The sequence below is a fragment of the Bidens hawaiensis genome, unplaced genomic scaffold (genome assembly GCF_021521415.1).
Source record: "Bidens hawaiensis isolate Kalapana, Puna unplaced genomic scaffold, B.hawaiensis_p1.1 tig00014036_1, whole genome shotgun sequence".
Taxonomy (NCBI): Eukaryota; Viridiplantae; Streptophyta; class Magnoliopsida; order Asterales; family Asteraceae; genus Bidens; species Bidens hawaiensis.
Genome location: NW_027492207.1, coordinates 415,558 through 487,646, shown reverse-complemented (window position 1 = coordinate 487,646; position 72,089 = coordinate 415,558). Strand labels below are relative to the sequence as shown.

Below are 72,089 nucleotides of genomic sequence, written 5' to 3'. Positions count from 1 at the left end.
GAAAACCAGGTTGCAACACAATCGCCTCATTCTTTGTAAAATGTACGGTGTACTCCTTATCACAGATCTGCGACACACTCAGCAGATTGTGCTTCAATTCTTCTACAAAGTTAACTTTCTCCAATGTCATCTTTCCGTTCGACACCGTTCCCATTCCTGTAATCTTGCCTCCACTTTCACCGGCAAAGCTCACTCTCCCTCCTTGAACAGGTTTCAAATCGTGTAACAAGTATTTGTTACCCGTCATGTGCCGGGAACAGCCGCTATCCACAACCCAAAGATTGTTGGCAGCCCTGTTCAACTGTTCCTGCACAATAAAGTAAAAGATTAGAATCTAGGGACCCAAGACCAATTGGTCTTGGATCTATACATCCCAAACTTTGGTTTTCCAAAGTTAGTCTCTGGATAATTCCTGTAAGTCCCATTAGGATATCTCCTTGAAGATTGATTGTGAGGCCTTCCAAACCTTTGTGAATTGAAAGAATTATAGCTTGTGGTTTGGTTATTAGCAGTGTAAAACTGAGATTTGTTTCTATGAAAACCTAAATTAGTCACATTTTTGAATTTTGAATGGTTTTCATTTTTAGCAGCATGATAATTACTATTAGGCTTATTCTCAGTTTTAGTAGGCCTTACACCTCTGAATCGCTGCTTCAGAGGGCAATCTGCAACTAGGTGCCCTAATTGATTACACCTAAAACAACACCTATGCTCAACCTTTTTATCAACCGGTGTTTTAGATGTCGAGGCTTTATTACCGCCCGTTCGTCTCACATATGGTGGGACGTATGGGTTTAGTGGAGTACTCTTTTTATTCGTCTTATCTTTCTCTCCACCATTGGGTAATACCACCTCCTCTTTTGCCTTACCAGACTCGGATGACTTATCCGAATCCGATGAGACTGGACTTGGATCAGAAATTTTAACACTTGAAACAGGCGAACTTGTTTCGCCTCCAGTAACATTTGGTTCTTTACAAGTTACTTTAACTGGTACTGTCTGAGCAACCTCAAAGTCAATAGATTTCTGAACACTAGGGTTAAAGGTGTAATTGTGATTATAAGGTGGTGGAACCTCATGATAACCGATTCCTCCTCTCTTAGCAGAGGAACCTTGATCACTAACAAGGTGATCAAGAATAGCAGAGGAATTTCTGAACTGCTCTAGTTTTCTATTCAGTTCCACCACTTTTACCTGGTGATCAGCAATCTGTTTTTCTCTATCAGCAATTAGTTTGGTTTTTTCTTCCAAAACTTCAAAGCTTAAATCAATCACTTCAATTTTTTCAGCAAGTTTTGTTTTTAGACTTTTAACATCTTTTTCACAAGCTTTTATTTTGACTTTATAGCTATTTTCTCTTGCTTTTGTAAAATGATGTTCTCCTTTTAGGGTTTTAAATTCAGCATCCAACCTAACATACTGATCGGTTATAGTTGCTAATTGCTCAGACAAGTTTTCACATTTAGAACATGTAGGTTTAGAACATACCTCGGAGAGCTGGTCTTTAACATCTGCCATGAAAGCTTTTTCTTCTCCGGTAACCTTCTCACTTTCTTCAGTTTCAACCTTCGCCAAATTTGCCTGCTCAAAAGTTTCTTTAGAATGCAGGTTCCAGTTGTATTCACCATCTTCTCTGGACATCATGGCACTATAATCTTCTCTACCCTCATTATGCTGTGTAGACTTTCCTTGACCACGTTCTACACGCTCATTCCTGCACTCCTTTGCAAAGTGGCCGTTTTGCTGACAGTTGTAGCATCTCACCTTCGTCTTGTCAAACCCTGGCTTTCCACCGACAAACTTTCTTCCGGTCTTTCTCATAAACCGCTTCACTCTTCTTACGATCATAGCCATCTGCCATTGCAGATCCATTTCCTCCAGATCATCAGCATCAATCTGGTCATAGTCTTCATCCAACATAGCTGGATCAACAATCTTCCCTTGAATGTAGTTCTCATAGGAAGCAATAAAAGAAGCATAGAGACCAAACTGCTCTTCAGAAGACTTGACACTCATAGGCATCTTGGAGTAGTTGTTGCTGGGAATACTTGGAGAGCAACTACTCTTGCTTACCTGGGGTTGAGAACCACTCGATCCACCTGCTACATAGCAAACATCACCATTTGTGTTGACTGACACATGACCCTCATGTGATGAGTTTGCGCCCGACTCTCCCTTCGAGTAGTAGGCAGCAGATTCAGTCTTCGATCCTGAGCTAGTGTTGACTTTAGCTCCTTACATACCTGGATCTTGAACCTGATCCATAGGTGTCTCCTTTCTGACCATATTAAGCTCAAAGGTTCGGAGCTTGTTAACTGCCGTTTCTAGATCATATGTGGGAAAGTCTTTGTCTTCCCTCATCAGCACAGTGTACATCTCCCATTTTGGTGGGAGAGCATCTAGAAGCTTCTCAACTATTTCTTCTTCTCGGTAGGAAATTGAATAGTTTCTCAATTCAGTCATCAGATGGTAATATCGAGTGATAATATCATCTAAAGATTCATTCTTCAAATACTTGAAGACTGAGAACTGGGTTTTGAGCAATTTTATCTTTGAAGCACGGATTCCTACATTCCTTTCAAATCTGTTCTCAAGAGCTTCCCAAAGCTCTCTTGCTGACGTGTACTTTCTAAACGTATGAAGGATCTCTTGTGGAAGAGCCATAGTAATAGCAGCATGAGCCTTGCTCTCGGCCTCATACATCTTTTTCTCTTCTTCTTCCATTTTGCTATACTTTTTGATTTGATCACGACCTTCATACTCCATAACTGGTGGAATATAACCATCCTGGATGCATACCCACATCTTCGCATCCTGGTATTTGACGTATTGTATGAACCGATCCTTCCATGCAACGAAATCGGTTCCCTTCATCAATCTTGGGGCCTTAGTAGCTGACCCTGCTTCAACTTCCATCTTCACTAACTCAGAGATGTTAATCGACGACATCTTTCCCAAAAAGTAAGAAACCCGAAAAAAAAAAAAAAAAATTTCTGAAAAGTACTGTATGCGAAGTTACGGATAACTTCGCTTAAGCCTTAACTTCGCTGAAGAACTTCGCAGATGATTAACTTCGCTTAAGGTAAGCGAACTTAGGAGGTAGGCAGAGTTGTAGAGAACTTCGCTGAGTTAGGCGAACTTGAGAAGGTAGGCGAAGTTGTGGATAACTTCGCTTAACCTTATATCTTCGCTGAAACCCTACGTATCCTGACGGCAACTTCGCCTGATGAACACGGACGTTTTTGCAGATCTGAAATCTGGATTTTACGAGAATTTTGACGGTGCAAAGGCTTGAATACGATGGTAGGAGGTAAGATTGACTCAAAAACACAGAAAACACGTCCCGCGAATAGTCGAAACGGGACGATTTCTACACCCGCGTGAATATCCCGAACCACACAATCGAGCAAACGCTCTGATACCAATTGTAGGTTCCCTGGACGGATGGCACGAGATATCTCGATCAACTCAGGTGCGGAATCCCTGCGTAGATCGTTACGAGTATAGAACACGAATCACACGAATCACACGAACACACGAAACGAACACACGTTATATAATAACTCAAACACGTGATACGATATCACTATTACAGACACACGTTACAGCTCTCGTAACAACTCGAACAAACTAACACGAACAACTGATTCACCACAAACAGCCGTAACCTAGGACTATTTATACACGACAACTTCGCCTGGCATGTTCAGGCGAAGTTGTCCATAACTTCGCTTGACTAACAAGTTCGCCTAGGCGAACTTGTTAACAACTTCGCTTAAGACATATATAAAACATAATTAACATTACAGACTCGATTACAGACACTAGACTATGAACTACTGACATTATGCACCAACAGACTCCCCCTTGGCAGTAGCTTCATGTCTTGATCTTCAAGCACGTGTCTTGTAACCTTCAATCTCTTTGTCTTCATGCATGTACTCCTTCTCTCACACATACCGTGACTACTCGCTGATATTTCCTCGCTTCGTCTTTCCAAGCAGGAATATAAAATATCTTCTTTTCATTTAACACCTGCAGATCAGCTTTTGATAAATTAACAAGATGCATCGGATCATACACTCTTAGCACTTCTTGTTCGTCTTCGTCTTCCATCACGGCTTCAGCAGTCTGGCAATCAACATACCACCATTTAAGGTTCTTCAACACATCCTTGGGCATTGTCTTCATCGGCACATCTTTAAGACACCGAATCGGTTTGTACTTCATCACCATCCAAGGTTTGCCATCTGCTCTCATTCCCCTTTCTTTATCTTCCACTAGCTTTCCCTTCTGTGGCTTTAATAACTCAAACTTCTTTTCTTTAATACTTTCTTTCCACACGATCTTCCCAATAACTCTGGCCATGTTGTCGTCGCTTCTATTAATCAACCCCAATCTGGCTAAATCCTTCACCTCACATTCAGGCAATGTATTGAGAGATCTCAACGTCCTCTTAAAGTATTGTATCCCATCATATCTTTTCACCACGAACACTTTTAGCTGTTCATCATATAGCCAACAGATAATTCCTTTCTTTGATTCAGCATAGCCTTTGATATTATAACTTTTCTTGAACATGGTTGGAACAGCAGGCTTCTTAGTTTTGATAAACCAATGAGCATAGCCTTCCTTCCATCTAGGCTGCTCCTCCCATTCAGTTTCATCACCTACTGTATCTTTATCCATATCTGACTTTTCAACTGTTGGGATCTCGTGTTCAACATTCTCTTCAACTATCTCACCTTCTTCAATATCATCTTCAATCACAATCTGTTCACCAATCTTTTCAATCTCTTCGACTGGCAATACATCATCATCAAACAACACATCATCACTAAACATATCATCATCTAATTCTTTCAAAGCATCAATCACATCATCTCCCATTTCTTCATCATCAACCATCACCACCTCATCACCATCAGAACTGCCAGCCGCACCTGCAGACTCCCCCTGAGCTGTGGAAGTCCCAAGAGCTTGAGTAGTTCTTGGCAACTCACCACCTGCACCTTTCGATGCATTGGGATCATCGTCTCTATCATTTTTCTTCTTTGTCCTTAACTCGTCGCCTTTACAGCTTGTCTCCCCCTGAGATGCCAAGAACTCCTTCATAGCATCTATAATTCTCCCATGTTCAACCAGGAGGGACGACTGTAGTTGATTTTCTGCTACTAGGCGTTGAATAGCCTGGGTCTGGACAAGATTCACCCTTGATTGTTCTGCCACGACCCGCTCAAGTGCAGCTATTCTCTCCGAGTCTGAGAGGGTTGCATCGAAATCAAACCTCATGTGAGATGTGTCTTGAGTATACTCAGCAGGGATTTTGAATGAAACCGGGACATTAGAAGCAGCTGTGGACGTAACCGCAGGTGGTATCGTGACCGACAACCCTGCAGTTGCAACGACTGTCGACTCAACAAATTGTGCAACCACCTCTGAAGGAGTAAGCGTTGGAGGTGGTAAAGACACAATCTCCGGAGTCGTCAGCTGGAAAGTAGTGGATGGGATGCCGAAAGAAGACGATGTAGCCACCACGGGAACATCCGCGTCGCTTAAACTTGTAACCTGTACTGATGTAGGGACAATCGACATACCTGACAGTGCGGGCTGAGCGAAACGTACAACTCTAGAACTCTCACCTGCTCCCATACCTGCACCTGTCCTTTCCCGTCTCGAACGTCTGATCAACTTATGAATATCTTCTTCTTCTTCTGACTCACTGTCGTCATCTGTCCTCTTTCTCTTCCCAAACGTCCTCTCTTGAGTCACCAACATCCTTCTCGCCTCATCCATAACATCATCAAGATCTTAGTCAGCCACCGTCGTAGCTGCTCTAGTAATACGCACAGTCGAGACACGTTCAACTGGGTTCTGAACGTTCTCCTCTGGATCCACCCGATCCATATCGAAGAATCCTTGACCTCCGAATTCTGCATCAAGGTCCACTTCCTCCTCCGGTGACACAACAGGAGCAGCAGGTATAGCTTGAGATGCTCCTGCCTGTTGTGGTGCCGGGTCTCTGAACTCATCCCCACGAGCTGGCACATACCCCGGGTTTATTAAGTACCCAAAGAGTGGAGTATGCCTTGGACGCAGTTCAGGCTTGCTCCTCGCACTGGATGTTCTGCATTGAGCGAAGATACGTTTGCTCACACTCTCCACGTATCGTATTGGACGTCGTTGAGGCAACGTGGGAGCAACATGATTCAAGATCATCTGAATGAATCTTGGATATATGATGAACCTCTCACGGGCCATCGCTCTTCTCTGTCTATCGATCTCGTAAAAGACCATCTGACTAAAGCTATAACGTTTGTTATAAGTCAGAGCAGTCATTGCTGACTGCATGGTTGCACCCATACCATCAGTGCCCGCCTTCCTCCCAGACAGGCAGACAATCATTACGTGCATGAGGAAGCGCCACTGATCAAGTAGGAAACCCTTCCTCCGTTGTGTATCGCCCAATGGACCAGAATAGCCCATTCGTAGAAATGCTCCATCGCGGAACGGAGCAACAAACTCTGTAGGGTCATCCCTAGTCTCCTCTCCAAAATGTAAAGCCACCCGAATTTGTTCAGACGAGAACTGAACTTCTTGGTTGTTGACGGTTGCTCGCATAACCGGGGGCTCAACGCGGCAATCGTATTCCACTGTCTGCCAAAAATCCTCAATATTGGGTAAGGAAATCGGCAGAGTCGTAGTGATTGCGTGGAATATCCTCGAGCGAAGGAGGAAAGTGATTATCTCGCGGTAATCTTCAACTCCGTTCGCTTCCGGGTCTAAGGTGATATACATATTGTGACCCGGGAAGAAATGCCTCTGATTATCTCCGTCATCTCCTCCAGCACCTCCAGCACCTGCTACTGCAGCCATATCTGCAACAAACGAACCAAGTTAGATAAACGTTAAGGCATAACACAAGTTCGCTTGTTACCATGAGCGAAGTTGTGAAAAAATCTGTATAGGCGAAGTTAAAGTTGGGGCGAAGTTGGGAACAACTTCGCTTCATCTTTAAGTTCGTCTGATAACTAATAAGTTAAAAGGTCAAGGCGAAGTTGATGTTAACTTCGCCTCACCACAACATCGCCTCAGGCGAAGTTAAGCCTCAGGCGAAGATACGGATAACTTCGCCCAAACCTTAAGTTCGCATGAATCTGAATCGGCGACAGTAAGGTTGTTTCAAACTTCCGAAAACTTGATGTTTCTGGTTAATGTGAAGATTTAGGACTCTTAAACACAAGATTTTAAGGATAACTAGACGACTAGATTGGGTATGAACACGTAAAAAACAAGTTTGAAAATCCGGTAATAAAGGTCGATCGACCGAGGTCACGAAACAGGTCGAAACGACCTCAGATTAACATCAATGAACATGGATTATACGATATGATGACCCAACAAACCTTTAAATCGGTTTGAAATCGAAGAAATTGATGAGCAGATGAATCGACAGATAACCTCGATAAGTTCGCTGTTAAATCGGAGAGAATAAGTTCGCTGATATTTGAGAATAATGAACGAATGACCTTTGAAAATCCTTATATAGGAGCGCTGTTATACAGGCGAAGTTACGGATAACTTCGCTTAGGCGAAGTTATTCACAAGTTCGCCTGTTTAACAACTTCGCCTATATTTACAGAATCAAACCTTATAATTTGAACATTTTGCATTTAAGTTTTAAAACTTCCCTTTAAGAATTAAATGACACGATCAAGTCCAAGTAACCAGATACAAAATCATAAAACTACCTAAGTACAAAAAACTTTTTTAAAAATTAAAGTACAAGGGATCAAATTTCAGTCTCGATACGGACTACTACGTTTTAGAAAAGATCCGAACAGGAATAATACTAATTACGTGACTGTCACATAGATCCGTGTTTAGCTGTATTATGACATAAAGAAACAGGTTGTAAGCAGGTAAATAACTTAAGATGGTTTTCATCGTTTCTGTGATACGAGTTAGGTTCAATTATGCCTCAAAATTTAAGTGGGCAACAACTCAGAGATTATGATGCCTCCTATCTATTCTCAAAGCGTATTTGGCTTTCCCCAAGTCACCCCGAATTGACCTCGACCCATAGTGTCTGATTAAGTTTGTAAGTGCTCTTCATCTGCTTCCCGTTCTCTTTCTTACTCCATGATTGAGAAGTCTTGACATTTTCAGCTATAGAATGTTTCAATAACTCCTAATTTTTTTTTTTTTTTTTTTTTTTATGATAAACATTTACATAGACTTCAGAGTTGTAAACAACTGCAAGTCCCGAATCTGGATCACTGCAGTTTCTTCACACACTATCTTTGCGGGAATCAGAACACTTACGGGCTCGTGTATGACTGGGTAATCGCTTTTCTGCCTATCATTCGGAAAGATATATATGAAGACATGCAAAACTCTTAAGGAGTTTCCACGTAAAATCGAGTAGATTTAGTTTGTATCACATCTACTTTTACGCACCGTAAAAAGCTACCATGACATACAATGACTGTCCTAAAGCCTTTTAAGCCTAATAACTTCACTAGTTAAGCACACAGAATCAGTATATCTATCATTTTCCAAGGTTGGATCAATTTTCTGTTAAACATAGCAAACGAACTTCTTGCGAAGTAGTAGACTTGAAAAAAAATTTCATTTCCCTTTAAAAAATTTTAACATTAATCGCCCCGACCAAAACAAAGTCTTCAGGTAAACGGCTATCCCGAAGATCCAATGGATCAGCTGGACCGACCACATACTAGTATGTGTCCTTCTAACTAAGTATGATCGACTAATTTTAAGCGAAAGAATGAAAACTCATCATAAACCGCCCCGGTCACTTTCAGTCATCTGGTTAATGGCTATCCGCATATTCTACAAGTAGAAATGAGGACCAAACATATCCTAAGACATGTCCTTCAAACTGAGGTAGCCTACATATTCTACAAGTAGAAACCGCCCCGGTCACTTTCAGTAATCTGGTTAATGGCTATCCGCATATTCTACAAGTAAAAATGAGGACCAAACATATCCTAAGACATGTACTTCAAACTGAGGTAACCTACATAATTTTAAGCGATAGTGACGTTTTTTTTTTTTCTTTTTTTAATATAACACGAAAAGCATGGTTACTCGGGATTGATCATCCCATTCAGCTCAATAAGGTTTTGAAATCTTGTTTTGTCAAACGCTTTAGTATATAAATCAGCGAAATTATCAAACGTATCCACCTTTTCAAGCACAATCAGTTTCTTCTCAGCACAATCCCGTATAAAATGATGACGTATGTCAATATGTTTAGTTTTACTGTGCTTCACGGGATTGTTAGTTACTGAGATAGCAGCTGTGTTATCAATGCAAATAGGAGTAAGCGAGAAATTCAGACCATAGTCGCGCAACTGATATTGAATCCAAAGAACCTGGGAGCAGCAGTTGGATGCTGCCATGTATTCTGCTTCACAGGTTGAAATTGCGACTGAAGTCTGCTTCTTGCATTGCCACGACACCAATCTGTCACCAAGAAACTGACATCCTCCAGTTGTAGACTTCCGACTCTGATTGCACCCTCCATAATCAGAATCTGTGTAAGCGACTAGCTCCAAGTCTCCTCCTCTCGGATACCACAACCCCAGCTTCGGTTTGCCCTTGAGATACCTCAGTATCCTCTTCACACCCTTCAGATGAGATTCTTTTGGGTTTGCCTGAAAGCGTGCACAAAGACAAACAGCAAACATTATATCAGGCCTAGAAGCAGTTAAGTACATTAAAGAACCTATAATAGCCCGATACTGAGTTGGGTCCACATCTGCATCACCGTTTGACTCAGCACCCAATTTGTGATTGACGCAGATTGGAGTGTCGAATGGAGTGCTGTCCTCCATCTTGAAGCGTTTGAGCACATCATGGACATACTTGGTCTGATGAATGAACATCCCATCCTTCTTCTGATCAACCTGCAATCCTAAAAAGAAAGTTAGTTCACCCATAGCACTCATTTCAAACCTTTTCTTCATGACAGCCTCAAACTCCTGACACATGGAGACTTTTGATGCAGCAAAGATAATGTCATCCACGTAGACTTGCACCAGCAGGAAGTCGCTTCCTTCTCTCTTGAAGAACAACGTGCTATCAATCTTCCCTCTTTCAATCCCATTTTCAAGCAAGTAATCTGATAAAGTTGAGTACCAGGCACGAGGTGCCTGATGAAGTCCATACAACGCCTTGCTTAACTTGTACACGTGGTCGGGAAAGTCTGGGTCAGGAAAACCCGGAGGTTGCTCAACGTACACAACCTCATCAACTTTTCCATTCAGAAACGCACTCTTCACGTCCAACTGAAATACCTTCATCTTCTTATAAGCAGCGAACGCCAAAAACAATCTAATGGCTTCCAACCTTGCCACAGGAGCGAACACTTCATTATAATCAATCCCCTCTTGTTGATTAAAACCTTTAACGACTAGCCTCGCCTTGTTTCTTATGATAATCCCTTTCTCATCTCTCTTGCACTTAAAAATCCATTTTGTGCCTATCGCATGCACATTCTTTGGTTTTTCAACCAAAGTCCAAACTTCCATTTTCTTGAATTGAGCCAACTCTTCTTGCATAGCTTCGACCCACGAGCTGTCCTTGAGAGCCATTTGATAATTCTTCGGTTCAATCTGGCTGATAAAGCAGGTGTACAAGCATTCGTTGATTATGCCTGTCTCCTTAATGCTTGTGTAAACACAGGTGTGCTCATTCAAGCTACGTCTTATTTGTACACCGGAGGACACATCACCAATCACATTCTCCAAAGGGTGATCTTTATGAATTCTCGTGGTCGGAACAGAACCGACATGCAGATTGTCTTCCAAGTTAGAAGAGAGCTCGTCAATGATTGTTTCTTGCTGAGAGTGAAACAGATTGAAAAATTCTTCTTCAGTCGAGGCAGCAGGGGTATCGACAGCATTTGATGAGGAAGGTTGACATTTATCAAACAGCTGTCTTTGGACTAGATTTTCTTCCTCATCAAGGATCATCTTCGTAGCAACTCTTTCTTCTTCTTCTGCACTATCCAAAAACGGTATGTTAAAAGACTTAAAAAGTCTATCATAGTCGAAAAACTCAGCAGGTCCTTTGCTTGGTTTTGGCGGTTGGTAACTTGTGATATCGGTGTTACACACCGCCTCAACCTTGCTGGTCGATGTATTAAAGACACATCTGTTGGGTGTCCCAACAACATAACCGACTAAGATTCCTTCATCGGCTACTTCACCAAATTTAGAATTTGTCTTTAAAATCGAACAAGGGGACCCGAATGGTTCAAGACCACTCAAGTTGGGCTTCCTCCCATGCATAAGCTCATAACACGTTTTATTAAATCTTTTAACCATCAAGACTCTATTTAGGATATAACAGGCTGTAGCAACAGCTTCAGCCCAGAACACCACAGGAAGCTTCGAATCAGCCAGCATAGTTCTGGCTCCTTCAATTAATGTTCTATTCTTCCTCTCAGCCACTCCATTCTGTTGCGGAGTATACGGAGCGCTGTACTGATACTCAATCCCTTTCTGAAGGCAGAAGATCTCTATTTCAAAATTCTTGAACTCATTTCCATTGTCACTCCTGATGAACTTAACCCTTTTATCCATAACGTTCTCAACTTTGGTAATCAAATTCTTCACCATCTAAGCCGTTTCATCTTTTGATTTCAGGAAATATACCCACGAATATCGTGAGTAATCATCAGTGATCACCAAGCAATAAGAAGTATCTCCTAGACTTTTTGCATTCACGGGACCGAAGAGATCCATGTGAAGCAATTCTAGGGTACTGGCAATTGAATTGACTTTCTTGGTGAGATGGGATTTCTTGTGCTGCTTTCCCTTCTTACACGCTATACATTTATCTTCAAAATTGAAACTCTTCAAGGGAACGCCCAGCACAAGTCCATTCTTGACAATGTGGTTCATCTTCCGAAGATGAATGTGCCCCATTCTCCTATGCCACAATTCGGACTCCGATTCGCTCGCTTTTGTCATAAGGCATTATTCTTCCGTGGCCATTTCAGTCGACCTCATATCCATAACATACGTATTCCTCTCACGTGGAGCTTTCATCACAATCCACTCCTCTGGTATCTGAAAACTAGGTTGCAACACAATCGCCTCATTCTTTGTAAAATGTACGGTGTACTCCTTATCACAGATCTGCGACACACTCAGCAGATTGTGCTTCAATTCTTCTACAAAGTTAACTTTCTCCAATGTCATCTTTCCGTTCGACACCGTTCCCATTCCTGTAATCTTGCCTCCACTTTCACCGGCAAAGCTCACTCTCCCTCCTTGAACAGGTTTCAAATCGTGTAACAAGTATTTGTTACCCGTCATGTGCCGGGAACAGCCGCTATCCACAACCCAAAGATTGTTGGCAGCCCTGTTCAACTGTTCCTGCACAATAAAGCAAAAGATTAGAATCTAGGGACCCAAGACCAATTGGTCTTGGATCTATACATCCCAAACTTTGGCTTTCCAAAGTTAGTCTCTGGATAATTCCTGTAAGTCCCATTAGGATATCTCCTTGAAGATTGATTGTGAGGCCTTCCAAACCTTTGTGAATTGAAAGAATTATAGCTTGTGGTTTGGTTATTAGCAGTGTAAAACTGAGATTTGTTTCTATGAAAACCTAAATTAGTCACATTTTTGAATTTTGAATGGTTTTCATTTTTAGCAGCATGATAATTACTATTAGGCTTATTCTCAGTTTTAGTAGGCCTTACACCTCTGAATCGCTGCTTCAGAGGGCAATCTGCAACTAGGTGCCCTAATTGATTACACCTAAAACAACACCTATGCTCAACCTTTTTATCAACCGGTGTTTTAGATGTCGAGGCTTTATTACCGCCCGTTCGTCTCACATATGGTGGGACGTATGGGTTTAGTGGAGTACTCTTTTTATCCGTCTTATCTTTCTCTCCACCATTGGGTAATACCACCTCCTCTTTTGCCTTACCAGACTCGGATGACTTATCCGAATCCGATGAGACTGGACTTGGATCAGAAATTTTAACACTTGAAACAGGCGAACTTGTTTCGCCTCCACTAACATTTGGTTCTTTACAAGTTACTTTAACTGGTACTGTCTGAGCAACCTCAAAGTCAACAGATTTCTGAACACTAGGGTTAAAAGTGTAATTGTGATTATAAGGTGGTGGAACCTCATGATAACCGATTCCTCCTCCTCGATGCACCTCAAGTATGAGCCTGCAAGAGATTTCCTATACAACACATTATGTAATAAAATGTATTATGATACCTTGAGTTTTAAAGACTTCGGATTCTCTGTGGCTAGAATTTCTCCATCTTGAATGTATTTTCTGATTGGGAGGATCCGGGATCCTTGGTTGTTTGAGGATGATGGATCCCAAAGTACGATTTTTTTGTTAGTTGTTATCTCCCCAACTTCTTGTTCTCCTATTGCTGGCGAGAGTATATGAATGATTGGGATCCTCGTGTCTTCTGGAATCTTCAAAGATGAGGCTAAATTTGCCAAGGCATCTGCCCCAGCATTCTCTTCCCTTGGAACCTGTACAATGCTAAACAATTCGAAGGATTTTGCTAATTCCTTCACAACATCTAGATATTTGATTAGTTTTTCTCCTTTAACAGCATATGATCCATTAAAGTGGTTAGCAATCAACAGTGAATCTATATATACTTGAAGATACCTGATCCTCATGTACTTAGCTAATTGCAAACCTGCGATCAGAGCTTCATACTCTGCCTCATTGTTCGTTGCTTGAAATTCATAGGCTATAGACTGGGGTAATATGTTCCCCTATGGCGATTTTAGTAGGATACCTAATCATGTTCCTCTTACGTTGGAAGATCCATCAGTGAAGAGTATCTATGGATCCTTTCTTTCTTCTAGTTGTTGAACCTCCAAATCAGCTTCTTTCTACATGTCGCTACTGAAATCAGCCACAAAGTCTGCGAGTGCTTGTGACTTGATGGCTGTTCTAGGCTCATACTGAATATCATATGCACTTAGTTTCACAGCCCATTTGGCCATCCTTCCTGACAGTTCTGGCTTTCTAAGAACATTCTTAACAGGATAGTTAGTTCTCAAAATAATAGTATGTGTTTCAAAGTAATGTCTCAATTTAGTAGAAGCCATAATAAGTGCAAGAATTAATTTTTCTAAATGGGAATACCTGGCTTCTGCATCTAAAAGACTTTTACTTACATAATAAACGGGATGTTGTTCACCTTCATGATCCTTCACAAGGACAGCACTTACAGCGTTTCTTGAGACAGCTAGGTACAGGTATAAGGATTCTCTATCCACAGGCTTCATCAGAGCTGGAGCTGAGGATAAGTAATCCTTCAAGGCTTTGAGTGCAGCCTCATGCTTTTCTGTCCACTCAAACTTCTTATTCTTCCTAAGGATGTCATAGAAGTCTTTGCACTTCTCGGAGGATCTTGAGATGAACCTATTGAGAGCGGCTATCCTTACGGTGAGCCTTTGGACATCCTTGGCCTTTGCAGGAGACTTCAAATTAAGGATGGCTTCGATCTGCTCGGGGCTTGCTTCAATTCCTCTTTTAATCACCATATATCCCAGAAATTTTCTAGCCTTAACACCAAAATGGCATTTTGACGGATTTAATTTCATGTTATATTGGTCAAGGATATTGAATGCTTCCTCGAGGTTTCTAAGGTGATCCTCAGCTTTCTTCGACTTTACCACCATATCGTCTATGTATACTTCCATAGTCTTTCCCAACTGATCCTTGAACATCATGTTGACTAATCTTTGGTATGTTGCCCCTGCATTTATTAGTCCAAACGGCATAGCAGTATAACAGTATATGCCGGTAGGAGTCATGAATGTTGTATCCTCTTGATCAGATGGTTCCATCTGAATTTGTTGAAATCCATAGGAAGTATCCATAAAGGTAAGCATTTCATGTCCTGCCGTTGCATCCACCATGGAATCTATATGTGGTAACGGGAAAGGATCCTTGGGGCATGCCTTGTTTAAATCAGTAAAATCGACACACACCCTCCACTTTCCATTCTTTTTAGAAACAACAACCACATTAGCTAACCATCGAGGATACTTAACCTCTCTGATCATACCGGCCTTAAGAAGTTTTTCAACTTCTTCCTGTATGATCGCGTTCCTCTCAGGAGCGAATTTCCTTTGCTTCTGATGGACGGGTTTAATAGAATGATCAAGGCCCAATTTATGAGTAATTACCTCCTTTGAAATACCTGTCATGTCTAAATGTCTAAAGGCAAATGTAGATTTTCGTTGCTTTAGGAAGGATAATATATCCTCCTCGATCTCATTTGGGATACTGGATCCTAGAAAAATTTCACATCTGGATCCTCTGGATCTAAGGATACTTCTTTTAGGTCCTGCTCTCGAGCTTCCAGTACATTCCTAGGATTTTGCTAAAATTGCTATGCTATCTTCTATTTAGCTGTCGGCTTCATGGATGAAGAATAATAATTCGTGGCTTCCACTTGGTCACCATCTATCCTTACTACTCCCCAAGGAGTTGGTAGTTTAATGCACTGATGGTAAGTAGAGGCTATAGCCTTCATTCCATGTATCCAAGGCCTGCCTAAAATAACTTTGCAACAAGAAAGGTTATCTATGACACAAAATTTTTGATAAGAATTTAACCCTTCAATGTAAATTGGTAGGTTGATGTACCCCAACATCTTCTTGGTTTCTCCACTAAAACCGACTAGCACTGATGTTATAGGGATGATCTCCGATTCTGGTATGTTCATCTTCTTAAGGACATCACGCTGGATAATGTTGACCGAGCTTCCACCGTCAACTAGGATCCTGCGAACATAATGGTTAGCTATAAATAAAGTTACAATCAAACCGTCGTGGTGAGGATCCTGGATGCTTGTCTTATCTTCTTCAACAAAAAAGATTATTTTGTCAGTGGTCAAAGTAGTGGATATGACTGGTCGTTCCCCTTTCTCCATATTGGTTTCTTTGGCCAATCTCTTAGCTGCGGAGAAGGAAGTACCACATATATCCGAGCCACCGGAGATGAAGTTGATTACTTGTGCATCTGGTGGGGGCGGAGTTGCTTTTTGAGGAACCTCATCAGGATCCTGGATCCTGGATTTTTTTCTTCCCAATAGCTCCTTAAAGTGGCCCTTGCTCAGGAGATATCCAATTTCCCTCCTTAAACCGATGCAATCGTCCGTCATGTGGCCAAAATCCTCATGGAATGCACACCACTTGGACTTGTCTTTGAAGGATGTTGTTTTCTCAATTTTCCGAGGCCACCTTGCTTTCTCTCCAAGATCCTTCATGGCACAAATCAAACCATGAGTATCAACAGAGAAGCAATATTCAGAAATACTTGGGTAGTCTTCATCATCATCTCCTTCTTCAACTGCTCGAACGTTTTGATTGTTGAATTTGGAGTAAGGCTTCGAGTTGTTGTTTCTGTATCAGGATCCTTTATTCTTGTCAGGGCATTCTTGTTTCATCTGAGCCCCCAATGGTTCTTGGATCCTTTTGTCATCTTCCAGCCGTATGAACCTTAGTGCTCTGTTCCTTACTTCATCTAAAGTCCTGCAAGGAGTCGTCACAAGATCGTCATAAAAAGGGGAGCCCCTATTTAGTCCCATACTGAAAGCTTCCACAGCCATAGCCATATCAAGATTAGGGATTTCTAGGGCCTCCCTGCCAAACCTCGTAACAAAATCCCTAAGGGATTCATCATAAGGTTGGACAACTTTATATAAATCACTAGTTAACTTCTCAAAATTCCTACTACAAGAAAACTAGCTGTTGAACAAGTTAACTAAATATGAAAAAGAAGTAACAGAATAAGGATGAAGACTTAGCAACCATTTAAGTGTAGATCCTGTTAGTGTGGATCCTAAACCCTTGCATAGACAAGCTTCCTTGAGTCTTTCAGGGTTTGGATTGATCTCCATCCTTTCCCTATACTGAGCCACGTGTTCTTCCGGATCAATGGTCCCATTATACACCTTCATGTTGGGGGTTTGAAAGCGTTTCGGGATCTTCGCATCGCATATCGGTGGAGCAAATCTGGACAGCTTGTGGCTCCCTTCTGATATTTCAGGAATTGGACGGACCACTCCTGGCACGCTGGATATCATATCTTTAAGCTTCTGAAGTTCCCTAGCCGTAGCCTGATTGATACCTATATCCTGCATAGAGCCAAGGTTAGTGTCTGAGGATATGTGATTATAGGCGTTACCTCTTGTTTGGTTGAACGTTGGCATTCCAGAAGTGTAGTTAAGATAAGAGGCATCTGCTACAGTAGCAGGTCCACCAGATGAAATGGTCTGCTTGGGGATGATGTCCCCTTCATGGACCTCGGAAGACCTTTGATGGTGAATTCCTGAGGATCCTTGATTCTGCCAGAAGGTTCCTTGAGGTTGGGAGCTGAAGGATCCTTGAGGATACAATCCAAAGGATTCTGGTTGAAGGATGGATGATCCTTGTTGAAGGAACGAGGATCCTTGAGTTTGTTGACCCATGGACCCTGGTTGAAGGATGGATGATCCTTGCTGAAGGATCGAGGATCCATGAGTTTGCTAACCCATGGACCCTTGTTGAAGGATAGATGATCCTGGCTAAAAGAACGAGGATCCTTGAGTTTGTTGACCCACGGACCCTGGTTGAAGGATGGATGATCCTTGCTGAAGGATCGAGGATCCTTGAGTTTTCTGACCCATGGACCCTTGTTGAAGGATAGATGATCTTGGCTGAAAGAACGAGGATCCTTGAGTTTGTTGACACACAGACCCTAGTTGAAGGATGGATGATCCTTGCTGAAGGATCGAGGATCCTTGAGTATGTTGAGCCACGGATCCTGGAGTAGTGAAATCCAGCACCCTAGGCATTAAAGGAGTCTGATCCTCCGCTAGCCTCTTTCTTTTCTTGAGATCTTCAATTTCATGTAGGATACTCTGGTTGGTTTTGTTCTGCTGCTCCATGTATGCCTTAACCTGTGAAAACATTGCAGAAACATCATTGTTAGATTTGACCACCGAAGTGGCAGCAGTGGTTTTTGAGCTCTGTAAGACTGGAATTTTTGTCTTGTTTCCAGCCGCGGTGGTCCTTGGTGTGTTGGTGCACATTTTGTGGCCGTCGCTTGGCGAATAGTTTAGAATGTTTATGTTGTATGCTGTACACCTAGGTAGTGGTTCACGCTGAAAGTGATCCATTTGAAAGAGCATTTTCAAATGGATACTCATTCGATCGAACCAGTTTCTGATTCGATCGAATGAGTCTGCCATTCGATCGAATAGGACTCATTCGATCGAATGAGTCTGCCATTCGATCGAATAGGACTCATTCGATCGAATGAGTCCTGACCGAATGGCAGCGGGTATAAATACCAGCTTTCAGGCTGTGAACAGGTAAGAGTTTGAGGTTTTTGCGTGCCCGGAGCCCAGGTGCTGTCCGGATGAGGGGGGAGGCCATGCTCGACCTCCCCCTGCCATAGATCGTGATTTCAGTGTTTAAACAAGCATGTAACCGTTCGCGTTTATTAATAAAGTGTTTGTTTTTATCTTTGATCTGTGGTTGAAACCTTCCGTCCCGAACCTGCTCGGATCGTTACCGGTCCTACAATTGGTATCAGAGCCACGGTTACCGCTAGAAAGGTCTAACAACCGATCTAGCAAGCCGAGCTCTTGATTTTCTGCGTTCTGGACGTTAAACTGTTGGTGTGTTCTTCGTGTTCTTCGCGTTTTCTGGGCTGGCGTTGAAGGAGTCGAATCAGTACATTCGATCGAACGAGTTCCCCATTCGATCGAATAGGCCTATTCGATTGACTGATTCGATCGAATCAGTCTTCCCGCTCAAAAGTGTCAAATTCAAACGCAAGTTTTCCCGCCCAGACAGCCTGTTCATTCGATCGAACCAGATGTCTTCATTCGATCGAATCAGTTTGTATTCGATCGAACTTGTTTTCCCGCTCAAAGTGTCAAATTCAAATAGCTGATCGAACCAGTTCTTCATCCGATCGAATATGTGCTTCATCCGATCGAATCTGTGGTTCATTCGACCGAACCAGTTCTCATTCGATCGAACGTGTTCCAGACCAAAAAAAAAAAAAAAAAAAAAAAAAAAAAAAAAAAAAAAAAAAAAAAAAAAAAAAAAAAGTCTGGAACGCCTGCTTACACGAAAATTTGCCCAAGCCATTTTTATCAGTCGGGAAGTCTTCTGAAAAAGTTTGGCGAAAATAAAATTTTTTCGACAAAATTTCCGGGAAATTTTCGGTTAATTGTCGGGTCAGTGATGAAGATTTTTCTGGACATCCTATACATGTTGATCACATTCCAGAAAAAGTTTGGTGACAGTGAAATTTTCACTGATATTTGCCGGCAAAGTCAGAGCGTTTAAATGTTTAACGGTTAAAGCGGCAAATTTGAAGATGAACAAAGCACAATTACCTGAAGGAATTATCGTCTACAAGTTTAATGGATAACCCCTTGTTCATTGAGCTTCTACAGTGGTGATTGTTATAAGAACACAGAAGAACAGAGAAAAGTGATTACTGATGAGGTATGATGTTATTGTGGGGTAGTCAGGAGCATCTGACTATTTATGGGCCAACCAAGTTTAATTTATTGTCCGCATTCTGAAGAATTCCGCTTTGTGGAGAGAATCTGAGTTTGAGTTATTGTGGGGTAGTCAGGAGCATCTGACTATTTATGGGCCAATCATGTTAAATATTTATTTTCCGCATGTGAGAATTCCGCTTTGTGGAGGGAATTCTGTTGAAAATTGGTGATTCGCAATCACGAAGTTAATGATGTGTCTTTGTCTCCGATGATGAATCTGCATACAAACTAATCTGTTTAGGGGGAGTAGCTGTGGATTGGAAGCCTCTGTCATTTGTCCAATACATGTTGGTGAAGTAACCGTGTGGGTGAAGATTCGCCGATAGTAAGTCGCGCAGCGGAAGCGTGCATGTATTGTCATGTCTATATATTGGGATACACGTCAACGTCTGAGGGGGAATTTCTACAGTTGGTTGTTTTAAACAGATTATTTAGTCTGAAGATGTCAGCAATGGAGAACACTTTGCATCATTAACCGAGAGTTCAGTCTAAGGGGGAATCTTGCTGCAATGATGGTATTCTTCAACGTGATTATCAAGATAAAGCAGAAGATTTGACTGAAGATTGCAAGAGGTGTCTACAGCAATTCGCAAGCAACGTCCAAGGGGGAATTTGTTGGTGCACATTTTGTGGCCGTCGCTTGGCGAATAGTTTAGAATGTTTATGTTGTATGCTGTACACCTAGGTAGTGGTTCACGCTGAAAGTGATCCATTTGAAAGAGCATTTTCAAATGGATACTCATTCGATCGAACCAGTTTCTGATTCGATCGAATGAGTCTGCCATTCGATCGAATAGGACTCATTCGATCGAATGAGTCTGCCATTCGATCGAATAGGACTCATTCGATCGAATGAGTCCTGACCGAATGGCAGCGGGTATAAATACCAGCTTTCAGGCGTGAACAGGTAAGAGTTTGAGGTTTTTGCGTGCCCGGAGCCCAGGTGCTGTCCGGATGAGGGGGGAGGCCATGCTCGACCTCCCCCTGCCATAGATCGTGATTTCAGTGTTTAAACAAGCATGTAACCGTTCGCGTTTATCAATAAAGTGTTTGTTTTTATCTTTGATCTGTGGTTGAAACCTTCCGTCCCGAACCTGCTCGGATCGTTACCGGTCCTACATGGTGCTCCCGTAATTGGAGGAGGCATCGGCAGCAAATTTCTTGATGAGAGAGAAACCGAGGATGGCATGGTTGATGAAGCAGAGGTTGATTGAGAGGCCATTGATGGTGATATGGGTATGAAATGTTGAAAATTGATACGGTATTTTATGGATTATAGCACCAATTGCCCCACGGTGGGCGCCAAATTGTTTTGGATAAAAATCACTCAAGGATAATGTATCCAAATTCATAATTGTGAGGTCTAGTGCTATGATGATAGTAATGAATATGTAAACGAAATAATGATGAACACAAGGATTTGTTACGAGGAAAAGCCCTTGATCTTGGTCGGATCGCTGGCACAAAAACCCCGGGTGATGACAAATTGTTTATCACCACTTTATTAATCAAAAAATGGTGTTACAATGGTGGAGATTATGATCAATGTTACAATATTTTCTAAGTGTGTGTGTGTTGCTGGACTAACTTGTTCTCTGGATGATTATGAACGTGTACTATATATAGGTAGTGTGTCTTAACTGATCATAACTCAATGGAGTTATTAATAATAAATACAATTAACTAATAATACCTAAAAATCTGCATTATCTTGAATGTAATCGTAACTGCCACTTTGACCACGTTCTCCATCACTCAGGCTGCGAAAAAGTGGTAGACCAGGTCTTGCAACCGTTACACTTGATAAATATCAGCCTTCATATAAGAAACAACCGTTAAAAGAACCAAATACCGAGGATCCATGATCCTGACATAGCTCTGGAACTCTTCAGAAGGATAATTGATCAAGACACGTCAATATCTTCTTGACTGCAAGTTGGTGGATAGACTGAGTATTCTAACCGTTATACCTGCTAAATATAAGACTACACATGAGAACAACCGTTAATAAATAATAAGTACTGTGGATCCTTGATCCTGACGGGATCTAGAACACAAGTTAAAAATAACTGATCCAAAACATATGCAAGGATAACATATCCACAGTGTCAAATTTCTGTGCACTAACAGTAATCAATTGCACAATGTAATCGAATAGACGTAGTAATCGGATAGGCCATAGATGATCGAATATACTGATTGTAATCGAATAGGTATAATGTATGCGAGTGTCTCAATTTTAATCGAACTGGGCATGCAATCAAATACATATATGTATTCGAATCTCACCATGTATGCAAGCGTGTCATTGTATGCAAGTTTAATCAAGGAATTCAAACTAGTCCATTGTAACCAAACATAACAATGTAATCGAATGACTTGTTGTTGGTGCATGATGTCAGTAGTTCAGTATCTAGTGTTTTGTATGTGTTTGTAATCGAGTTAGATTGTTTGATATGGTGTTAGATATTGTGTCACACAAGTTCGCCTGGGATGTAGGCGAACTTGTGGACAAGCGAAGTTAGGACAACTTCGCCTAACATGTTAGGCGAAGTTGTCGAGGAGTATATATCCTCACTTCGGCTTGGTTTTTGGGGAGTTGTTTTTCCAGAACGTGTATTTATGATTAGAGATCACGTGTTGAAGTGTTGCAATACAACGGGCTTATTAGTATTGTAACGTGTGTTTCGGTTTTAATGTATTTCATATCTTACGCTCGTATCGTATTACGTGGGGATTCCGCACCCTCGTGTTACGAGATACTCCTGTGTAGATCCGGCTGGGAACCTACAATTGGTATCAGAGCATTTGCTCGTGATTGTGTGGTTCGGGATTATCACACGAGTGTAAAGATCGTTCCGTTCGACTATTCGCGGAACGAGTTTACGTTGAAATACCTAGTTTTTTGTGTCTTGCCCATCTCCCACCATCAAATATAACCCATTACACCTTCGCATACCTCGAAATACGTCCAATTAAAACCTGCAAAAACCTTGTGTTCCTCAGGCGAAGTTGCCGTCACTGTTCGTAGGGTTTAAGCGAAGTTATAGATCAAGCGAAGTTATAGATCAAGCGAAGTTATAGACCAAGCGAAGTTATAGATCAAGCGAAGTTATAGACCAAGCGAAGTTATAGATCAAGCGAAGTTATAGATCAAGCGAAGTTACAGAGCAGGCGAAGTTAGGAAGCAAGCGAAGTTAAGCTCAAGCGAAGTTAAGCTCAACTTCGCCATCTGATTACTGTTTTAAATTAAATACTTTTACTTCGTATTTCGAGTCGTGTTTCGTTTAACGATGACTTCAATAAACATTACGGAACTGGTAAAAATGGAGGTTGAAGCCGGTTCAGCAACTAAAGCTCCAAAAATGCTTAAGGGTACCGATTTCGTTGCTTGGAAAGATCGGTTTGAACAGTATGTTAAATATCAAGATGCTAAGATATGGGTGTGCATACAAGATGGATACATTCCACCAACATCCCTATTTGAAGGTCGTGATCAAATTAAGAAGTACAGTAAAATGGAAGAAGAGGAAAGAAAATGTATGAGGCAGAGAGTAAAGCTCATGCAGCAATAACCATGGCTCTTCCACAAGAGATTCTTCATACCTTCAAGAAATACAAAACCGCTAGAGAGCTATGGGAAGCACTAGAAAATCGATATGAAGGTAATGTGGGGATACGTGCTTCCAAGACTAAGCTACTAAAAACCCAATTCTCGGTGTTCAAATATTTGAAAAATGAATCACTTGATGATATCATCACAAGATATTATCACCTGATGACCGAACTTAGCAATTACTCAATTGACTACAAAGAAGAAGAGATAGTAGAGAAACTTCTTGATGCTCTTCCACCGAAATGGGAAAATGTACACGGTTTTGATGAGAGAAGATAAAGAGTTTGCCAACATTGATTTGGAAACAGCAGTCAATAAATTACGAAATTTTGAACTTAACATGGTTCGGAAGGAGACACCAACTGATCAGGTTCAGGATCCGGGAATGTATGTTGCGAAAGTCACTCCAAGCTCAAGTTCAAAATCAGAATCCTTTGCCTACTACTCAAAGGGAGACTCAAACTCAAACTCAACTCGAGATGGTCATGTGATTCTCAACATGGATGGCGATGTATGTTTCGTAGCTGGAGGAAGTAACTCTTCAAAAACTCAAGCCACAACTGGAAATTTCTCGTCAAATGTTCCAACCAACAACTACTCACAGATGCCCATGAGTGTTAAATCAGCTGAACAGCAGTTTGCTCTCTATACATCCTTCATTGCATCTTACGAGAACTACATCAAAGGAAAAATAGTCGACCCTGCAACTTTGGATGAAGACTATGATCAGATCGATGCTGATGATCTTGAATAGATGGATCTGCAGTGGCAAATGGCTATGATAGTAAGAAGGGTTAAGAGATTCATGAAGAAAACGGGTAGAAAGTTCGTTGGAGAAAGACCAGGGTTTGACAAATCAAAGGTTAGATGTTACAACTGTCAACAAAATGGTCACTTTGCCAAGGAATGTACAAATGAGAGAGTCAAACGTAGTCAGAACAGGCCTGCACAACAGAATGGGGGAGGTAGTGAGAATAGGGCTATGGTATCTAGACAGAATGGTGGATACAACTGGAATCTGCAAGTTGAGGAAGTGTTCGAACAGGCTAATTTGGTAAACATCGAAACTGGAGGGAGCGAGAGAGAGACGGGAGAAAATCAAGCATATATGGCAGAAGTGAACGATCAGCTCTCTGAGGTAAGTTCTGAACTTCATTGTATGCAATGTGAGAATCTGTCTGAACAATTGAAAACAGTAACTGATCAGTTTGTTAGTTTGGACGCACAATTTAAAACGTTAAAAGAAGATCATCACCACACTAAAACTAGAGAAAACAGTTACTCGGTAAAAATAAAAGCTAGTGAAAGATATCAGAAGTCTTAAAGCCAGTCTAGCTGATAAAATTCAAGTAATTGATCTTAGTTATGAAGTGTTAGAAGAAAAAACCAAACTAATTGCTGAAAGAGATAAACAGATAGCTGATTACCAGGTAAAAGTGGTGGAACTAAACAGAAAAATTGAACAATTTAGAAATTCCTCAGCAATGCTTGATCACATCATAAGTGTTCAACGTTCCCCAGTTAATAAAGGGGGAATTGGATTTTCTGAAGTTCCACCACCGTATAACAATAACTATACTTATAATCCTAGTAATCAGAAATCTGCTAATGTTGAGATTAGTCAGACAGTTCCAGTCAAAATTTCGATTAAAGAACCTGAAGTTAGTAAAAGCGAAACGAGTAAGCCAATTTCGAATGTTGAGATTTCTGTTCCTGGCTCTGTCTCATCAAATTCGGACAAGACATCCGAATCGGGTGAGATAAAAGAAGAGGTAGTGTTACTAAAACGTGGGGAGGAATATAATCCAAATGAAAAGAATTCTTCCCTAAACCCGCTCGTTCCACCATATGTTAGACAAACGGGTAGTAATGCAACCTCGACATCTGCAACAACTGTTGAGATGAAAGTTGAACACAGAAGTTGTTTCAGATGCAATCAAGTAGGACACCTTATTGCTGATTGTCTTCTAAATCAGAGAAAATTTAGAGGTATGAGACCTCCGAAAAATCAGAATAAAACGAATATTAATTATGATACTGGTAAGAATGTGAACACACCAAAATTCAGACATTGGAATAATCCAAGATTTCAAAGAAATCGATCTCAGTTTTTTCCAGTTAACAATTATAATTCTGTTAATACACTAAGGTTTGGATGGCCTCATAGTCAATCCTCAAGAAGGTTTCCTTTCAGAACTTACAGAAATCATCCTCAAACTGACTTTGGGCAACCAAAGTACGGGATGCCGTTTAACAGATTTAATCGACCCAAGACCAGTAGGTCTTGGGTCCCCAGATTTTAATCATTTTCTTAAACTGTGCAGGAACAGTTGAACAGGGCAGTAAACAATCTGTGGGTTGTAGACAGTGGCTGTTCCTGGCACATGACTGGTAACAAGAATTTGTTACGTGAATGGAAACCTGTTCAAGGAGGAAGGGTTAGTTTCGCTGGAGAGAGTGGAGGTAGAATCACTGGTATGGGAACTGTGACAAATGGAAAAATGAAGTTAGAGAAGGTGAATTTCGTTGAAGAGTTGAAGCATAACTTGTTAAGTGTGTCTCAGATTTGTGACAAAGAATACACGGTACATTTTACTAAAAATGAGGCAATCGTTCTTTATCCGGGATTCAAGATACCAGAGGCATGGGTGGTGATGAAAGCTCCAAGAGAAAAGAACATGTATGTAATGGATATGAGGTCCACTGAGATGACAACAGAAGAGTCATGTCTTCTGTCAAAGGCAACTGAGTCCGAGTCCGAGTTATGGCATCGAAGAATGGGACATATACATCTTCGTAAAATGAATTACATTGTCAAAAACGGGCTAGTGCTTGGAGTTCCCTTGAAGAATTTTAACTTTGAAGATCAATGCTTATCGTGCAAGAAGGGAAAGCAACACAAAAAATCTCATCACCCCAAGAAGGTTAACTCAATTGTCAGTACCCTAGATCTACTTCACATGGATCTCTTTGGTCCCGTGAATGTAAAAAGTCTGGGTGGAACGTCATACTGCCTGGTAGTAACCGATGATTACTCTCGATACTCTTGGGTATACTTTCTGAAGGCAAAAGATTAGACGGTTCAGTTGGTAATTAACTTGATTACCAAGGTTGAAAATATTGTTGGGAGAAAGGTAAAGTACATCAGGAGTGATAATGGGACAGAGTTCAAGAACTACCAGATGGAGATGTTCTGCTTACAGAAAGGGATAGACCATCAGTACAGCGCCCTGTATACTCCGCAACAAAATGGGGTAGCTGAGAGGAAGAATAGAACGCTAATTGAAGGAGCCAGAACCATGCTGGCAGATGCTAAACTTCCCGTGATGTTCTGGGCTGAAGCTGTTGCCACTGCCTGTTATATCCTTAATCGTGTTTTAACTGTTAAAAGATTAAATAAAACTTGTTATGAACTCATGCATGGTAGAAAGCCAAACCTGAATGGTCTTGAACCTTTCGGGTCCCCATGTACGATATTAAAGACAAATTCAAAATTTGGTGAAAAAGCCGACGAAGGTATTTTAGTCGGATATGTTGTTGGGACACCCAACAGAAGAGTCTTTAATTTATCGAACAGCAAGGTTGAGGTGATATGTAACACTGACATTACGAGTTACAAGTGACCAAAGCCTAGCACGGGACCTGATGAAGCTTTAGACTATGATAAACTATTCAAATCTTTTAATATGCCTTACGTGGATTTTGCAGAAGTTGATGAGAAAATAGCTTCACAGATTTTGTATGGCGAGGAGGAAGATATTGTGCAACGTCCACGATACGATGAAAGTCAACCTTCCACGTCAAGTGCCGTTAATACTCCTGCTGCCTCTACTGAAGAAGAATTCTACAACCCATTTCACTCTCAACATCAATCACCCATTGAAGACCTCTCTTCGAATTTAGAAAACAATCTGGAAGTCGGTCCGGTTCAGACTACCGTAATTCACAAAAATCACCCATTGGAGAATGTGATAGGTAACCTGTCGGACGGTGTTCAAACAAGAAGAAGTTTGGATGAACACACATGTGTTTATGCAAGCATTAAAGAAACAGGTTTCATAAATGAATGCTTGTACACCTGCTTCATCAGCCAGATTGAACCAAAGAATTATCAAATGGCTCTAAAGGATAGCTCGTGGGTCGAAGCCATGCAAGAAGAGTTAGCACAGTTCGAGAAGATGGAAGTCTGGAAATTAGTTGACAAACCAAAGGATGTAAATGCTATTGGTACAAAATGGGTTTTTAAATGTAAGAGAGATGAGAAGGGAATAATCATTCGAAACAAGGCAAGGTTAGTAGTAAAAGGGTTTAATCAGCAAGAAGGAATCGACTACAACGAAGTGTTTGCTCCTGTGGCAAGATTGAAGGCAATTCGTCTACTTTTGGCATTTGCTGCACACAAAGAGATGAAAGTATTCTAGTTAGATGTGAATAGTGCATTTTTTAACGGAAAAGTCGATGAGGTGGTGTACGTTGAACAACCTCCAGGTTTCCCTGACTCAGATTTTCCTGATCATGTGTATAAACTAGGTAAAGCCTTATATGGGCTACATCAGGCACCTCGTGCCTGGTATGCAACTCTGTTCGATTATTTGCTTGAGAATGGGTTCGAAAGAGGAAAGATCGATAGCACACTGTTTGTCAAGAGAAAAGGGGGAGATCTTCTACTAGTTCAAGTATATGTGGACGACATCATTTTTGCTGCATCAAGAATCGCCATGTGTCAGGAATTTGAAGCAGTCATGAAAAAGAGGTTTGAAATGAGCGCCATGGGCGAATTAACTTTCTTTTTGGGACTGCAGGTTGATCAGAAGAAAGATGGGATGTTCATTCATCAAACAAAATATGTTCATGACGTACTCAAAGGCTTCAAGATGGAGGACAGCACTTCATTTGATACTCCAGTCTGCGTCAATCACAAACTGGGTGCAGATTCTGACAGTGATGAAGACGTGGATCCCACCCAATATCGGGCAATAATAGGTTCCTTAATGTATTTAACTGCATCTAGACCTGATATTATGTTTGCATTTTGTCTTTGTGATCGTTTTCAGGCAAGCCCGAAGGAATCTCACATGAAGGGAGTGAAGAGGATCTTGCGTTATCTCAAAGGCAAGCCTAAGTTGGGATTGTGGTACATGAAAGGGGGAGAACTGGATTTGGTCACTTACACAGATTCTGACTATGGAGGTTGCAATCAGAACAGGAAGTCAACAACCGGTGGATGTCAGTTTCTGGGAGGAAGATTGGTGTCGTGGCAGTGCAAGAAGCAGACCTCTGTAGCCATTTCCACCTGTGAAGCAGAGTAAATGGCAGCATCAAACTGCTGCTCCCAGGTTCTTTGGATACAACAGCAATTGCGCGATTATGGTCTGAATTTCACTCAAACTCCTATCTGCATTGATAACACTGCTGCAATCTCAGTAACTAACAATCCCGTTAAACACAGCAAAATGAAACATATTGACATTCGTCACCATTTTATACGGGATTGTGCTGAGAAGAAATTAATTGTGCTTGAAAAAGTTGATTCGTTGGATAATTTCGCCGATCTTTTTACTAAAGCGTTTGACCGATCCCGTTTTCAAAATCTTGTTGAACTTAATGGGATGATCAATCCCGAGTAACCTGGTTTTTCGTTTTTAAAAAAAAACATCTTTATCGCTTAGAATTATGTCGGTTGCTTCAGTTTGAAGGATATATCTTCGGATACGTTTGGTCCTTACTTCTACTAGTAGATTATGAGGATAGCCATTAACCAGATGACTGAAAGTGGCCGGGGCGGTTTAAGATGTGTTTTTATTCTTTCACTGAAAAATAGTCGTTCATACTTAGTTAGAAGGACACATACTTGTATGTGGTCAGTCCAGCTGATCCATTGGATCTTCAGGATAGCCGTTTACCTGAAGACTCTGACTTGATCGGGGCGATAGAATTTAAAATTTTTAAGGGAGATGATATAATTTTTCAAGTCTATAACTTCGTAAGAAGTTTCAATACAATGTTTAAAAGAAAATTGATCCAACCTTGGAAAGTGATAGACAAAATTAATTCTGTGTGCTTAACTAGTGAAGTTATTAGGCCTAAAAGACTCTAGAACAGCCATTGTATGTTATGGTAGCTTTTTATGGTGCGTAAAAGTAGAAGTGATACAAACTAAATCTTCTCGATTTAATGTGGAGAATCATTCTGAGTTGTGCATGTCTTCATATACATCTTTCCGAATGATAGGCAGAAAAGTGATTACCAAGACATACACGAGCCCGTGAGTGTTCTGATTCCCGAGAAGATGGTGTGTCAAGTACCTGCAGTGATCCAGATTCGGGACTTGCAGTCGTCTATTATTTGAAGCTATATTAAAATATTTAGTAAAAATATATATATATATATATATATATATATACGTTGTTAAGCTTTCTGAAGCTAATGTTATTACAAATATCAATCAAGAGGCAAGAAAGAGAACGGGAAGAAGACTCTAAAGATCGATATGTATTTACTGTTTAATCAGACACTACGGGTCGAGGTCAACTCGGGGTGACTTGGGGAAAGCCAAATACGCTTTGAGAATAGATAGGAGGCATCACAATCTCTGATGTGATGTTCATCTAAATTTTGAGCTTAATTGAACCTAATCCATATCACAGAAACGATGAAAACCATACTAAGTTGTATACCTGCTTACAACCTGTTTCTTTATGTCATAATACTGCTGAACATGGATCTATGTGACAGCCATTTAATTAGTATGATTCATGTTCGAATCTTCTCTAAAATATGCTGGTCCCCGTCAAAACTGAAATTTGATCCCGTTTACTTAATTTCTAAAATTTTCATTGCATCTTTCATTTTATGGCTCAAAGCTTGGTACTTGGTTCTTTGATTATAAACTTTAAATCTTTAACAGAGGTATTTAAAAGACAGTTGCGTTTTGATCAAATGTATAAGGGCCTGTTTTGTAAGTTTAATACTAAGCGAAGTTGTGCAGAGGCGAAGTTGTTAAGGGGCGAAGTTAAGGGTAAGGCGTAGTTAACCTTAACTTCCCCTGTGTATTTTCAACACTATATAAGGTGTCGATCTGGTCGACCTCTTTACAACTTTTCAAATCCCAGCGAACTTATCATCCTATAACCCTCGGCGAACTTAAAACACGAATCGAACCTTGTTATTAGTTGATTTCAATCCGTGTTAAAGGTGTGTAGGCTCGATATGACTTATAATTCTTGTCAATGATGTTAATCAGATGTCGTTTTGGTCCGATTTGTGACCTCATTCATGCAACCCTTAAACACCCGCTAACCAATCTCTTTCTATCGTGTTCGTAACTAATTTGATCGTCTAGATCGCCATAGTAACATCCTTTTATGTTATCAATCACCAATACTCCGATCGAACCATCATCGGACCTTTGTTTATATGCCGTTTCATATTCAGGCGAAGTTATCTTTAGGCGAAGTTGTTCTCAACTTCGCCTTAGGCATAACTTCGCCTGATCAATTTTAAATTAATTAAGTTGTCTGGTTATTCTCAGGCGAAGTTAGGGTTAGGCGAAGTTATACTCAACTTCGCCTAAGGTTTAACTTCGCCTGCTGCTTAATATTATTTAACATTCTAATTTGTTGTCAGGCGAAGTTGGTTAAGGCGAAGTTGTACTCAACTTCGCCATTTGTCTAACTTCGCTTGCATTTAAAAAGTTATCATAACTTCGCTCATGGTAACAGGCGAAGTTATGATCTGCTTTGTTAATGTTCTAACTTAGACCGTTTGTTGTGCAGATATGGCTGCTGTAGCAGGAGCTGGTGATGCTAGTGGTGTCGATGATTATCGCGAGATCATCTCCTTCTTAGGTAGCTCACGTATTTTCCACGCTATTACTACAACTCTACCCATTTCTCTACCGAACATTGAAGATTTCTGGCGATCGGTAGAATATGACTGTAGAGTTGAGCCTCCGGTTATGCGCGCCACAGTGAACAATCAGGTGGTGCAGTTCTCAGCAGATCATATCAGGGTTGCCTTGCAGTTCGGGGCTGAATCTACAAATGATCCAACCGACTTTCCGGCTCCATTCAGAGATGGTGCATTTTTACGAATGGGCTATTCGGGTCCATTGGGTGACACTCAGAGGCGAAAGGGATTTTTATTGGATCAATGGCGTTTTCTAATGCACGTGATGATTGTGTGCATGTCGGGTCGTAAAGCTGGTACTGACGATATGGGTGCAACGATGCAATCAGCAATGACAGCACTGACTTACAACAAGCCCTACAGCTTCAGTCAGATGGTGTTTTATGAAATCGATCGTCAGAGACGTGCGGTCGCTCGTGAAAGATTTTTGATGTATCCCAGATTCTTACAGATGATCTTGAATCATGTAGCCCCTACGCTACCTCAACGCCGTCCCATTCGATATGTAGATAGTGTAAGCAAGAGGATCTTTGCGCAATGCAGGTCGTCGAGTGCTCGCAGTAAACCGGAGCTTCGTCCACGACATACACCATTATTTGGTTACTTGATAAACCCTGCTTATGTTGCTCCTCGTGGAGATGAATTTCGGGACCCGGCACCGCAACATGCTGATGTTCCTCAGCCACCACCTGTGGTACAGCAAGCATTGCCTGCTGATCCTGTTGTGGCACTGGAGGAACAGGTAGATCTTGAAGCTGCTTTTGGTGGCCAAGGGTTCTTTGATATGGAGCGAGTTGATCCTGCTGCAGAGATTCAAGTCTCAGTAGCAGAGGTGTCTGGTGTAAATGTATCGATGGTAGCTACGTCTGTAGCTGATTCTGAGAGAACAGACTCTGACTCCTCCGCTGATGATGTTGCTGAAGCACGACAGATTCTGGTCACACAAGAAAGAATACATGGAAAAAGAAAGAAAGACTCGGATGACAGTGAATCTGACTTTGAGGAGGAGTTAGACCAGTTGTTACGTCGATCGAAAAGGGTCAGAACTGGTGAGGGTTCGGAAGCTGGTGAAAGCTCAAGGGTGGTTCGTTTCTCTCCACCCGCACTATATGGTATGATTGTGGTTCCTGCTTCGATGACTGTGACAGGACCGATCATCTCAAGTGCTCCCGTGATAACTACATCATCATCATTTGGCACTCCACCTACCACGTTTCAGTTTTCGACTCCTGAGATAGTTTCTTTGCCACCTCCTACTCTTACTCCATCGGAGGTTGTTGCAAGATTTGTTGAGTCGACATTAGTTGCTACTGCGGGGTTATCTGTCACAATACCACCCGCGGTTACTTTTCAGCCTGCTTCTGATACTCCTGCTAGTCTGGGAATACCTCCACCGTATGCTCAAGACGTTTCTCATATGCGTTTCGATTTTGATGCTACCTTGTCTGACTCTGAAAGGATAGCTGCACTTGAACGGGTAGTGGCTGAACAGTCTATAATCAATCTGATCCAGACTCAGGCTATCCAGCGCCTTGTAGCAGAAAATCAAATCCAATTGTCCTTCCTTGTTGAGCACGGTAATCTTTTTGATGCTTTAAAGCAGTTCTTAGCATCTCAGGGGGAGACGAGCTGCAAGGGCGATGAGTTGAGAACAAAGAAGAGACATGATAGAGACGATGATCCCAATTCATCGGAAGGTGCGGGTGGTGAGTTGCCAAGAACTGAACAAACTCTTGGGACTTCCACATCTCAGGGGGAGTCAACTGGTGTGGCAGGAGGATCAGGGGGTGAAGATGTTGTGGTAATGGATGATGAGAAAATAGTGGATGATGATGTTGTGGGTGATGACGATGTGTTACCTATTGAGGAGATTGAAAAGATAGGCGAACAGATTGTGATTGATAGTGAGATTGAAGAGGGAGAGATTGTAGATGACAGCGTAGAACATGATATCCCAGACGTTGATAAGGCAAATGTGGGTCAAGATATGGAAAGTGATGAGTCTGAATGGGAAGAGCAGCCGAGATGGAAAGAAGGCTACGCTCAGTGGTTTGTGAAGACAAAGAAGCCAGCGGTTCCAACCATGTTCAAGAAGAGTTACAATATCAAAGGGTATGCTGAATCAAAGAAGGGTATTATATGCTGGTTGTATGATGAGCAGTTGAGGTTATTTGTGATTAAACGTTTTGATGGGATTCAGTACTTTAAGAGGATGTTGAGATCTTTGAATACCTTGCCTGAGTGTGAGGTGAAGGATTTGGCTAAGTTGGGGTTGATTAATAGAAGTGATGATAATATGGCCAGAATTATTGGGAAGATTGTGTGGAAAGAAAGTATCAAAGAGAAAAAGTTTGAGTTGTTAAAGCCGCAGAAAGGGAAGCTAGTTGAAGATATGGAAAGAGGAGTGAGAGCTAATGGCAAACCTTGGATGGTAATGAAATATAAGTCGATTCGGTGTTTGAAAGAAGTGCCGATGAAGACAATGCCCAAGGATGTTTTAAAGAATCTAAAGTGGTGGTATGTCGATAGCCAAACAGCTGAAGCGGTTATGGAAGATGAAGATGAACAAGAAATTCTGAGAGTGTATGATCCCATGCACTTGGTAAATTTGTCTCAAGCTGACTTGCAGGTGCTAAACGAGAAAAAGATATTCTATATTCCTGCATTGAAAGATGAAGCCAAGAAATATCAGAGAGTGGTGTCTGTTTGTGTCAGAGAGGGCGTTCATGCTTGAAGACTGGTGACACGAGATTTTTGGGATTACAAGACACGTGAATGAAGATTGAGATATGAAGCTACTGCCAAGGGGGAGTCTGTTGGTGCATGATGTCAGTAGTTCAGTATCTAGTGTTTTGTATGTGTCTGTAATCGAGTTAGATTGTTTGATTTGGTGTTAGATATTGTGTCACACAAGTTCGCCCGGGATGTAGGCGAACTTGTGGACAGCGAAGTTAGGACAACTTTGCCTAATATGTTAGGCGAAGTTGTCGAGGAGTATATATCCTCACTTCGGCTTGGTTTTTGGGGAGTTGTTTTTCCAGAACGTGTATTTATGATTAGAGATCACGTGTTGAAGTGTTGCAATACAACGTGCTTATTAGTATTGTAACGTGTGTTTGTGTTTCAGTTTTAACGTATTTCATATCTTACGCTCGTATCGTATTACGTGGGGATTCTGCACCCTCGTGTTACGAGATACTCCTGTGTAGATCCGGCTGGGAACCTACACTTGTAGACCTCATGTAATCGGATGGGCTGAGGGCTACGGGTTTGGTCTTTAAATCATCATTTTCATTTCGTTTCTCGACCTTACACCCTATTATGGTTTGGAATCAATTCTTAATGCTTCCTTAATCGTTTTCATAAAGTGTGAACCTTTAGGGCTTAGGATGTAGTCGTATATAGCCATGGGTTCGTTAAGTTCATTTTAAATCACCAAATTTGCAACTTTATGATTTATTTAGACCCGGTCTACTCTAGGTTTAAGTTTCATGGTCATTCGTTAACAAAAATGTAACCTTTAAGATAAAGAACGTACCTTTACTCGTTATAAAGCTACGGTTTTGCTTGGTAATGAACAATGATCTTGTATCTTACTTGTAGGGTTAAGATTTATCAAGATTTATGCTAGGTTCGATCTTTGATCTTCTTCTTCTTCTCACGGCCGTATAGAGGGTGTATGTGTGTGTGTGTTTTGAGTGTGTAGAGAACACGATGGAGATAAATGAGAATTTTAAGGTTTTAGGGAGGTTTTAGGGAGTATTCATACTCTTTTAAGCCCATGGACCTAAGGCTCATCCCATCCCTTATTCCATTTTTCTCCACCCAAGTCCATATATACCTATTCTAATAAAGTAAAATAATTGTAGACACGTGTCAGTTTGTGGTTAATCCTCACAATTTTTTTCCCTCCAAAACTAATATACGACATAAATCAATAATTATTTACTTTTTTTTTACACTCCATTTATTATATATCTAATTAAATTATTCACTGTTTTGAACTCTATTTATATCTATACATTTTTATACAATATATATATATATACATACATACATATTATACTAATATATATTGTTAGAATATATTTCACAACATACATGGTGAAATTCAAATATCTATAACAAAACATGTTTATTAAATATTGAAAAAAATATAAATATTAATGTTATCATTAACATATTATACTATTTTATTGTTGAAGACTGTAAATAAAAAAAACACTAATATGCTTACAATTTACAAAGTAATTTTTTTAATCTTTAAATTATAAATATATGCTTAAAAACTGATCCATTTTTTTAAAAATAAATCTATTTATCTATTTGTTTTTTTTACATTGTCATATAAATTTATAGAGTATAAATATATGATTTAAATTTGTATATTTATTTTTTTGGTTAATTTAGTAAACTATACATATATGTGTTAACTTGTAAAGATAATATATACCAATTACTTTCAAATATAATAAATTTTATATTTTTAGTTTCTTGGGTTTTTTTATCAAGGATTGTTTCGGGTTTTTTGTGAAACTTAAATTTGATTGTTACGGGTTGAAAGTTGATAAATAGATCATTTGGTACAAATTAACTACAGTTTGCTCAAATTTGTTACGCGTAAAAAAGAGGTAATCTGAATATTTTTTAAAAATTTGAAAATACAAATAGATTTATCGTCAAACTTGTTACCTACGGGTTCAAAGTTTTGACTTGAAATGTAAAGCAAATGTAAGTTAGAATTTTCCAATGTGATTAAGTTTCGAATTTATTTTTAATGACATTTTTTAGAAATAGTCAAAAGATTTGGAATTTTGCACATTGAGTATTTTTCACAAGACTATTAAAAGTTAAGGGAAAAGACAACCACTTCTGGCATGCTACCTCCAGGCCTATCAATATTTCTATCTTTTATTAAATTAAAAACATTTTTGTCAGCATTGATTTTTTTCTTGAATAGTGATCAAAATGTTGTATGTGAAGCATATCGTACAAAATTATGCTCAAGTGAAACAAAACATTCATAAAATTGAACGGGCTAACCTGCTACTTTTTTTTGTCAATTGGCAAAGTCGAGAAGCCTCACAAACTAATCAAAATCTTTTTCATGGTGTAACTCAAAACTATTATTATATGAGAAACATTCTCCAAAATTGATTCATAACCAAATTTCTTTCAATTATACATACATGATATTGAGAATAAATTTTTAATAGACGGAGTGTTATTGGGTATGTTTTTGCACGTGTATTATTTTTTATATCAAGTTCATTTTTTGGGAAAAAATCAGTTTGTGATATAAATAATTTCTATTTATATATAATGATACAAACATAGATGTATATATTTTTCTATATACATTATGTATTGTTTTATTTGTAACTTAATTATTTAGATTATCACGTGTATTACACGGGCTCTAAAACCAGTTCTTCTTTATATTTAATTCCGATTAAATATTAGCACACAATAAACAAATATAACTTTTCTTTATTTATTATTATAAATTTTAGGATATTACATCTAACGACTTTTGTAACATTGACACAAATAACAAGATACATAAACAAACTGGTGTGAAGTAGATGTGGAATCAATCGAGTTGATGGGGTTGATTATTCTAGTTTAATATTGATTTATTATACTAAAGAGAAATTATAGAAGTTAAATGCAATTTATTTTAGTTTTTAGTTATTTTATTAACACTAAATTAATAAAATGCATGTTATTTAAGAAAAATAGCCTTGTATTAAACGTATGGTGGACCCGTTACACAGACGATGAATAAATGACATTGAATTTGGGAAATAAGTTTTAAATTCATATATTTTGAGTTCCATGGTCAACAAACTCATATGTAGTGCGATCCTCTGTTCTGAAACCCTAGGGCTGATAATGAAGATGGAGGAGGATTATTTCAACAATGGAGTTTATCCACCCATTGATTACCACATGCCTCCAAACCAAACCTCCATCCCCACCACCTCAATTTATTTCTTGTTGGCAGCTGTCGTTGTCAGTCCTCTCGTTCTCTCTATATAAACAATCGAAGGTGCAGCATCCAACAAGCTCCACTCACCACTTCTTTAGCTTTTGGAGCATGAAAACGATATTGTAGCAAAGTAAAATGAAAAACATCAAGTAGCTTTACTTAAATTTGGTTGTGATATGCTTCATTTTCTTTGTAGGAGCATATCAGGAAATCACTTTTCAGGATCCATACCCCAAAATATTGCAAACTTGAAAATTTTGAAGAAGCTGTATTAACTTTTCTTTATTCTTCTTAACTTCTTTATACAGGCCTTAACAAATCTATTAGTCAAGATAATAGATTAGTGATTGTAACTTTTAAAAAAAAAAAAATCATGCAAAAGTAACATTGTGTTGAACTTTGTATTGCCAGTGACTTATCTTCAAATGATTTCAGTGGCGAACTGCCTGTATCACTTGCAAAACTTACCAACTTAACTGAACTGTGAGCATAAATCTTGTAAAATTAAATGGTAGTCCATATAAGAGTTTTAACAATTTTCATAATTTTTGTGAGTTTTGTTAAGTTTTAGGTGGATAAGTGACAACAATTTCACTGGAAAGATACCAAACTTCATTAGCCGGTGGACACAAATAGGGAAATTGTAAGACCATCATCAATAACGAACCCCATAAACACCTAAAAACAAGCCATGTCAACGGCCATATCATAAAACACTCATTCTTAAATATCTCTAAAAACCTTTCCAATAAGGCTATGCTTAGTGGAAGGGCTACAAATTGGGGCGTTTTGCGCCGTGTGGTGCCCAGACAGTAAAGGGTGAGTATTTGTTTTTGGGGTGTAATGGTGTAAGGGCTACAAATAGTAATATAATATATATATGTGTGTGTGTGTGTGTAACACACACACAAAGTAATATAATAATAATATTTCTTTTCATCTTCCGGCGACAAAAACCTGCCGCCCCATTTCGCCCGAAAATCGCCCCGGGGGCGGTGTATCCTCCAAAAATTCGCACAAAATCACCCCTCCATGTTGCCCATTACACTTAGCCTAAGAAAACCCGAAAACATTTCAAAACATTACCACATCGTCACCACCTTTTACATTTATTTTAATTACAACTTATTTCTTTTTTAATATTTTCTAACCCATGGCCCACCCATCTTACACTTTTCCTGCATAAACATGTTTTTAGAAGATTCTTGTGCAAGAACCCTCTTCAAGAATTTATGCATTCCAGTGGTGGTGTTGTGAAGAACCTTGTGGGGGGAAATTACATAGAAGGGTGATTTAAGTATTGCCAGATTTCTATTTTAACCATTGACCTTTCTAAACATTTTGATTAAGCTAACTGAATTTCCAAAGTTTTAGTTAAGGTAATCTAATGTGGTTACCTTTTAGCCCAAAACGATGACTTGCAGCTGATGTCCATATTGACTTTTTTGACCTGCCAATGTGGCATCTGGTCAACCTACAAGATTATGTAGATAATACAATTTAAAGTTCAAAAGTTTTTATAGGTGGAAAGTTGGTTGTTTGAATTGAAAATTGGTTTATTGAACATTACCTTATTATACAATTTCTAGAACTCTTTGATTTATGTTGTTGGAAATTTCCATCAGTTGGTAAGGATGTATATATTTAATATATCTCAACAGTCGGTTTATGATACAGGCATATACAAGGTTGTTCTTTTGAAAGGCCCTTGCCTTCTAGCATTTCTGTCTTAACAGAACTACGTTATCTGTATGCCCTTTGGCCTTTTCCACTCATTTTTAATCCTGTATTTGCTTTAATGCGGTTGCTGAATAGGCAAAGTGACTCCTATTACTTTTTTGTTTTTTCAATATACTTATATTTATCTTGTAATAAAGGAGAATCAGTGATTTAAAAGGTGGAGCTTCAAATTTCCCTCCACTAAAGCAAATGATAAAACTGAGAATACTGTGAGCTTTTTATTTTTGTATACTAATGGCATCTTTTAGTACTCAAGTGAAGATATTAATTACAATTATATGGACAGGGTACTTAGAAATTGTTTGATCCATGGGATAATTCCTGACTATGTTGGGAATTTGAGAAGCCTTAGAACTTTGTAAGTAGTTCACACTCCACAAGATGTTCTTTGCATATCTTACGCTGCATTTTTTAGTTTTTTATTTAAGGGTTTAGAAAAAAGATAATAAGAAAATTTTCTTTTTTCATTCTTGAGTTTTGATTTTAAAAGAAAAGAAAGAGAATAAAAAGAAAAGTTAGGGGTTTTTTCCTCCAAAACTTTCCTAACAAATATAGCTTGATTGTGAAGGAAAGTTTATAGCTCATTACCATATTTACTAATTACCCTATCTTACCATATTGCTATGAGGGCATAACTGTAAAGTTACGGTTTTTTTCTTATCCTTTCCTTCAAATGTAACTCAAGAATGTAATTAACATTTTCTTTTCTTTTCATTTATTTTAACTCGAGAATACCTTTTAATTATATATTTTCTTTTACTTTCTTCCTCTATCCAATCTTATCATTTCTTTTCATTGTATTTTAAACCCAAGAATGCAGTGTTAGGCTGTGTGTTGTGAAATAACTAGTAATGGCTTATCATCGCGCCATCTTAACGCCACGTAGATACTAGTATCTCATTAATTTAGACGTGGAATAACTAACAACTACCCTATTAAATAATAATTAAACTATTTAAAAAAAATTGATAAAAATAATAATTTATGATTGTTGTTAGTGGGGTAGGCCCACTATCAATTTTGGATGTCACCTTTCTTCCAATGGTGTTGGCATGGATGGTGGCACCTACTTTGTTTAAGGTGGCGCAGTGTTTACGGTGACATCATGCCCATATTAGCATCGATGACACCTTCTCAACACACAACCTTAAAATTTAACGTTAAATGGGTGCTTTTGTTAATATAAACTACATTAAATATTTTCCAGTTTTGAAAGTAGAACACTAAAGGTTGGATGCCACTAATTATCAAGAGTAGCATGATAAAAGACATAATTACAAATATTGTTTTTTTATGTTTACAGCGAATTTCATTGGTTGTCATTTATCTTCTAAATTGACATGTTTTATACTTTATGTTTTCAAATTCAATACCATTAGTCTTTTAGCCCTAACCCAATTAATTTTTCTCGTTAAGTCGGTTCATGTGCTTTGCACATGATGACAAATTAGTCATTTTATCCATTAGTTTTAAAAAAACATTTAAAAAAAACATACATATATAAATGATATGTTTGGCAAAACTAACTGGTGGCTGTAACTAGAGGCTGCTAGCTAGTGGTTGGTAACTGGTAGATGGTAGCTGTAGCTTTTTAGAAATATTTAAGTGTTAGGCAGAGTAGATGAATCTTTTAACAAAACTAGCTGGGTGCCCGCGCGGTGCACTGTCTAATCCGAAATATATTCTGACCTGACCCCTTTCGACTCAAAACCATACCAATACGAATCGACCTAAATTAGCCATTTTTGTATCGACTCATTCCAACCCTAATTTGGTTTTGCACACGGCCCGAGCTTGCTTGACTCGACTTATTGATTCTAACCAATGTTTACATAAGATGTTAATTTTTTAAACTTAAAGAAGTATAATAAATTTATACTCAAATTAAATAGAATAAAATTTTCGTTTTTATGATTCAATTTAAAAAAAAATATTAACTTGTTAAAAAATTATGACTTCTTAAGAAATCATGAGAGATAGTTGATTTTGAAAGGTTAACTCAATTAACCAAAATTATGAGATTTTAAATTTTAAAAGCTTGTAGCATCACCTGCCACTGCCACTGCCACTGCCACTGCCATCACCAGCCCCACCTATCACCACCACACCTTCACTGCCGTTCAGCATCACACCCACCAAACTCCCCATCTCCAAATCCAAAACCCTACAACCACCGACACAACCTGAAACCACCGGCGCCGTCACTCATGAAACCACCCACCAACTGTCGCCGCTGCAACCACCGTCACCATCTCTTTCTCTCTCCGATTTGTTTTGTTATGTTAGCATGTTGTTTGGATGTTACCTCGTCGCCGATAGCTTGAAATCGCGCCAGACCAATCATCTCCATTATCACTCTTTACTCTTTGCCGGGAATCATGGTTGTCATCTCCATTATCTCTCTTTATTTGGGGTGTGTATCTTCCATGGCAATGGGACCGGTGCCGCTAGGCTTTCAATCAAAGCCCCTTGTTGATAGAAACCCTAATCATAGTTTCGACGACAGATCTAGAGAGATGATGTAGGTTTTAAGGTGGTGGGTGGGCTGTTTATCGAGGATTTGCAGATTGTGTGGTGGAGGTGGGAGACGTGGAAACGGTGGAGGGGATTGACATGGGCCAATTGTGGTAGTGGTTTTCAGAAATGGGTTGGGTTGGGTCGAACGAGTCATGGGTCGAAATGGGTCATGGTCCAAAGCGGGTTTGGGTCGAAACGAGTTTGGGTTAGAACGAGTCAATTCAAAAAAAAGGTTGTTTTGGTTTGGGTCAGAACAAGTTAGGGTCGGATCGAGTAGTTCACGACCCTAACTTGTTCTGACCCAAACCAAAACAACATTTTTTTAATTGACTTGTTCTAACCCAAACTCGTTTCGACCCAAACCCGTTTTGACCCATGACCCATTTCGACCCATGACTCGTTCGACTCAACCCAACCCATTTCTGAAAACCACTACCACAACTGGCTCATGTCAACCCCCTCCACCGTTTCCACGTCTCCCACCTCCACCACCCAATCTGCAAATCCTCGATAAACAGCCTGCCCACCACCTTAAACCCTATTATTATCGATCTAGCATAATAATAATAAATTAATAATAGAATTGACTGACCAATGGCAGCTATGTAGTTCACGATGGGTTCGTCTGAGAAGACTCCTAAGGCTGAGAAGAAGGGCGTGTGCTGAGAAACGGAGGTGCGGCGATAGCACGGCGGTGACAAATTGGTTGAAGAGATGGAGGATGAGTTTTGGGTTTCTTGTTCAATTAGAAATCTCAAACCCTATTAACCCGTTCATTTAGAATTCTCAACCCATTTTGACCCACACTAACACCTTCTACTTTTTGTAATGACTCATTCTGACCCACTTGGTTTAAATGACATACCCAAATCAACCCATAAAGTTTAAAAAAAGCTCAAACTGACCCACATCAATAGGTTTGGGTCAGGATTGCAACCACTAGTTTCCAGGTGTAGTGGTTTACGACAATCATCGAAAATGAGGGATGGGGTGGATCGCCGGAGTTGTAGGAGTTACAATCGTTGGACTGAAGAAAAGTTGGACTGAAGAAAAGGGAGATGAGGGATGGGGTGGATCGCCGGAGTTGTAGGAGTTACAATCGTTGGACTGAAGAAAAGGGAGATGGGGTTGGGTATTATATTTATTAAAAGAAAAAATGGCAAAAGACGTCATTTATATTTGCACGTTTTTTCAATGGACGTCATTTGGAAAACTTAATGACAAAAACATCATTTATATTTGAAAACTCTATCACGTTTTGTTCTTTGACCCTAACCTAGTTAATTATTTTCGTTAAATTTGGTCATGTGCAATGCACATGAAGGTATATTTGTAAATTTATAAATGTACTTAATAACTAAAAATAACACACACACACACACACATATATATATATATATATAAAATAAACATACTCTCTCTCTCAATCATCCTTTTCGGCACCAGCACCGTCCAACCACCCCTGGCTAACGACCACCGCCACCACCATCGGTTAAAAATATATATAATAAAAGAACCAAACGCCGAATCAAATTCGTAATCTTTACACGCAATTTGAACCAACGACAACAAATTGGAGGTTTTTAAGTTGGTAATTAAGTTCAAGAACAAACAGGAATTGGAAACCCTAACCTTATTGTAGTGATAACGCAATTGAGAATCTGAATAGCCAAGTGTTGGATTTCACAATTGAGAATGTGAATTAATCGATGGAAGTGAAACTGATTGCAAATGGATTGGATTTCGGGGTGAATTTGTTGGAATTTGGTCGGAATAAGTTCGGCGTGGGTTTGTTTCGTCGTCCGGTTTTGATTCCGGTGGAAATTGATTATTGAAATTTCGGGGTTTTAGCGTTTGTTATGGTGTGTGTCATGGAGTGAGTCGGAGAGAAAGGTGTGGGCAGAGGATGAGTGGTGGGTCGGTGGTTTGCAACAGGTGATGGTGGTTTTGGATTTTGGAGAAGAAAGAAGATGGTGGCGTGGCCAGCCAGGGGTGATGGTGGTGGTCAGGTGGCCGGATTTAATGGTCATCAAAGATGAAGTTTTTTTTGGGGGTGGGGTGGGGGTACAGATTGATGGCTTGTAGTGGTGATGGCGACATATGTTGGTAATAAGCGGCGGTGGCCGGAGTAGTAGAGGTTAACATGAAGAAGAAATGGAGATGGGGATGAAGATTGGTGGGATGAGAGAGAGGGAGAGGGAGAGAGAGAGAGAGATGCACATTTTTTCAAAAGCCCTAATCTTTAGTCTAATTACACAAACAGTCCTTAAGGTAAATTGATCACACTATCCTCATGTGCAAAGCACATGACCATATTTAGCGAAAAAATTTAGCTGGGTTAGTATCAAAGGACGTAACGTGAACATAATTTGAAACATGAAATACCTCTTGTGTCATTAAGTTTTTCAAATGACGTCTAATGAGCAAACATAAAACGCCTGTTTTGCCATTTTGTCTTATTAAAATGAAATAAATGTTTTTTAAAGTATTTTGCTTTATCTTTTAATTAAATTTAGTTTTAATTATTAAAATGTTTTTTTTAAATTAATGGGTAAATGATCAATTTGCACTCATGTGCGGGACACATATTTATGAGAAAAAATAATTGGGTTAGGATCAAAGGACCCTAACCGTGTTGGATTCTAAAACGTAAAATACACATGTCAATTTGAAAGATAAAAGACAATCAACAAAGTTGATTGTAAACATAAATGACAAAATCTGTAATTCTATCCATGATACAATGAAGATAAAAGACAATCAACAAAGTTGATTGTAAACATAAATGACAGAATCTGTAATTATACAATGATTTCGTAATGATAATTCTTTGATTAAAATTATTAAAGATTCGGTTAGATAAGCGTTTTGAAAATAATTTATTCGACTATTGCAACTTAAATTTGCAATAACTTAATTTTGATCTTTTTGAGTTTTACTGGATGCATTTACCTGAGTTTCAACAATTTGACCGGCAATATACCATCATCATTCTCCCTACTAGGAAATGCAAAGTACATGTATGTAAATTATTCAGTATTTTCTTGTCTTCTGACCAATTCTCTAAAGGGGATCACTCTTGATAGTTATTTGATAAATAATAATCTTACTGGGACTATGCCGGGATGGGTCTTGCGAAGCACCAAGAACGTGTAAGGATTCATTTTCCTCTATAATTATTATTTCGCTACATGATTTACATCATAAGATGTGCAAAATATGCGATAATTTGGTTTCCAAGTGAGTGGAATTATACTAGGAAACTAATTAACTGAATATTTAAGTAATAAATATATGATAATAAATAATAGTTGTAGTTTGTAGGATCAGTACAATTGATATATGGTAATACAATTCAACAGAGATTTGATTCAAGATTGTGATTTCATTGTAATATAGGGTTACATAATTTGTCAGTTGTCACTTAATAATACAAATAACAAACGTAACCTATAGTCTTAAAACATAAAATTAAACGGCATTCTCCCTCCAAATTTTACTTGCTCCTCCAAGTTTCTTAGACTCCAAGTATGTTTCTCATTTCTTGTAGGTCCCTAAAACGGATCTTACAACGTGTTTTTGAATCAATTTTAATTGCTGGTTAGCGGAAATTACCAACAACGAACTAAGATTTCGTATCTTGTTTTGTTTGAGTTATTTGCTATAAAAGGAAACTTGAGCGGATAAAGTAGAAAAAGTAGGTGAGAGTTGGCATTCTTTGCAAAATATTAACTTTGCATGGCCATACCTTCGCTATTTATAGTGGAGGGTATCCCATGCATACTTCTATTTATTTCGGCCATTGGCCTTTTGATTACAAGGTCTGAGGCCCAAACATTACAAAGACAATACGAAAGTTAACAAAATATATCCGTTAGGTAAACTAATTAAATACAAAAGGCTTAATACATGAAATGGGATCTTCAATCCCCCTTTAGTCTTTGGTATTTGATGTAGCTTTCGCCTCCAATCCGTCTAATACTCGAAGGGGGAGTCATAGTCAAATAGTTGGTTGTCAAAACTGTTGAACATCCCAACTATTTCATGTGTGTTCGGCCGACGTGGATCCTCAAGTGTGTGCAGAGGATAATTTCTATAACTTTATGAGATCTTCCTTTTTGAACCCCATCAAATCTTGCTCGTCAAAGAGACGAATTGGATGCATCGGATTGCAATGCACAACTGCTTCACAGGTCTCTCCATCAAAAACAAGTGAAGTCTGGAATCGCGTTGGGCAAGAACGGTACTCCATTATAGACTTCTCGCCCGTCCTTTGGCATTTTATATCTCCACGTCTTCCTTCTACTTCCTGTTGCTGGATCTATCTATGTTGGATGTACTTGTGTCTCTTCCATGTTGAGCTTGAATTTTGGGTAGTCCTCCTTTTCTTATTTGTTTAGGAATCTCTTGAACCAACCATCGAGCTTCTTTTCACCAACACCATCACCTGCTGCCCTCACAAAGTAGTAAATGACGAGATGAGGCAGCGTATGCATTTCGGGGTAATGCATGTAGGTGAGGTCCCCATTTTCGTGCTGAATGGCCCAACTTTCACTATCCGCGTGCCGTTTGCGGTACAAGAGGAGTGATTCATCATGATATGGGTAGTTCCTGCATCGGGCACTGCCACGTTTAGAACACAATGCCACCTTTTCTTTTTTGGCTTTGGCACTTGAACAACATCAACATTAGGTTCGGCAACATGAGTAGGAACACCAGCAGGTAGAACTGGATCATCAGCAGCTAAAGCAGGATCTCTAACTTTCGGTTCTGGTGTATCCGAATTTTGTGAGAAGTTGAGGTAATCATCCTCATAGTCAGAATCAAGCTTTGTTTCCTTGACCTGCAACTCAGCACCTGTAGAGACATCATGACCAAAACTGAGTTAAATTCATCCTCCATAGCTGCATCCCGATCTCTTGTCATTTTAGTAGCATCTCCAGCTGATGGATCATCATGAACGGCATTATCATGTGTAGTTGTTTGGTCACCTGCTCCACCTCCACCACCAATACCATCATTATTACCATTATTATTGTCATCATCAAAGTGATCATCACTAACATCAGACTCGTCTTCGTTGTCTCCGATTCCTCCTTTTTCCTCCTCCTCCTCATCACCTTCAACATTCTCAGTACCAACAACCACAACATCTCCTCCAACAATACCATCGGTACCATCAGTACAACAATCATCACTACCAACAACAAGACCAAATATAACAGCCTGTCCTTTCTTTTTCTTATCCTCATCCTTGTTATCATAATCTTCCCATCCTCTAAATACCTTTTTCACATGCCTTTTCAGATCAGCAATTTCCTGATCTGATAAGTTTTTGAGGTCACCAGCACCTTTGTATTTCTCAGCGAGATTTTTTATTAATCTTGATATGCAATCTGTTCAATTAGCTTGCTCTTTATTCTTAGCCTCCAACCTCTCGACCTCAGACCTCAGATGGGTGATCTCAGTCCTCAATCTATTCTTAACATTATCCGAGGACCCTCGATCACTCTCTAATGAAGAGACACGGAAGTCCATTCGCCCAAATTTGCACATCTTTAACATTCAACAAGTTTTGATCGTTCAAAGTAAATTGCTGACTCTCTACCCGGTTCTGAAGGTTTGCAATCATAGTCTCATGTCTTGTTATGTTGGCTTTATCAGCTGCCCTTTCCTTCTCTAGACTTTCTATCCTTTCTTTATCAATCGACCTCTCTTTTTCCATGCTCTCCAATCTTTCTTTAACCTCCGCCTTCTGCTTCTCCAACTCTTCTATCTTCTCTTTTTGTTTCTTCCCAAACTCCATCATGACTTTCTCACGCTTTGCCCGTTTGTTGTTGGATTCCTCTAAATACAAAATCCTATCTAAGATAGGATCTGTGAACACCTAAGAATTTCTATATTTCCCACCGGACAGAGGTTTTGGGGTTAGAATTTGGTTTCTAGTGTTCGAGGGAGAATTGTAGGATGGTTAGGTTGGGTGGTTGATTGCATAGGTATGGTAATGGTTTGGGTTTGGAATGAGGAGAGTTGGGTTAATGGCAAGGACCGGGGTTGGGTTGTGGTTTGGGTCTCAAGTTGGGTAGATGTAGGTATTGGTATGGTAAGTGGCAAGGAAATAAATACGGATGTGAATGTAGATGTCCATATGGATGTGGTTCTAAGAGGTGAGGTAAAGAAGTACGTAACTGGGGAGGTTCTAGGTGGTGAGGGTTGTGGGAAGGTTTCGGTTTGGTCTGGGGAGGATGTGGTTTGGTCAGGTAGGAATGAACTATGGATGGGTGGGTTTTGTTGTGCGGGAGAGAGTTCGGACCTGGTTATGGGTAAATCGTGAATACTAGGTTTGGAGGGTTTGGTTATGGATTTGGATCTCGGGACAGAAACTTGCTTTCCCTTCATCTTGGCGATTTCTCGTTTCATGGTGGTGGGTGAGGCAATGCAAGGACCATGTTGGGTTGTTTTGAGAGGTGGTGTGGTAGTTTCTATCATGTGGCTTGTTCACAGTTTTTATTACCCAGTTTGGAGCCTTCTTGGAGTCTCTAAGATATTTCAATCTCATTAATGGTTGCTCGGGTGACTCTTCTTGTTCTTCTTAACACCTCTTGTCACAGGCTTCCTAACTTCAGCCTCTGTCTCTATTTCCGTCTCCTTAACTTTAAACACCTCAACACTCTGCTCATACTCACTTAAACTTTCACCAATTTATTAGTTTCAGCAAAGAAACCAAACTTTTCCCAGGGCACTCTTCCTTTATACTTATAACCCTTCTTCGAATCCAACATGGACCCAAATACGGACTGTTTCACCATCCCAACATGGTGTGGCTCTAAAGGAAGTATCTCTATACCATCTTCATCATACTCAAATCTTATATGTTGGACTAGGCACCACGGGCATCTTGTCATCCAATAACATTTGTACAAATCTAGGATACAACATCTAAGCCGACTCTGTACTTGCATTGGCGTGCATGCACAGAAAAATGATTCGTGAGTAGTTGAACTACACCTTGTTAATCAAGCAAGCCATAAATCCCACCCAGTCAGTTCTTGAACTGTCAAATCCTCCTCTCCAATCTGATAAGCAGTGGGAATCAATATGAAAAAGATACTTCCAATAGTGTAGAAGATACTTCTTTCCAAACGTCTTCCTCTCACGTTCATATCACAACTTCTCAAAAAAATCTGACAGCTCCTCCTTCTTGTACTTCTTGAAAAAGTGGTCCGAATCATCCTAATCACTAGGGCTCTACTTATATCAGCCTCATCAATGACCACCTTCTTATATGCCACTTTGGTAGTTATAATCAATTTTTCATTCTGATCTTTAGTACCTTTGGAATTTTCCCAAAACTCCTTTATCCAACACGTGTGTATCTCCGGATTAGCAGTAATAGCATGAAGAAGAGCTGATTCTCTTAACCCTTTAATCATGGAGATGAAAGTTTTGTGCTCCTTATCAGTGGGAAGATCCAGAGGAGCAAACATGTTGTGTTGTTGTAATGTAACATCAAAGAAAGACATAAGTACTGAGAAAATATAAAACAAAAATAAAAAAAGTAAACTAAAACAGAAAATGAAAGTAAAAATGAAAAGTTAGTAGTTTGAAAAATTTTCTAAGTGTAGGGGAATCACATTCGCATGGGAGAGGGAATCACATTCGCATATTTCAATCGCATTCGCATGGTATGTGATTACGATTCATATCATTATGCGATTGCGATTTGAAGGTGTCATGCGATTGAGATTATCCATGAGATTGCGATTCATTCACTTATGCGATTGCGATTCAAATGCTTATGCGATGCGATTCAGAAGACCATGCGCATGCGAATAAGATGTTTCATGCGATGCGATTTGAAAGGTTCTAGTTTTGTTAAAAACTCAATTCCTTTCAAAACCAGAATCGCAAACCCACGAAGTCCATTTCTGTATAGTTTTTAATTTTTTATCCATCAACACAAACTCGAACTACCCCAATCGGACATAAGAAGGTCCAGAAAGCCCTAAAATTTAAGAAACCTAACAAATCCGTATGAAAAACCAATTAAATCAGTAACAAGGTCTTTTATGCGGCCGACAAAAAAGATCTATTGCCGATTATAACAACAAGCAACGTATTCAAGTCCATTTGATCCCAAGACGGTTCGGTTTTGAACTGACAGATAAGAACAAGACAATTTGCAGACTCCATTAAACCTTAGGTTTAATTTGCTTTCACATATCACCTCAACTTGACTTAAACTTTTCTAATAAAATCACGATTTGCTTATTGATACACTTTTACACACTTTTGATTTTCTAGAAAGTTTAAAATAAAGCAGAAGGTCAGGGCCTTAACAGTCAAGTCGAATAATACCATATTATCAAGAAGAGAAAGTCCAAGGGCTTGAACAAAAAGAAAGAAAATAAAACAAAAGAAAATATCAGGGTTTTAACAATCAGATCTTGTAAATAAGTTTGAAATTAAAAATCCTAATAACAACTTTCTTTTCTTTTTCTTTTTCCTTTTCTTTTACATATATTTTCTTTTCCTTTTTTGACCGCATTCAACGGAAACACAACATAATAAGACAACTGTGATAACGTAATGGGTGGCTTGGGTATGGCATGTTATTTACATTTCTACCTTCATTGATATGACTTTGAGTGGATACATGCAACAACTTCATAAACGTATAACCGCTAACATAGGCGAATAATTTAGTTTATATCACACTGACACTTATCATTTGTCAAGCCTATCTACATATCAAATAATGATGTTATTGGCTTTTGATATACTATTTTTACTGAAAGAACGTGAACGTGGATCGAAACACCGAGTTTATGATCTACTAGTTAACATAATGTATGGAAACCATTATGAGATAAAGAACACAAGATGAATTCACTTTCTAATATACTTTATATTCACTTCAACAATCAGCACAAAGATATGACAGCGTCAAGTACAGTACACAAAATGAACAACTGCCAATATTGAATGGACATGTCTAGTATTTATAGACATACCTTATCCGGGCATATATGACTTATCCAACGGATATGTCATATATGTCGTATAAGTACATATCCGGTTGGATATAACATATACGTCCAATTTACATGTTTAAGCCTATTTCAAATACAAAAAACAAGATCCTAGCACTAGACAATATGTATTAACAAACTCTCCCTTGGATATTGCTATATCTTGATTTTCTTCACTCTAATATCCAAAAAACTCTTGCTCTGTATGCTTTACGTGCTTTTTCAAATGAAGGTTTTGTAGAACCTCCTTGACGTGTAGGTCTCGAAACACCAACATGCATATAATAAAACCTGTTCCACGAAGCTCTTGTCAACTTGTCTTTACGTTCTGCTACGAGCTCTATCTTCTTCCTTCCTAACAGTAATCCAACCTGTTTCAGACTCTACCAGAATGAACTTTGTTTGCATAACAAACATTTACAACGAACTGGTATTGTTGAGCCTGCTCTTCACCCTTATCAGAATAAACTTGAATTTTGTGAGTTCAAAGGAATTCAATATCTTTTTATGAACAGTTTATCAACCACATAGGATCAAGAACAACAGTCACATCATAGCTCTTGTTTCCTCTGTCCAGGTTGATCACAGCTTCTCCCGTTGATTCATCGTAATACCACCATAAAAAGAATTTATGAAAATTCTGCTCCATCGGATACAACGGTATAACCTTTAGAGAATCAGGTCTTGAATATCTCAATGTCTTGACAAAATCCCTTGTTTCAGGATCTTTCTTGACACGAGAGTGATGCAGCGGTAAAACGAAAACAAAGATCGAACCACGTTGATTCAGTGAATACCCGTGATGAACTTCCAAAACCCCCCAAATCCCACCCAAAGGTCAAGGGAAAATGAAGTGAAAAATCTTTATTATCAATATTCAAGTCTAATCTTTCACATTACACATACTGAATATAAATAGATGTTTGAGAACGGATTGGGCAAAAAAATGCCATGGGCCAAACACAAACCCAAAAATAAAAACATAAAAACTGCTGAAAAAATATAAAAAGGCCTAAAACTTTATTTAGAAGGCATTTTTGGGCTTTGGGCAGGGGCCAACACGCTGTAGGCTGTTTGCCACAATGTGCTCCTCGTCTCAATCTTTGATTTGACTGGTAATGGGACTGAAACGGAGCTTCGTGGGCCAAGTTATGCCCATTTTCGTGCATCCCATTTTGCAGCGCAATCTTGGTCCTCCATAAACATAATGGCCCGGTCTTCTATACTTGGGCCCACATCAGAGAGACATGCAACTTAGGTTTATGTGGAGTCCAACTCTTGAATCCACACTTGGATTGACGAACGATAAAGTCCCATATTTCAGTAATATAATCTTTCTCCAGAGCATATAACAACTTCTTCTGACATATGTCATAAACGTCATGCCATGGTAAAGACTTCAACTCCATCAGACTTTCAAAGTATTGCATTCCAAACTCCCTCTTTACCGTAATCTTCCAGATCTTCTTAATATAAGAAATACTAATGTACTTTCCCAAAGCAATATCTTTCTTTGTCTTCTTGTAATACTTAACTAGTCTGAGACATTGTTTCTCAGGTTTAACATGATGATATTTGAACTAGTCATAGTTTCTCTTACTTGTACTCTCATCTTCAACCGGCTTCCCAAACTCATTAAATTCCTGACTTATCATCTCAATCTCCTCATCAAAATCTTCACTAAATTCACCGAATTCCCGATTATCTGGTGTAACATATCTTACAGGTTCTTTTTCCAACACCTCTTCCAAAACATAATCTTCAGAAGGCATGAACTTCTGTTTATCATCACCAACTCCACCCATTTCACGTTCAAAATCAATAATTATATTCATCTTCCGTGACATCCAACATCTTTGCCAGATTAGCTCTAGTCAAGAGAATCTCACCTTCTTCAGCAACATAAATTGCACTTTTCATCTGAAACAACGTTATTGCAATCAGATCAACATCATACACCTAAGTATCTTCAACAAACTTTTCACTGGTACTATCATGTTGTGTATGATCATGTTGTGTACTATCATGTTGTGTATGATCATCAGACTTTTGACATTCTTGAACATCAACACCCTGAGTCTTGCTGCTTTTGGAACTTACCAATAAACCAGTTCCACCACAAGTGTCATCATCATCATCATCATCATCATCATCATCACCAACAAATAAATCAAGTTTACCTTCATCTTCCTCATCGTCTCCTTCAACAATCGGTTCAAATGGTACCAACTCGAGAGGTTCAACAATCAAAGTTTCATCAACCTTTGGTTCATAAACAATCATATCCAACACTGGTTCTTCTATAATAGGTTGTTGTGTAGCACCCATCATAAGATGATCCAACATTCTGCTCAGTTCCAATATCTTCAGACACAATGATTGGTTCTTCATCCACATTACCTTTATTCTTTAGATATGCCTTTTCTTTATCATACATCATTCTGAACTCACATTCCTCCAAACCGACATCTCATACATATACTCTTTCAAACACAGTATCATATGCCTTCTCTACTTCTCATAACAATCGTATACCCTGCTTTTCTTCAATAATAACAAAATATTTCATGTGTTGGTTCAGTAAATCAGCTTGCAAAGTACGTTTTCTTTCACTCTCAATCAATCTTGCTTTTATTTCAACATTCTCCTGCCTCAATCTTCCATTTTGCTCAGATAAACTATCAATACGCACATCTTGCTATTCCACACGACCCTTTAACACATTGAATTCTTGTCTGGAAGGTCCATCCAAGAATATATTGGCATCATCGAATTCAGGAAAACTTCCAAATGATTGCCCTTGAGAAGTAAATTTAGGAGTAACTTTTGGCGTAGACTTCTTTGGTGTTCTTTTCTTCGGTGATTATTGCTTTAACTTTAGGTGTCTTCAATATGTTGTCATTTTGACTTAGATCCACAGCTGGTTCCATATCAATATACATTTCTAGAACAAACTTCCCCTCCACCACTGTATCACTAGTCTCCCCCTCAGGGTTTGATTCTTCACCAGTCAGCTTCAAAGTTGGTTTTGCCATGTGCTTCTTTCCCCTTCTCTTTTTCTTTTCTCTCACAAATTCATGTACAAATGCTTTATCTGTCTCCTCCTCTGTTTTCCTTTTCTTTTGTTGCTTTCTTAAATCAGCCATAGCTCAAGGATCAACAAACACAGTTTTCTTCAACTCTGTATCCGACTCAGTTTCCTCATCATCTTTACCTGATGTAGCAGAGTACACAGGTTGTTCAACAACTGGAGTCTGCTGTGTAACCTCTTCAACTTTCACAGCTTTCTTTATTTTTTCTTTTTCCCTTTTGTGAGTCAGCTACAAAATCGTCTTCATTTTTAAAAAACCATCTGCTGCCACCAACGAATTTAAAATCTATCCATGACTTTGTTTTCATTCTCATGATCTAATTCATTGTTATCGTGTCTCTAGATGGCAATGTTGCCATCTGGTGCCACATAATCAACACTCTTCAGATGCCCAATCAATCCACGAAACTTGGAAATCTCATCTTCTTCTTTATTTTTGTATGACGCCAGTTTCGCACAATTTTTCCCATTCTTGTGTGATAATGAATTGTTTCACCAATCTTTACAACTCCCGGATAATGATCCTCCATGATCAATTGTATAAAGCGTGAATACATCAACCACTTATTCTTTCCAAAATAGTGCTTCATGTTCTTAAATATCATCTTTGAAAAATTATACTTCAGATTCAAGCACACCGTTGCGATAATACAAATTTGATATATGATTTCCTCATAACCTCCCTTCCCATGCCCCAAGAATTGAACTACCACACGCACCAAAAATTTGTATAGTCTTGAGAAACCCGTCTTCAAATAAGGTCCTCTATTTATATTTTGAAACCCCATTCTTATCAAGCATCACTTAACTAAACGTTCGTCCAACGTATCTGGATCAGTGTCAACATCCCCAAATTCCAAAATCTTTCTGATGATACTTTATGACACAACTTCTTTTCCTTGCACCTTGGATTTGAGTTCTGATCCACAATCTGTAGCATTCTTCCAGAACTCAACTACAACATTCCGATAAGGCTCACAATGAACAGTAATAGCCTTATATATCCTTGATCATAATAAAAATGGAATGATTGTCTTGAAGTGATGAACTTTCTTATCCTCCAAGTCCAAATATGCACAGATATTATGCACAGGATCGGTATCTTTCCCTTTTCGAGCCATCTGCAATATCAAATCTACAAACATAGTTAGTTTCTAAATGATCAAACATTTAAAACCACAGATAATTTTTTAACAAAGTGTAAATCTAGGGATAAGTAGTTTTAAGACGTATAAGTCATTTGTACGAATAAGTTCTTAAACAGATATGATAGTGTAAACTTATATGCATTATGCCATCGATAAGTATTTAAAACGTATAAGTAGTTTGAGCGTATAAGGCATTCTTCGTATATCTTTACCTAACCCGTATAAGTGCTTACCCAACGTATATGACTCATTCAGCGGATAAGATCATGCGTATAACATATAAAACGTATAAGTCAAATATGACTTATCTGTCGTATATGTAAATAACATATATCCATATATGTCAAGTCTTGACTTATACGACGTATATGTTATTGCACTTATACCCGTATAAGTCCAAAATGACTTATCCGGCCTATAAGTCCTATACACATATTGAAACGTCAATTATCAATTTTACTGAATTGAGACATCAATCTATCAATACAATGATTCAAATAAGTTTCGTTCTCTCCTAAAAGTCTATCTGTTTGAACAATTAAAGCATTTATCTTTGTTTCTCCAAGAATCCAGATCTGGCTCAGATATAGAATTAAGAGTAAACTGCGGTTTTCGTCCCTGTGGTTTGTTCATATATGCGGTTTTAGTCCAATAGTTTCAAATTTTCAGTTTTCATCCCTGATGTTTCATTTCACTTACAATTAAACCCGAATTCATTAACCCCGTTAAGTCTGGTCGTTAAACTCATCAGCGTGCCCCTCACATGAGGGAAAATTTTGTCCTTTTTATCAGATATAGAATTAAAAGTAAACTGCGGTTTTCGTCCCTGTGGTTTGTTCAAATATGCGGTTTTAGTCCAATAGTTTCAAATTTCAATTTTCGTCCCTGAGGTTTCATTTCACTTGAAATTAAACCCGAATTTATTAACCCTGTTAAGTGTGGTCGTTAAACTCATCAGCGTGCCCCTCACGTGATGGAAAATTTTGTCCTTTTTCTCCCCAAATAAACCCAGTCCTAATTTGCAAGCCTCCACACGTGAGGGGTTGAGGTGTATTTGGGAAAAAAAAAAAGACAAAACTGCCACTCACGTGAGGGGCACACTGATGGGTTTAACGACCAGACTTAACGGGGTTAATGATTCGGATTTGATTGCAAGTGAAATGAAACCACATGGACGAAAATCACAAATTTGAAACTATTGGACTAAAACCGCAGATTTGGACAAACCACAGGGACAAAAACTGCAGTTCACTCTAGAATTAATTAGATCTCAAAATCACAATTCAGATCAAAACTTTGTAACAATCTGTCCTCGATTAAGATCAGACGATTATGAGTCCATCATCAATTGCATCAAGATAGATCTGAATCTGATTTCATTGTTAACACTCTTTAATACACATCAAGAAAGGTCAAAAAATAATACCTTTTACGATTATAATAGTGTGTGAATCACTAGGATAATCAACGGACATGCTTGCACATATATGAATCAAAGAACACTAGAGAGTATAATGCATAGATATGAGAAAAACAGACGGATATATAACGTATAAGTAGTTGGTATATATATACTAATCATTTATCCGACGTATATGTCACAATAAGACATATACGCTGTATATGTATTAAACTTATACGCCGTACATGTAATAAACACATTTACGCCGTATATGTTTAATACATATCAGCCGAATATGAAATTGAAACATATTAAAACATAAAAATTCACACTTTCAAGGTTGATCAAGTCCAATTAATAACCTTGATTGAACAATTATGACTTAAATCTTATTTTTAAAAAAATCTTGAATAAATCAAGTTCAAATTATTGACCTTGATTAACCAATTAACATTTTAGCCCTTTGAAAATGTATCCGAAACATAAACTCAGTTTGAAATTCTCAACAATTCATTCATCTAGAATCGATTTTAATTCAGAAATGTAAAATATTTTTGTTTTAAAGAAAGGCAATAACCACATTTACGTAAATTCAAACTATTTACAAACATATTTTTGTGAGTTTAAGCAGGGAATCATATTGACCAAATCGCCCATTAATCACAGTTTTATATTTCATCATTATTATTATTGGTGTTAAATCAGTTATTGGTATTGTTGTCCACCTAAACTTTAACAACAATTTTTTCAAAAAATTCAGTGATATGATTAAGTGTCAATTAAGCACACAATATCAGGAAATCAGCCTCTAATCTTAATTCAGGCTTATTTTGATTTTTACCATACCACCCCAACATGACTTAAACTTTAGAACCACCAGATCAAAACATTTCAAAGTTTTAACAACCTTCACAACAAGATATACCCCAGTTATCAAGCAATACCCAAATTTCCTTTACCATGAATGAGTATGCATGAATTCATCTGTATGGCTTGCAGAAATTGTATCTCATGGGTCTGTTTCTTACTGGCATTAAGACACACGCAAGGGAGGAACAATGTATGTCTAACAACGTGGTTGATCAAGTCAGTAATGAATTTGTACAAAGTACAGCAGTGATCAAGTTTAATGACTTGGGTTCGCTTTTACAACATTTTAATATTCACATTTGTGAATACCCAAATGATAAACCACAAAAAGACTCTATGGTTTCTAGAAACTTGAAGCATCCCATCAATACAGGATTTAAGGCCATAAAACCATATACCATTGATGATCGAGTCATTATTTTAAGCATTTAAAAGATTCTAATTTAGGTGATCATGCTAACATATAAGACTTGAGTATGACATGCTATTACCTTTCTGCCTTCATTACCAAGATTTTTGTTAGAGAACTAACCCCCCTGTCAACTTGGCTCGTTCAAGTTTATATCACTTACTTTTCCGTATTTGTTTGTTTTAAAGTCTACCAATGCACTAATACATTTAAGCACACAGTCTTTTAAGTCTATTTCTTACTGGATTTGGGACTAGATGATCAATGTACTATCATCTTCCTTTTCTGCTTCCGAAAGTCTTTTCGAGGAGCAAATTTTTCATGTTTTTGACTTTTTATCATTTTTCAATGTTTTTGGCTTTTTCAAATATTTGTATGTTTTTGGATTTTCTAGAAATACCCCCCCCCCCCAATATCAAAAACAATTTGAAAACCCTATTTACAAAAGCAAACTTGACTAAGATGAATATTACTTAAGATCGGAATCCATAACCTCGTGATCATTCACCTTCCCACCTCCAAGTTTCTTAATACCGTTAAGCTTTAGTAGATACAAAAATTTGTTTTGTATCAAAAGCTTTAGTAAAAAGATCTGCTTTGTGCTCGTTGGTGTAAATTTTATCTACAGTTATCAACTTTTTTTCATAGCAATCACGAATGAAGTGATACCATATTTTAGTATGTTTAGTTTTAGAATGATATACCGGGTTTTTCGTTATGGAAATATCTGTAGAATTATCTACAAAAATAGGAGTGGTCAGAAAATGCAAACCGTAGTCTCGCATCTGCTATTAAATTTAAAGAACCTGAGAATAGCAATTGGAGGCAACTACATACTCAGCTTCACAAGTCGATAGAGAGACGGTTGTTTGCTTCTTACATTGCCACGTGACCAACCTACTGCAAATTGACATCCAACAATTATAGACTTTGCGTTTAGCTTACAACTTTCCTTAATCAGAATCTGAATATACTCTCAGCACAAAATCATCTTTCGGATACCATAGACCGATTCCAGGGCATCCTTTAAGATACCGCAATATCCTATTGACTGTCATGAGTTGTGAGACTTTTGGATTGGATTGATATCAGGCACACAAGCACGTTGGGTACATTATATCTGGCTGAGAAGCGGTTAAATACATTAGAGAGCCAATCATAAAACGGTAAAGTGTTTGATCAACCTTCTCCCCAGTGGGATCAGGACCAATTCCATGATTCAATGGTAAAGGTGTGCTAATTTCCGTTAAATCAGCCATATTGAATTTCACTAGGATGTTATTGACGTATTTCGATTGGTGAATAAAGATACCACCGAGTAACTATTCCACCTGAAGACCTAAGAAAAACTTCATCTCCCCCATTGCGCTTATCTCGAATTTTGACTTCATAACCTCCTCAAACTCTTTGCACAAATTGTCGTTGGTTGACCCAAAAATGATGTCATCCATATAAACATGAACTATCAATAATGCCAATCCACCATTTTGGTAAATAGTGTACAATATCCAACAGATGTTGAAATAACGTTTCGTACCAAGCTCTCGAGGCTTGATGCAAACCATACAAAGCTTTATCGAGTAAGTACACCTTGTCTTTGTGGACTGGATCGACAAACCCCGGTGGTTGTCCCACATAGTATTCTTCACCAAGTTTCCCGTTAAGGAAAACAGATTTGACATCTAGTTGATATACTTTAAAAACTTTCCATGACGCAAATGCCAGAAAAATTCGAATCGCTTCAAGTCTTGCTACTGGCGCATATACTTAATTGTAATCGATTTCTTCTCGTTTATTGAATCCTAGAACAACTAACCGAGCTTTGTTCTGAACAATAATTCCATTCTCATCACTCTTGCACTAAAACACCCATTTTGTGTTAATACGTTTCTTGTCTTCGGGTAAGTCTACAAGCTTCCACATTCCTAACTTCTCAAATTGTTGAATTTCTTCTTGTATAGTATTAAACCAATTCTCCTCATTTTACGCTTCTTTATTTGTCTTCGTTTCCATTTGAGAAATAAAACATTTGAAAGAGAACCGATTTTGTAACGGAGACACTTGAGTAAAGAAACATTGAAGAATTTGGTCAATTTGACTTCTTGTACGAACCTCGGTGTGTATATCTTCGATTATGTTTTTTAAGGATGATAGGACAAGGTTCGAGGAATGATTTCGGTTGATACACTCACATCGTCTTGCAAAGTAGTAACATTCTCTTATCCATTTACTTTATTAGAACTCGGAGTAGCCACCGATTCAATCACATCGTCATGAGATTCTCCATCATCATGAAATGAAGGAGTAGATGGAACAACAACAGGATCAGGATTATCATGAATTACCTCATTGAAAATCGGGGAATTTTCAGGTGATGCAAATTGTTGAGAACAATCATCATTCAAATATTGTTGAAACAACAATGAAGCAGCTTCATCTGATAAATCATCTTCATGTAAATTGAAACTCTTCCAAAGGGTATCATAATCAAATAACCAAGCGTCTCCCGATTTTTGAGTAGGTACATTGTATCTCAGACAATCTACATATTGTACTTGCACAATTCGGTTGATGTTTGGAAGAAATACTCTTCGTAAAGGACTTGCATAACCCACAAAGAATCCTACAACCAATTTTGCTCCAAACTTTCCATGAGGATCCATAAACGTACATTGTGACCCAAAAGGTTCGAGCCATTTCAGATTAGACTTTCTTTGGTTTAAGAGTTCAAAGCATGTTTACCCATATCTTTTAACAGTGAGAACACAGTTCAGTGTATAACATGCATGCGCCACAACCTCAGTCCAAAAATTAACAAGCAATTTAGAGTTGGCTAACATGGCTCTTGCAGTCTCGATAAGAGTTCTATTCTTCCTTTCAACGACCCCATTTTGTTGTGGAGTGAAAGGTGCGCTAAATTTGTGAAGAATACCATGTTCATTGCAATACTCCAACATCTTGTTATTCTTGAATTCAGATCCATTGTCACTTCAGATTCTTCGAATTGGCAACTTGTACAAATTCTCCATTTTTCTAAACAAAATCATCAGATTTTCAAATGTTTCATCTTTGAATTCTAGGAACATCACCCACGAGAATCTTGAATAATCATCGGTGACCACTACGCAATAAGGTTTGCCAGTGATAATTTTGACATTCACGGGTCCAAATAAATCCATATAGACTCCCTCGAAAGGTAAATTGATTGAATTTAACGCTTTCGACAAATGCGTCTTCTTTTTCTGTTTACCCATTTTGCAACTAAAGCAATCATCACTTAAATGAAATCCTTTCACATTCACCCCATCAACGAGTTGATTATGAACCAAGTAGTTCATCTTTCTCACATGAATGTGACCCAGTCTGTTGTGCCATAATATCGATTCCTTTTTTGATGCTTTGGAGACAAAACATTAAACAATCTTGGTTACTGTGCTAGCAACACTCATGTTGAGAACATATAAATCATTCTCTCGAGGTGCTTTCATCAAAGCCCATTTTTCCGGTATCGTATGCCCCGGTTTCAAAATGATACATTCTTTTTCAGTGAAGTGTGTGGAGAATCACTTTTCATAAATTTGTGAAATGCTCAATAAGTTTTTCTCCAATTTTGTGATGTAATTGACTTTATTAAACATTACCGTGCCATTCTACAGTATTCCTTCACCCACAATTTGACCTCCTTGGTTACCAGAAAATCCGACATAGCCTCCTCTAATTGATTTGACATCGTTCAATAGATGAAGAGTACCGGTCATGTGTCTGTTAGCTCCACTATCCATTATCCAATATGAATCGTCAGATCTTGGAAGCCCCTGATTTGCCATAAGCGCGTGTTGATCAATCTTTTCAACTTCTTCCAATTTTTCCTCTCTAGAATCCTTTTCTTAAGATTGAACTTGCTCTTGATCTAGATGTTCATCTTCTTCCCCAAAATCAATCTCCCCATGTGGTACTTCTTCTCCATTGACCTAGCCTGCAAAACTTTCTATTATATCAGGTGGAAAAATAGATTGAAAATAATCAAAGGGAATATTATGAATCCTGTCATATGTGCACGATTCACCATCCTCAATTCTTCTTTGATTTTGGCAACTACTTTTTCAGATTGGTTTTCCTTAGAAAGCCCAGCTACCTCCTTAGCTACTTCCTCAACTACTTCTTCAACTTGTACCTCCTTGAATACCTCTTCACCCTCTTGAACACTTTCAGCAACATCTTTGAATACCTCAGCAACATTCGCTTATTGAACATAATTGTTCTAGTTGAATCTCTTTTCCACTTGAGCAACATAGTATGCTTTTTGAAGTTGATGCTTCAGCTTCCATTGGTTTCTTTCCAACATCAGAAGACTGGTTAGGAAAAATTTATGGTAAATAGCTTGTCGGTTGTAATCTTTTCCAAAAGGATTTGCACTACTATCACCAACTTCCTTGTTTGTACACTCCATTTTGAAATGCCCATTTCCTTTGTAACGAAAGCATCTCACTATGGATTTTTCAAAACCCAACTTTGAAGATGTACCATCAAGACAATTCTTCCCAGTGATTTCTTTGAACCTTTAAGCTCTTCAGATAACACTTGCCATGCACCATTTAATGTCTAGCATCTCCATTTCCTCAGGATCTATTTGATCATAATCGTCTTTCATTATGTTATAATTACAAATTCATTCGACAACCAAACCTTCATATGACTCCAAGACAGATCCAAGAAATGCCATATGCTTTTTGACATTATCAGCAGTTAAACCATTTGAATTCTTCAGATTTACAGGAATGCTACAATGTAACACCTAAGGATTTTGGTTCTTTGGCAGAGTGTTTTGTTCAGTAGGCAAAGTTCCATAATAGCTACTAGAATATTGTGGTGTAACTTGAGATCTACCTAATGAATTTCCCATAAATGCAGTTCCTTCAGTGTAGAAAGCAGTTTGAATCTTTGGACTTGAAGTAGGATTGTTATAGTAAAGCCCAATATCTTGCATAACAGCCGAACTCTTCATATTCTATGTCTTCCTCAACTCTAATTCTTGGGCCTTCAGCTTCTCAATAAACCTAGCAAGAGTGAGATGTACATAAGCAACGAGATTTGATTTTTGAACCATGATAAATGTCTCCCATTCTTCAGGAAATGCATCAGCTAGTTTATTATTATACTCATAATCAGGTTTATCAATACCCATCCTTTTCATCTCATTAACAAGATGACAATATCTTTCGATCAGCTGGGCGAATGTTTCACCTTTGACCAAAGTAAAAATATCGAATTCCTTATTCAACACTGCCATCTTTGACTTCCTCATATTAGGATTTCCTCTACCCTTGTTAAGCAGTGCTCTCCAAATAGAATAACATGACCCATTATGTTGAAGCATCTGAAATATTTCTGCCTTAATAGATTGTTGAAAGAGGTTCAACATCTTTTTCTCTCTAATAAACAAAGATTTATCAGCCTCATCAACTTCTGAAAATAGATAATTGGTTCCATTTTCATTCTTGGGAATGACATATTCCTCTTTAGCATCCAACCAAGTATCATAGCTTCCATCTTGTATATGAGTGTCAAATTTATCCGCCCATTTCGGATAATCTTCAACTATGAGAAGTTTTGGTGGCTTGTTAGCAGTTCCCATTTCATTATCAAGATTCAAATTTAGAAGAAGAGTTGACGGTTTTAACACAAACGTGTTCAAGTTATCCATTTTGTTTAAAATACTCAAACTGTCCATATATGTCCACAATCCACGTATATGTCAAGTCAAACGTATATCTTCAATCAATGGATAACCTCTTAGTCAATGGATATCTTATATCTTCAGTCAACGGATAACCTCTTAGTCAACGGATATCTTTTGACTCAACGGATAACAACTTATACGGTGGATATGACTTATCCGTACATATATGTCTTATACGCTAAGAATGAACTTATCCGCTACAGTAACTGTGAAACATGATTTTGTAATTTTGATGATGCAAATGATCCTCTTTTGAGCTGAAATTTGGTAAGATTGATCACGAACCGTAGACGTCCATAACATGTAATAATTTGATGTTTTTGACGGTGAGAACTTGTTGAATTGTGAAATCAAGTTGATGTGAAGGACATTGATGATCAAATCTTATGAACTTTTAAGTAGATACGAGCCAAAGCTCTGATACCACATGAAAGAACGTGAACAAATACAGATCGAAACATCGATTTTACACTATAATATTTAACATAATGTGCGAAAATCATTATGAGATAAACAACACAAGATGTATTCACTTTGTAACATACTTTATATTCACTTCTACAATCAGTACACAAAATGAACAACTGGCAATATTGAACGGATATGGCTAGTATTTATCGACGTACCTTATCCAGGCGTATACGACTTTCCGGCTGATATGCCATATTCTCCGTATAAGTACATATATGCTTGTATATAATATATATGTCCAATTTACATGTTTAAGCCTATTTCAAAAACAAAATACAGGATTTAGACAATATGTATTAACATTTATGTTCTAAGAAACCCTAGGACAATATCTTATCATTTTTAAACGTCGGATCGATTTCTTAAAATTTTAAAATTTCAACTCCCTCTTTACGGGAGAACTTTCTATTTAAGGCATTTTCCGATTTTCTTAAAGAAAGATAAAATCTTTTTCGTGAGATAAAAGCTCTTTTTTTTCTAAAAATATAAATATAAATTTTTTATTAAGTTAAGATAACCCATTTGCTCCCTCTAAATTTGTGATATATCTGAAAAATATTTACAAATTTACATACAAAAAGATAGATAGATTTAATCAAAACAGACCATGCCAAGCGATTCTACAAGATAAGGAAATCGAACACGATCAAAGGCTTTAGTGAAAAGGTATGCAAAGTTGTAATTAGTGTGCACCTGTTCAATATTGACAAGTTTACGGTCATAATACTCACGAATGAAATGCATTCAGATGTCAATATGTTTGTCTTTGAGTGTCGTACTGGGTTTTTGACAATACAAACTGCTGCATCGTTATCACACTTGATTAGGGTGGTAAAAAAATTTAATCCGTAACACAGAAGTTGATGCTGGATCCAGATCACTAGAGAGTAACAACTAGAGGCAGAAATGTATTCTGCTTTAGCCGTGGAGGTGGATACGATGACCTGTTTCTTGCAATGCGTAGAGATTAACCAATCACCCAGGAATTGACATCCTCCTGAAGTTGACTTTCTGTCTAAGTTGCATCCCCATAATCATTGTCGGTGTAGGCATGAAGCACCAAAGGAGAATTTGTTGGATACCAAGACCCAAATGAGGTCTTTCCTTCAAATCCGAAAGATACGTTTAACAGCTGTTAAGATTGACATTTTAGGATCTGATTGATATATGGCACACATACACACATGGAACATGATGTTTGGCCTGCTTGTAGTGAGATACATCAGGGAGCCAATAATGAACCAGTAAAGCTATTTATTGATTGACTTTCCAGATATATCTGGAGATAGAGCTAATATTGGTCTTGTAGCAATCAGAGTGATGTAAGGAGTAGCATCCTTGAACCCTAACTTCTGAACAATGTCATGGACGATTTCTCTTGATGAATCAAAATCCCATCCGTCTTGTGTTCAACTTGTAGGCCCAGAATGTCATCTCCCCAATGAACTCATTTCAATCCGTCTCTGCATTACCTCTTAAAACTCTCTAAACATATTATCATTCATTTACCCACATAAAATGTCGTAAACAAATACTAGGACCAGGATCGGATCGTTGCCAACCTTCTTAACAAAGAGTGTTTGATCAATAACACCTCCTCTATAGCCATTCTCTAATAAATGTTCTACTAAAGTTGCTTACCAAGCACGAATGTGCTTGATGATATCTATAAAGAGCTTATTCAAGATTGTAAACGTAGTTTGGACAATAAGGATCCTCAAAACCTACGGTTGCTTAACTTAAATCTTTTCTGTCACCTTTCCATACAAAAGGGCAGTCTTGACATCCATCTGATAAACTTTGAAGTTTGTATGATGCATATGCTAAGAAGATACGAATAACTTCAAGCCAAGCAATAGTGGCATAGACTTCGTTATAATCAAGACCTTCATGCTGAGAGAGACCTTGCACCACTAATCTTGCTTTATTTCTTATAATGACACCCTTGTCATCCTTTTTGTTTCTGAACACCCACTTGGTACCAATTTATCTCTTGTTCTCGGGCTTCTTAACTAGTCTTCACACATTGAGCTTCTTAAAATATAACAACTCTTCCTTCATAGCTTGAACCCGAGAGTTCTCCTTGAGAGTAACACTATAATCTTTAGGTTCAACCTGAGAAATATAATAAGTGAAAAAAAAAACATTTTTTAATAGTTCTAGACTTGCTCCTTGTTTGAATAGCATTAGATGGAGAATCAATGATGTTCTCTGTTGGATGAGTCTTGTGAATGACCAACTGAGGAAATGGATTCACTTGAAGACTAACAATAAGACTCTCAATAGGATGAAAGACATTTGGAGCATTGATTAGAACATTAGTGGCTGGTTGAATGTTTCCTGGTTGATCAACCATATGTTCTAAAGCTATGAGACCATCACAAAGGTTTTCTGTTGACACCGATTAGATCCAATCAACACATATCCGTACTATATTGATTAGAACGTAGATATTGTTATAAGATATGCTATCAATTAGGTAGTTTTATGATAATAATATTAACGAAGTATCAACGAGAGAGTAATTGGACAGGGGTACGGTATATAGCTTAAACAATACTTAAATTATGAAGGCAGCAACCTGACTTATATAGACGATGGATCCCATTCGTTACACATCCTGTTACGAATGGTCTCCATTCATTAACTTTACATAAGTTAAACGAAAGGTATAGCGAATGACTCATTCACTATACCCCCATTCGTCAACATTCCATGAAGAATGGGTTACATACATAACAAACTAAGGTCCATTCGTTAAACATCCTTAACGAATGGATTGTACAAGATAACGAATTGGCTCATTCGTTAAACATCCTTAACGAATGAGCCTTACATAATGAATGAGAATGTATTTCCATAAATACCCCTTAAGATTTTCATAATAATAAATTACAAACGATAAGTTAAAATGACTCGAGATGAAAAAATCGTGCACAAACAAACACCCCTCGTCTTGAGCTCTTTGTCTTCAATTTCTTGAAACGCTTCGTCTTCAAATATCGAAAACTATGAATCCCGAACGCATGACAGACACGTACAACGCGCTGGAATTGCATTGCTCGATCGTAATCTTCACGACGCTCGATCAAAATCTTTTTTTTCAAACAGCACGTCATTGTCGGTTTTTGATAAGTTAATGAGCCACATCAGATCGATAACTCGTATAAAATTGGTCTTCAAGCCTTTACCTAGCACAATGACTGCCTCGCCCGTTCGGTTATCATAATAGCAACGATTAAACGATAAGTTAAGATTCTGAGGAAACATCTTAACCGGTACACGTTTCATCGTTTTGGGCGGTTTAACCTTACGTACAAGTTTCCTCCAACCCGTACGAGGATCAATTTCATCGATATACTTGCGGGTTGGGACTTGTGGCTTAAAGAATTTAAATCCACGGTTAACATTAAACAACAAATGTTGATGAAACCATTCTGCTCGTCGATCATTACTGCGGGTAATAAACGTCCGAGAGGCGAGTGTATGAACATCCCACCTCGGCAGTGAGAGAACGTTAGTGATATACTGAAAGTCTGAACACCGTTCTCCCACTTGATAATACAAACTTTCAACTCGGAATCGTATAACCAAGAAACAATATCACCTTTCAGTATTGGCACGGCTTTGAACATAGTGTTCTGATTTGCTTTAGCCCGTGCAGCAGCGTCCAGTTGTTGTTCTCGATCGACGTACCTTTAAGCCTCGATAATCTTACGAGCACGCTTGTTGCGATTCTTGAGCCAACCTGCGATGTCATCTCCAGTTGGATGAAACTCCTTTTCAGACATATTTTCTTTCTTCTTAGTAGTCTTTTCCAAATGATCTTCAGCAGCTTTAACGTGATCTTTAGTGAATGTAGGAACACTCGGATCAAAGTTTGATCGATGATATAGATCAGGATATTCCTCTGCTGTGACATCCTCCATTTCAATTTCCTCATCTTCATAAATAAACGACGTTTTCCCATATGAAATACTCGCATCAAGTAATACTTCCTCATCGGTCACCACCTCAACATCCTCTTCAGCCTCCAACGCATCCAATTCTTCATCGTTCAGCCCTAATAATAATGAGATATGCTCTCTAGTTAGGGACTATTCGATGAATTGGCCTTCTTCGATTTCATCCGCGTTGGCTATACTCCTCTCCATCCCTGTATTATCCATAAATAGTACGGTGTTGGCCTTGATTGACTCGATAGGTTGAACGTTTTCCGAGTCATGATAATCTCACGCAGCTCTTTCGTTTCTTTCCGACAATAGGAGACGTACCCCATCAGACGACATTGGTTTAGCATCAACTGCCCTTGGGCTTGACGATCGGCCGCCATTTGTTTCTCGTATAAGTGAATCAAACTCAAGAGCATGTCCATCTGATGGGATGGGGTCAAATTATGAAATGTCGGAGGTACAGGCTGCACAGGACCCTGAGGATGGCTGATTCTCATAAACGAGATTTTGTAACTGTGAAACATGATTTTGTAATTTTGATGATGCAAATGATCCTTTTTTGAGCTGAAATTTGGTAGGATTGATCATGAACAGTACACGTCCATAATATGTAAAATTTAGCTATTTCTGATGGTGAGAACTTGTTGAATTGTTAAATCAAGTTGATGTGAAGGACATTGATGATCAAATCTTCAAATCTTATGAACTTTTAAGTAGATACGAGCCAAAGCTCTGACACCACTTGAAAGAACGTGAATGTATACGGATCGAAACATCGAGTTTACAAAATAATATTTAACATAATGTGCGGAAATCATTATGAGATATACAACACAAGATGTATTCACTTTGTAACATACTTTATATTCACTTCAACAATCAGTACAAAGATATGACAACATCAAGCACAGTACAAAAAATGAACAACTGGCAATATTTATAGACATACCATATCCGGGCGTATATGACTCTCCGGCCAATATGTCAAATCCGCCATATAAGTACATATCCGCTTGGATATAACATATATGTTCAATGTACATGTTTAAGCCTATTTCAAAAACATAATACAAGATTTAGACAATATGTACTAACATTTATGTTCTAAGAAACCCTGGGGACAATATCTTATCATTTTTCAAAGGTCGTATCAATTTCTTAAAATTTTAAAATTCCAACTCCATCTATACGGGAGCTCCCTCTAGACATGAGAACTTTCTATTTAAGGCATTTTCCGATTTTCTTAAAGAAAGATAAAATCTTTTTCGTGATACAAAGCTCATTTTTTTCTAAAAATATAAATATAATTTTTTTATTAAGTTAATATAACCCATTTGCTCCCTCTAAATTTGTTATATATTTGAAAAATATTTACAAATTTATATACAAAAAGATAGATAGATTTAATCAAAACAGACCATGCCAAGAGATTATACAAGATAAGGAAATCGAGCACGATCAAAGGCTTTAGTGAAAAGGTATGCAAAGTTATAATTAGTGTGCACCTGTTCAATATTGACAAGTTTACGGTTATAATAGTCACGAATGAAATGCATTCAGATGTCAATATGTTTGTCTTTGAGTGTCATACTAGGTTTTTGATAATACAAACTGCTGCATCGTTATCACACTTGATTAGGGTGGTAAAAAAATTTAATCCGTAACACAGCAGCTGATGCTGAATCCAGATCACTTGAGAGTAACAACTAGAGGCGGAAATGTATTCTGCTTTAGCTGTGGAGGTGGATACGGTGACCTGTTTCTTGCAATGCCTAGAGATTAACCAATCACCCAGGAATTGGCATCCTCCTGAAGTTGACTTTCTGTCTAAGTTGCATCCCCATAATCATTGTCGGTGTAGACATGAAGCACCAAAGGAGAATTTGTTGGATACCAAGACCCAAATGAGGTTTTTCCTTCAGATCCGGAAGATATGTTTGACACCTGTTAAGATTGACTCTTTAGGATCTGATTGATATATGGCACACATACACACATGGAACATGATATCTGGTCTGCTTGTAGTAAGATACATCAAGGAGACAATCGTGGACCTGTAAAGGTGTTTATCGATTGACTTTCCCGATATATCTAGAGCTGGAGCTAACATTGTTCTTGTAGCAATCAGAGTGATGTAAGGAGTAGCATCCTTGAACCCTAACTTTTGAAAAATGTCATGGACGAATTCTCTTGATGAATCAAAATCCCATCCATATTTTTTTCAACTTGTAGGCCCAGAATGTCATCTCCCCCAATGAACTCATTTCAAACCGACTCTGCATTACCTCTGAAAACTCTCTAAACATATTATCATTCATTGACCCACATAAAATGTCGTAAACAAACACTAGGACCAGGATCGGATCGTTTCCAACCTTCTTGACAAAGAGTGTTTGATCAATCACACCTCTTCTGTAGCCATTCTCTGATAATGTTCTACTAAAGTAGCATACCAAGCACGATGTGCTTGATGAAATCTATAGAGAGCTTTGTCAAGATGGTAAACATAGTTTAGACAATCAAGATCCTCAAAACTTGGCGGTTGCTTAACTTAAATCTCTTCTTTCACCTTTCCATACAAAAAGGCAGTCTTGACATCCATTTGATAAACTTTGAAGTTCATGTATGATGCATATGCTAAGAAGATACTAATAAATTCAAGCCTAGCAATAGTGGCATAGACTTCGTTATAATCAAGACCTTCATGCTGAGAGAGACCTTGCACCACTAATCTTGCTTTATTTCTTAAAATGACACCCTGGTCTTCCTTTTTGTTTCTGAACACCCACTTGGTACCAATTTGTCTCTTGTTCTCGGGCTTCTTAACCGGTCTTCACATTAAAATATAACAACTCTTTCTGCATAGCTTGAACCCGGGAGTTCTCCTTGAGAGTAACACTATATTCTTTAGGTTCAACCTGAGAAATATAATAAGCAAAAAAAACATTTTTAATAGTTCTAGACTTGCTCCTTGTTTGAATGGCATCAAATGGAACAATGATGTTCTCAGTTGGATGAGTCTTGTGAATGACCAACTGAGGAAATGGATTCACTTGGAGATTAACAATAAGACTCTCAATAGGATAAAAGACATTTGGAGCATTGATTATAACATTAGTGGCTGGTTGAATGTTTCCTGGTTGATCAACCACATGTTCTAAAGCTATGAGACCATCACAAAGGTTTTCTTTTGACACCGATTAGATCCAATCAACACATATCCGTAATATATTGATTAGAACGTAGATCTTGTTATAAGATATGCTATCAATTAGGTAGTTTTATGATAATAATATTAACGAAGTATCAACGAGAGAGTTATTGGACAGGGGTTCGGTATATAGCTTAAACAATACTTAAATTATGAAGGAAGCAACCTGACTTATATAGACGATGGATCCCATTCGTTACACATCCTGTAACGAATGGTCTCCATTCATTAACTTTACATAAGTTAAATGAAATGTATAGCAAATGACTCATTCGCTATACCCCCATTCGCCAACATTCCATGAAGAATGGGTTACATACATAACGAACTAAGGTTCATTCGTTAAACATCCTTAACGAATGGATTGTACAAGATAACGAATTGGCTCATTCGTTAAACATCCTTAACGAATGAGCCTTATATAACGAATGAGAATGTATTTCCATAAATACCCCTTAAGATTTTCATAATAATAAATTACAAACGATAAGTTAAAAAGACTCGAGACAAAAAAATCGTGCAATAACAAACACCCCCTCGTCTTGAGCTCTTTGTCTTCAATTTCTTAAAACGCTTCGTCTTCAAATATCGACAACTATGAATCCCAAACGCATGACAGACACGTACAACACGCTGGAATTGCATTGCTCGATCGTAATCTTTACGACGCTCGATCAAAATCATGTTTTCAAACAGCACGTCATTGTCGGTTTCTGATAAGTTAATGAGCCACATCAGATCGATAACTCGTATAAAATTGGTCTTCAAGTTTTGACCCAGCACAATGACTGCATCACTCGTTCAGTTATCGTAATAGCAACGATTAAACGATAAGTTAAGATTCTGAGGAAACGTCTTAACCGGTACACGTTTCATCGTTTTGGGCGGTTTAACCTTAGGTACAAGTTTCCTCCAACCCGTACGAGGATCAATTTCATCGATATACTTGCGGGTTGGGACTTGTGGCTTAAAGAATTTAAATCCACGGTTAACTTCAAACAACAAATGTTGATGAAACCATTCTGCTCGTCCATCATTAATGCGGGTAATAAACGGCCGAGAGGCGAGTGTACAAACATCCCACCTCGGCAGTGAGAGAACGTTAGTGATATACTGAAAGTACTGAATGCCGTTCTCCCACTTGATAATACAAACTTTCAACTCGGAATCGTATAACCAAGAAACAATATTACCTTTCACTATTGGCACGACTTTGAAAGTAGTCTTCTGATTTGCTTTAGCCCGTGCAGCAGCCTCCAGTTATTGTTCTCGTTCGACGTACCTTTAAGCCTCGATAATCTTACGTGCACGCTTGTTACGATTCTTGAGCCAACCTGCGATGTCATCTTCAGTTGGATGAAACTCCTTTTCAGACATCTTTTCTT

General features: G+C 38.5%; 1 protein-coding gene and 1 long non-coding RNA gene across 2 annotated transcripts; one reads left to right on the top strand and one right to left on the bottom strand.

Moving 5' to 3' along the window:
* The first annotated feature begins 37,510 nt into the window (after positions 1–37,510).
* On the top strand, positions 37,511–38,860 carry LOC143545788 (uncharacterized). Its single transcript, XR_013137491.1, has 3 exons — positions 37,511–37,603; positions 37,692–37,763; positions 38,798–38,860. It is a non-coding gene; the product is annotated as an uncharacterized LOC143545788 (long non-coding RNA).
* Positions 38,861–62,337: 23,477 nt separating this feature from the next.
* On the bottom strand, positions 62,338–63,033 carry LOC143545781 (uncharacterized). Its single transcript, XM_077037601.1, has one exon. The coding sequence runs from the start codon at positions 63,031–63,033 to the stop codon at positions 62,338–62,340; it is 696 nt and encodes a 231-aa protein (XP_076893716.1).
* Between the last annotated feature and the right edge of the window lie 9,056 nt (positions 63,034–72,089).

Coding starts and splice junctions, on each gene's coding strand:
- LOC143545781 (XM_077037601.1), bottom strand. CDS start 63,033: ATGGATAACTTGAACACGTTTGTGTTAAAACCGTCAACTCTTCTTCTA.